Source organism: Astyanax mexicanus, chromosome 2 (genome assembly GCF_023375975.1).
Source record: "Astyanax mexicanus isolate ESR-SI-001 chromosome 2, AstMex3_surface, whole genome shotgun sequence".
NCBI lineage: Eukaryota > Metazoa > Chordata > Actinopteri > Characiformes > Acestrorhamphidae > Astyanax > Astyanax mexicanus.
In genome coordinates this window covers 65,540,233-65,609,767 of record NC_064409.1, presented here as the reverse complement: position 1 = coordinate 65,609,767, position 69,535 = coordinate 65,540,233, and the positions used below count along the sequence as shown (strand labels likewise).

Sequence of the window (69,535 nt, the reverse complement as noted above, 5' to 3'; positions counted from 1 at the left end):
TGGAATCTTTCACACTCCCAAAGGCATTTAGGAAAGAAATGATTTGATAGTGTATTTCCTACACTAAGATATTAACTAAAATAAAATAAGTTAAATGCATTTATTTATGTGTAAATACAATAAACATTCCCTAGTTCTCTCTATTTTGCTCCTTAGTTACATACTGAAGCTTAAATACAGTCATACTTATGGACTATGTACCAATAAATAAATTATATGGGTAATAAAGTTATGTCTATTTAACTACTGGTTTGGAATTTGATTGTGTGCAGTATTGATTTATTTTAGGTAGTATGGATCATGTCTTTTTCCAAGTCTCGACTAGAGAGACTTTATAAAGGAGAATTTCCACTTGAGCATTTCTTTCGTGTCGGTTTGACCACGAGAGGGCACTCCTGAGTGAGTCCAAAATGAATGAGTTCATATAAAGAAATTTACCAAAATTAGAGTTTATATTTGTTTGTGCGTGTGTGTGTGTGTGTTTGAGACCACTTTTGCAATTTACAATTTTATTATCATTATTATTATTATTTTTTTCACATAAATTAAGAATTACGTTATTTCACTTTAATAAGTGCTATTGTAATGTAGGGCTTCAACCAAGGATTATTTTTGTAGTCAACTAATCTGATGATAATATTTCGATTAGTCGATTAGTCAGCAATTATTTCTGCCATCTCATCCATCTTTAAAAACAACAGAAACAGCCAAACATGAGATTTAAAGGGCATTTAAATGTCCACATGTTGTGTAAGCATGGAGAGTACTGTTACAAATTAACGATTTCGACAATGAAATTTGTAGTCGACAAATTTAAATAATCAACATTATCGATTTTATCGACCTCATTGCAGCCCTATTGTAATGTACACTCACCCAAATCTTTGTGGACATCTATTCTAATGACTGAACATCAAAGCTTGGACATTCCAAGTTGCAAAAATTAATTTCAGGTAGGTTCCCCCGGACCAATTTGGGATTATCTATCTATATTATATATACTATAGGGGTTATCTATCTATAAAATATAAATCTTGGTTTTGCATGTGTTTCATGAATATGCACACAAGGGGAGTGCCTTTCTCTCCCTCTCCATCTCTTTTAGACATGTGATATGGGATTTTTTTTTTTTTAATGAAGTCATAAGCAGTTATTATACACATTCTGCTCCTGGAGTCTTCTAACATTATTTGCATGAGACAACAGGACTGAAGCAGTTTAGGGGAAAGAGTGTGTATGGTATTAGCCATGTCTTCAATGGCTTGTGTGATGTGCTCGTCACAATGTCCATATAAGGTTTAAGGTAGTTTAAGGTGAATGAATGTACAGCAATACAGAGATTTCTGTGATGACCACATGCTATTAAAGGAGAGCATAGTAGCTACACTTTTAGTCTTTCTTTTACAAAAATGACCCACATGTACCGTCTGTATGCAGCTATCTTTTCCCTGATTTCACTGTAGGCCATTCTGATTTTAAATCTGGTGGTAAGAAGTAGATGTACATCCTTCCTGTAATGTGTTGCCATGTCCTTAAGTAGTTACACTCACTAATATATAAAAGGCTGGTGTTGATCTCTTTGGACTGAACTAGCACATTAGATAACTGACTTTCTTATAAGAGGTTTAAAATCGTAAATTTATTAAAATCAAAATTTTTAGTGCATCCATACAGTTTCTGTAGAGCACTTAAATTGCTTATATATCTGGTATCAGTGCTAAAATAACATGACACACAATTAAGTAGATAATGTTTACAAACAGGTATAAGAAATAAAAGACATGAGACAGAATGTAGGTTGAAATAGAGTTTATTAATATTAATCTGGCAGAAAAAAACTATATACTAACAATAACAATTAAAAAGGATTCATAAAATCATTCTTAAATGCTTAAAACTGATCATTTGAACATTTAAATTTTAGAGAATTCAGAACTAATTCTGAAAATGTGTAAAGCTATTAAATTTTGAAATCTAATATTTTTAAAGCTTTAAATCTAATAAAGTAAATTAAAATTAAAATAAAAGTTAAAAAACTGTTGTAAATTTGTCGTTAACAATTTAAATAACTAAATCTTATTTGAATATGTGACTAGAGTAAAAACAATAATATTAATATTAACAATCTGGCAAAAAAAACTATATACTAACAATAACAGTTAAAAGATTCATAAAAACATTCTTGAATGCTTAATACTGATCATTTAAACATTTACATTTTTGAGAACTCAAAACTAATTCTGAAACTGTGTAATGCTATTATGTTTTAAAAGCTAATATTTTTTTAATGCTTTAAATCTAATAAGGTAAATTTAAAGTAAAATAAACATAAAAAAAACTGCTGTAGATGTTGTGAAATATCTAAAATTGTCGTTAACAATTTAATTAATGAATATTATTTGAATTTGTAACTATAGTAATAATATTTATTTATTTATTTATTTATTTATAAAGCAAATTTTATACATAGAATGCAAGTTTAAGTTTTTAAGTTTTTACAACATAAAGTAATCAGAAAGAGGATTAAGCAATGCAAAAAAACAGTGCTTTTAAACTGGTCTGTAATTGTTCTTAAGTAAGCTAATTAAGCATATAAAAATTAATTAAATTAATAAATTGTTAATTAAACAAATAAATAAATAGGTAATTTAACAAATATTTTAATTAGGAAAATAGGTAATTAAGCAAATAAATAGTTAATTAAAGTCTAATGGTAAGGAAATTTATTAATTTCATAAAAAGGAAAAAAGAAACTTATGAACACTAAAAATTATAAAGGAAACTTATGAACTCTATAAAAAATATATAATTAAATTATGAACTCTAAAATTATTAGGTAAACTTATGAAACTTTATAAAATGATAAAGTAAACTTATCTACTCTATAAAAATATAGCTAGTTAATTAATGGACTATACAATATAAATATATATAAAGTAAACTTATCAGTAATAGATAAACATATACAGATTAATAAATAAAGGATACAGGTTGGATCAGATGCGGCGTCTCTTGCGAGGTGGTGCGCAGTCGTCCTCAGGGAGAGCGATGCAGTGCCCCCCCGGCTTGTGGTCCCTGTCCGGTCGATGCTCCAGCTGTCTGCAGGCAGTTGGGAGGACCCTGGTCTTCAGGTAGGCTTGCCACAGCAGATCCATGTAGCACAGGTGGGCAATATGGCTGCTGAGACTCGGCTCTGTCCTCCCACACCAGGGGGAAGAAAGTGGGGTAGAACAGACCTGCAGATAAACAGAAAAACAGAAATAGGCCTCATCAGTTGTGCTCAAACCATCTAAACTAATTTACTGTTTAATCTGGTACAATTGCACATGTACAGCTTTTATATACCGATCTGATTTGTTTACGTGCTTCACATAGTTCTGTTCTATTAGTAATGTTTAGTGAGAGAGAGATCTAGACTGTTGAGAAACTCACCGACATCTGGGAGGTAAAGCAACTGAGCGAATCCATCCGGCCTAAGGAGAGGAAAGGATGGACAGAGGAACACCAAGGTCTCCACTGTAGCAACTCCGGGTACTGAAAACAACAACATCACCTATTTTTACACACAATTCCAGTACATTTATTCCACATACTGAATATCAGCACTTCTACATTACTGAACAGATCCAACATGTGATATTAGTGTAGAAATGCTGATTTATTGATCCTGTACTGAAAATGCTGATTTATCACAGAAGCTCTAATCATTACTGTGGAGGAGAAAAGCTTTCTATCGCATTTTTAATCACATAAAGAGCTGAGAGTAAAAAAGCTGCACTGTCTCCTCAGTGATTAAACTCTCCATCCGGACCACAGTAAGATCTGCAGCGGATTAGCGGGACTCCAGCGGGTGACTTTAGTAACAGTGCTGATTTTCTTCAGAAAACGTTTTTTGTCGCTTTTGAAAGCGCAGCGCTGTGTGAACAGGGCTGAACGGACTACTGTTTCTACTTCACTTCAGTATTTAAATACAGGAGCTTCATGTTTCTTACCCTGAAGAAGAGCACGAAGGTTTGGTCTGGGGAAACGGGGGTAGTAGTCATCCAGCCAGTCCAGGAAGTCCAGCAGCTCCGCAGCGCCATCTGAAAAATACACTGGAAAAGGCATAGTGAGAAGCACTGACAGAAACGAGAGAAATTAATAAGAAATTAATAAGAAATCAATAAGAAATTAATGAGAAATTAGTGAGAAATATTGAGAAAAGAGTGAGAATTGGTGAAGTGAGTTGAGGATAATCCGCAGATCAAAATCGCTCGTGTTCAGCCTTGAATTTCTCAGTCCAAAGTGAGCTTCAATATTTAAATCTAAACCTTCTCTTTGTCAAATTAATTTATGTATTTTATGAATAGTTATGCTTACAGCTTGCCCAATATGTCTTTAATATTTTGTAAATATTGGTTTAAAATATATATATATATATTTATTTATTTATTTATTTATAAATAACAGGATATTATACATACAGTTAAACACAATGGGTTATATGGGATTCATTTAACTGTGTTTTTAACTAAGTCCTCTTTGTTTACTTTTGGGACATAAGTGAAAATCTGATGATGTTTTAGGTCTTATGTATGCATAAACAAAAAAAAATCTAATCACTAAGGTTTAGTGATTTTCTGCTGTAACAGGTTCAGTTCTCCACAGAGAGGGCAGTTAGTTCATTAGTTGGATCAGCTGTGTGTAACATGCTGTTAGTGTTCCCAACTCCTCAGTAAGGAAAGTAGCTATTGGCTGTCCAAGTCGCAGGAAGTTGCTAAATGACGCCATCGCCTAATTTACATAATATATGTTTTGAAGCTGTAAAGGATTACCCTGTGGACCCTGTGGGACAAAAATTAGTAAAACACCATAAAATATGTTAGAAATGTTACACATGAACGCTAACAAATGAACAACTTCTGTTGCTTTTTTAAAGAGGCAGTCACTTCTCAAAATAACTTTATTTTTATGTAAATTACATAAATCAGTTTTTTCCGTGTTGTTAAATGTTATTATAAGAGCAGCAGTTAGCCGGAAGTTTTATTCTACTTCTTTTTTTAGTTTTTTTTTTCAGGGTTTTGTTTTATTTTATTTTTAATTTTTTAAGTTTCTTTATTTATAAAATTATTATAGACAAATTGTTAAATGCTGGCTAGATGTTTAGGCAGACACTGTGGACGAGGTGAGTGACAGGCTATGTGGTGACTGAGGTGAGTGACTGTGTGTGTGTGTGTGTGTGTGTGTGTGTGTGTGTATATAGTGATGCCTTCTCTACTATAGGAACAGGTATTCCAAACTTTTACACTGTGAAAGTAATTATATGCGTCCAAACTGCGGTACGCTTTCACTGCGTTTCTGGTGTAAACACATTCAGATTCAGCAAGGCAGTGATCGCATGTGGGTAGGTCACCTCTGGCAAGCGTTTTAAATCAGAGGAAAAAACTTCTCTCTTAAATCCTTATCAAAAAGGTCAGGAAAAGAGGTTTGATCACTTTTTACTAATTTCTGACCATATGTTTGCTCTGTTTTTGGGAGACTTGCGAAATATGCGCTCTCATTTTGACAGCTGTATACTTGAAAATAGCACCACCGGAAGCTTCGGAACGGACATGCGCAGTAGCTTTGTTATTGTTTTCCTCATTGAAACGGTCTATACAAAATAATCCATTTGATCAGGGCCCCCGGAAAAAACATTGCTTAGGGCCCCAGAACTTTCAAATCCGCCCCTGTGTGTTTGATATCATTTGTACTGGAAATTGTACAAATTTTCTCAACACCGAACAAAACCACACGTTTCAGTACCACACACATTATTTTAAAACCTGTGTTTTAAACTTGCTCTAGCTGTATATCCAACAACAGCTCATCACAGTCAGCTCACAGTAGTTGTAATGCTAGTGTCTTTATTGCCTGAACTTTGTTTACTGAAGAAAAATGAAAGAATTCTTTGTTTCTTCCTTGTTTCCGAAATTAAACTAATATATCAGACAATTAGTTAACTACTATTTTAAATAAGTTTTTAGCTGTTTAGTTTCATTCACTCCATTAATTGAGGACTCACTCGCAGGCTCCCTCTAGCGGTGTGCAGTCATTTACTCATATATATAAATAATATACAGAGACATACATTGTTTCTTTAGAAATGAAACATCCGGTACCTAAATTAATTAAATCATTTCCTAGATTTAAATTTCTGTTCTCTCGATTTGTAGCAGTGCTTCTTGTCAGTGTCCCTTTATTAAATCATATCTCTTAGTTCATAAGCAACACTTTCTTAAATTGAGGAAATGTAATAGGTTATATAATGATATGCTTATATGTATATTAGTGGTTTATATCTTATTTTATATTATCTTGTATACCTTATTAAAATGCTGAATCTTTTTTACTTTCACTAGCCCTCTATGTATTGGCTCGGCTACCTTGTAAATGAGAGCCACCCTTTAAATAAAGATTGATTGATTGACTGACTGACTGACTGACTGGTTAATTGATTTATTGATTGATTGACTGACTGACTGGTTGATTGATTGATTGATTGATTGATTGATTGATTGATTGATTGATTGATTGATTGATTGATTGATTGATTGATTGATTAAATTTACGTTCCATATGAACCCATTCATTTAGGACTACTTCAGGAGCGCCCTCTGGTGGCCCAACAAATCTTGAACACACTGTTAAGTGGGTGTTCTCCGTTGTGTCACAGTATTGTGAGGGGATGTAGATTCACAGAGGGAAAAGGCGCCTCTCAGTGGTGGATAGTGGTAAAACACTGCACTTTTTAAGTGTTCATTCCCCGTGTGAAAAGGAAGTATACTTAAGAGCATTGAAAGTATGTTCAGATTAGTTAAAAAAAATACTTAAAAGTTAAAAAAAATACATAGAAGTACATTTTCAATTTAATATACCTAAAAAAATACACATTAAGTTGCTGTAAGTTATTTGAAAATAGTTTAGTATGTATTTAAGTGCATATTTTAGTTTTGAAAAGGTAAAACGTTTTAAAAATATATAAAAATACACTTTAATAATACTCATATATTTGTTATTCAGCAGCTCATAAGCTTCAGTCACAGTTCTGCAGGGCCACAATGCTGAACAGTTTGTTGGTTCCATGATGATTCAGTTACTAAGAAGTTTAATGCATTGATATAAAAATAAATTAGTTTAGCTGTGAAAGCTTTCATAGTGACTGAGCCGCTGTGGTGAATATTAAATGTATTACTCCTGTGCCAAGATTCTACACAAATTTCAAAAAAGAGTTTACAAAAAAGCTTAGGGTTATATGTCTCTCTCTCAGTTACATCTTCAGAGATTTGAAGGAACAGGCTTTATAGTAACATACAGAAACAGCGCCCATACTTTCACTTAAGTACTCTTTCTCTATAGTTTTTACACAGTTGAGTATACAACTCTAGAATTTGCTTCCCTGAAAAAAAAAATTAGTTAAATATATCCCTGTGACCATTCTCGCTTTACCTGACTCAGACTGAAACACTCGCTTTAACTGTGTTGCTGCTTTGGCCAACATATACCTGTAAACCAGCTGCTGTAGGAAATGTTATGTAGAATCTATATGCATTTGTGTGTGTGTTTGATATTAGTTCTCTTTGTTTATTTGAGTTCGTCCAACTTGCCTTTTTGGGATAAATCAGTTATTCATTTTAGTTTGGACTTGTGTACATTAAACAATTACAATGTGTTTTTTTCCCAAAATAGAAAAATGTTTAAAATATGGTTATTTATTGGAGGCGCTCAGTTATTGAATACTAAATGAATACACTAAATAAATGAATGAATTAAATAATTTGTATTGAACTAGTTTTTAAGGTGATGTGTCAAGTGAGCGACAATGTGCAATGTGGCAAAAAAAAATTTGATTGGATACAAATAAAACTAGTAAATTGTACTGCATTTCATTAGCCATTCATGCTAAACACCATCAATAACATCATTGGAGAAATGTGTGACATCTCTGCTTTCACAATGATAATATATGTTGCATTCCTTACATATGAGATACATGGCCTTTGTCCTTACACCTATAAACTCAGGGAAAATCTATTTTACATAATTCACATATCTGGATACTTTTAAGAACATACTCTTCATTAATGAAAGCATACATGATTTACTGCAGATGGAGACTGCAGTTAGTGTAACAAGACTTTGGTATATGTGATTTTAGAGCATGTCTTGGTCCATTAATAACAACATTAAAACACATTGGAGAGAATATATCAAATTTACATCATATTAAAAGTAAATTACAGCAAACTGGAGCCTTTGGAAATTCTGTGTTGACTGCAGAGGTCATGAGAGTGTTTATGTGGTTTTGTTTTGAAACAGTGCTTGGCTGTTTATGTTTGGTTTCGGCCATAGAAGAGAGGAAGTTTTTGCATTACTGAAACAAAGTGAAAAGAACAGAATGAAAATGAGGTTTCTTCTATTCTGCCCTACAGTCATGAGTATAATTTCCAGATCAATCTTACAGAAATCTCCCAAATAATTGCTTTACACAAGAGTAAGGAAATGTAAATGAATGTAGAACTTTCTGGTGGTCAATGTAAAAAAAACAGTAGTTTTGAATTATGTCAAAAGGAAGAAGATTGATGTTTTTTTGTTCTTGTTGTAGTGGGACAGCATGCGTATATATATATATATATATATATATATATATATGTGTTGGAGGGAGTAAGCCATTAAAAAGATTTTAGCTTGTTGTGTTGCTGTTTGAATGTGTGACAAAACAAAATACCATTATCAGATGCAGTTTTTATGTTACTGAAAGTTGGTTCTCACTAGAAAGCCCTGCCAAGGGGTTAACACTTGACAATTAGATGTGTGTAATGTTAGTGGTGAAGTTTTTTTCTTGCCCAACGTACAGTATTCCAGATGCCAACAGTATACAAGATTGAAACTTTATTTAGTGTTTAAATACAAGTACAAGTAAATAAATAAACAAACAAAATATATATGTATATTTAAATAACAAAATGTGACACAGCACATAGGGTTAACATTTTACCAGTTCAGAGAGATTACAGAAACATGACATCTCTAAACTGACTATCACTCTCATTTATTCCTGTAATAATCTCAGTATCTGTCTGTAGAATCAAAAACACCAGATCTAGAGCTCCTCTCCAGGCCTCAAACTTCACGGTCATATTATCATACACTTCATCTCTCTCCACTGTCCCCTCGCCTCTATCCTGGTCTCCCTTTCCTTGTATTGCATTTGTTGAGTTACTATACGTTTTAAGAGGACTTTTCAGCCAACCTGGAAGGCTCTTGCTCTCAAACTCCTTCAGGTGTTGGGCTATGTGTGTCCATGCGTGTGCTTTGGCTGTAACCTGACCAGCATTGAACATGAGAGTGGATATATAGTCCATCCAGCCCTCTGCCATCAGCTGCAGAATCACTGGTTCATAGGGTGCTACATCTTTCTGTCTGTCTTTACTGTTCTGGGATACATCCTTATGTCTGTACAGCTGGCGAATGCACAGCAGTTCAGTCATTCCAGCGCCAGGCAGCAGCTTTCCGTCATTGAGTGCATGATGCAGACGATAGGTGCAGCTCCAGAACTGATCTTCCAGGCTCTGGAGCTTAGCATGAACTGAGCTAGTAATGATCACCGTGACCAGAGTAGTTGCACTAGCTACAATGTTCAAAAGGGTTGACGATTCTGTCTTCAGTGTATTTTGATAGTCTCTCAGCACGCTAACCTGGACCCCAGATCCCACACAGCGCTCGCTAAGCTGTGTGACATAAGAAACAGAAACAGCTCCAGTAGTTGTAGCGAAGTTGTTCAAAATTGTGACCTTCACATGCTCAATTACCAGGATGTTGTGACTGAGGCAGTGGCTTTTAAGCTGTGAAGTGACCATTCCATTCACAAGGAGAATGTCTATGCTGAGGTTGAGGAGTATTCTCAATGCACGGTCCATCCATTCCTGCTCTACACTGACTCCTGTGGAGATGCACGAATCATGAATGTATGTGACATTTTTAGGCCTGTTGAAACCGACATGGCGGTATGACTCAGTGAGGTCGCCATTTATAAGGCCGATTTTTAACGCCCGCTCTTCGAAATGCTTGACTAGAGACACCTGCTCTACACTACATGACTTCACAACATACCCATGGAGTACACAGGAATGTTCCTCAGACAGCCCTGGCAATGGGCATGTCACTAATCTATCAACATCTAGAAAGTTGTGACTGCTGTGACCTTGTGGGACATATGTAGACTGAATCCTGCTAGCCTCCATCACTAACCTCATGGAAGCCTCACATCCATGGCTCACAGCTTCAGCTAGCGGAGTTAAGTCTAATGTTTTTGAACATTTTTGGTGTAAATTTGGTGATGTAAAGTCCACAGAGTGTGTTTCCTCAGCCCCTGCACTACTTGAATTGAAGTGCCTGCTGTGCTTGAGCTTTATTCTGTGCTTTAGAGGACGCTTCTCTTGGTTAAGAACTCCATTTATGGATTTAACACCACCATCCTGAGTTGATTTCTTCACTCCTGTATCTATAAAAAGTCCTGTAAATAAGCCATTCGTTTGCTTCTGTACAGCACTCTTACAGATCCCCTCCTCCACAGTCACCGCATTACGCTTGCAGACCTCCACACACAAGTCCAAGCCCTTTGACATGCCAGCTATGATGTGCGGAATGGAGATGCCCTTGTGAAGACACTCCAGGGCCACTCTGCTCCAGACCCCTGCGAGGAAGACCACAGTCCCAGTGCCCGAGTGCAGTGTCCCTTGGTGGGCCCGAACAGTCTCGTGCAGCAGCTGCCCAACAGAGCTGCTAAGCTCCAGCTGCTCCAGTAGACGGTAACAGGAGCAGACTAGTGCAGACTCCCCAGTCGCCTCATCTTGGATGAATTTATAGCGTTTGTTAGGACCCAAAAAAGAATGGGTGGAAGCAGCCACAGCTTCCAGCTGCTGGAGACCAATATGTCGACCCTGGTTTACTGCTCCACTTCCTAGAGCTGACATCTGTGTATTAGAGAGACATAAAGGAGTACATTAGGTGTAATCAATTTTCAGTAATTTTTCCAAATTTTGTTTTTTCATCTCTGCCCCTCACAATCGGAATTTATGGAAAAAATCTAAATTATTATTATTTTTTAATTATTTTCTTATTTTTTCATTTTTGCATTTTGCAAGTTGGATAATAACATCAAGATAAAAAAATGGACAAATCTGTAAAATCAAGAGAAGATTCAACTTTAAATTTTTCTTGAAATTCTGTTTGCGAAAGGCTAAAATGAAAACCTAGATAAAACCTACATTTGGATAAAAAAAAAATTCTTTACTAACCTGAATTGAAAAAAAAAGATTAAGCTCAATACCCATTTTTTTATTTTTAAATGGAGCTTGATACGGTTAGAAAATTAAACTGCTAAACGTTACACTGATTCTGTGGGGTCCTGGTCATTAAAAAAAGTGTGAAAAACTGAGACAGTGGTTTATAAATTATATTATAAATAATATAAATTATTATAAATTTATATAAATTATTAAAAAATGCAATATTACAGTAGCATTGTCATTTAGTGCGTTTATTTCTTTTTTTATTAACTCATTTTCTACGTCGTATATTAATATAAAAATACATCAAAATAGTTATATAATTATTAGAATTATGTAGCAAACAAAAAATAAAAAACAAAACCCAACTGGAGCACACGAGGAAAAGTAGCAGCTATTGTTTAGAAAATACCAAGAGTGTGCAGATCTGTCCTCAAAGCTAAATGTTGTAACTATTTCTAGAGTAAATTATACTCTTATACTTTAAAACTTTTTTGTTTACAGAATAATTCAACACGTGTTTCTTTATGTCTTCAACATTTACTTACGATATAAAAGAACCATGAAATAAATAAAACACATTGAATCAAATGTATTAAATAGAAACCCGCTTTAGTTCGCTATATATATTCTTTTTCTACATTGATATTAGCTGAATTAGCTAGCTAGCGCTAGGTGACTTAACCAGTTAGCCAGCTAACGTTAGCTCTTTTAGCTATACTAGCTATCCCTAAATCCAGCTGAATCCTGTGAAAAATAAAAACAAAGAGCATAAAAACCGAACAAACCTTTTATCAACATCGCTGAGGCGAGAATTCGAGACATACAGTTTATATACGGATTAACAGAGCTCTAGAAATACCGCTCTGTTAACTCCGGACCCAGCTTTACTTATTACACACAGAGCCACCGCGCACATGCGCACTGGGGGTCAGCCCCCAAATCCACGCTTGTTGCTAAGAGACTTGCCAAACGAGCACGCAGTTGCCGATCAAGCGCTGAAGGCCCGCCCATACTACATTTTGATTGGTCTGCTGGCAGTGCGCTCTGTTATAGTGGGCTTGAGCTAGATTCTTATTGGGGTGCTTTGCTGTCAATCATTTGGTGGTCACGCCTATCAGAAAGTTGAGTTGCGGCGGAGTAGTATTTTCGCTGGTTTTACACTGAAAAGTAGCATTTATTGTTGGATACGCCACGTTCAGTATGGTAAGACGGTCGATAAGTTGCTCATTTACTCAAAAACACAAGGTATTATATGTAAGTTAGCTAGTTCTGACTAAATTAGCTAGTAACTTACAAACAGTGAACACCTGACAGATGTTGTTGTTAGCAAGCTAGCTAACTAGCCTAGTGAAGCTAACGCTGGTCTCCTATGGTAACAGTAACGTTAACTAACGCAAGCTCACAGCTACTTAGCTAGGTTAACTCAAGAACCTAGCTCCTTTGTTAATTAAGCTAGGTTATCTAACCTATATTCTAAAGGTGGCAGCTAAGTAGCTAGCTAATAAGTTAACCATTTTAAATTCAGCGTCTGCTACAATGGACATCACGTATTTCCTTTTTAATGTTGTGTTGTTACATAATACTAATTGAGACTCATTGTTGTCCATCAGAATAGAGCAAGAACCAGCCAATTAAAAAGTTTACAAGCCACAGAAACAGTAGTAGTTACTGTGTAGAAATGGTTTGTGACATAAAAAAGGAAATATCGAATATAAAATAAACATGTTAAACAAAGGCCTCCATTACAATGGACAAAACAATTAAATATTTAGTTAATTGGATTTAACTGGACTTTATATTAGAGATTTCAATTAGATTCTTCTTTTGTGTGCATTGCAAAACATTTTTTTTATATTTTTCTTTTACTGGAATATAACTGGGTTGGTGCTGTTTTTAGCCAGCATTTTTATTACTCTCTGAATGCATGACAAGCAATCACGTAGTAAAATGAAAAAGTGTTAAACATATCAATATTCTGTGAAGCATTTCGGTGGTTCTTATTTAGGGGGCTTTTGGCTGATAACTCTGATGACCTTAGCCTGTGCAACAGAGATAGTTTTTCATCTTCCTTTACTGGGGCAGTCCTAATGAGAGCCAGTTTCATCATAAAGTTTTTGATTGTCTGTGTGACTGCACTTGAGAATTAAAAGTGCACATACTATTTAAAGGGTTCACATACTTGTTCTTGCCACTGTATTTGTAAGTCTGCTTGCCATGTGACATCTTCATTTTTTGTATGTGCAATTTAATGTTTAGTGAACTATACAGTTGTAGGAGAAATTACAGCCAGTGGCTTCACCTCCCTATGTTTCATGCAGGCATCCAGCTTCAGAAAACCCAGTGCAACGGCAAACCAGCGGAAGAAAGGGGGTCCCAAAGTGGATCTAACAGAGGAACAAAAGCAGGAGATTCGAGAAGCATTCGATCTGTTTGACACTGATGGTTCAGGCACAATTGATGTTAAGGAGCTTAAGGTAAGGGCATGCAAATTGATGTCACCAACACTTTGCTCTCCTACCTATCCATTGATGCTGCAAAGGCGGCAGTTTTAAAAGAGGCCGTTGGTGCCTTAACATATATCAGAGGAGACATAGCCTGATCTTTACCCTCCTAGTGTTAGGGGCATAACTAGTGATGAAGGGAGTGATTGGCCCTCTAAATTGGGGAGAAAACGAGAAACAATATGTATTTAGTTAATTCACTTGTTTTTTTTTCTGTGTGAAAACAAACCAAGGGGTTTACAAACTTGATAATTGATTTACAGCAAATCAACTATAAGTGTAAAACACCCCAGATCAGGTAATTAGATCTGTGTCTTTTTGTTATCTCATTCAGGTTGCTATGCGTGCTCTTGGTTTTGAGCCAAAAAAGGAGGAGATAAAAAAGATGATTGCTGACATTGACAAAGAAGGCTCAGGCACCATCAACTTCAATGACTTTCTCTCCATGATGACCCAGAAAATGGTAAATTGTCTAAATAAGCAAACATGTGAAATGTCTAAAAAAATGTATGTAAAGTGAGTAGAACATAAACTGCCCTTCAAAAGGCATGAATCAATAATTCTTGTAAAAAAATGTAATCAGGATTACAGTATTATTTGTTATGTACTCTTTGATTTACAGTGAGAAAGGGAAAGGAGCTGTTGCAGTCATCATTAAAAAATTGATGTAATGCAAACTCTAAAGCTTTACATATTGTCTCAACAATCAGCAGCCATGTACTTCTCTCCAGAATTTGAAGAAATCAAATTCAAACTCAAACTGTAAAGCACAGAGTCGAACTGATCATGCTTTGGATTTGCAGTTTTTGTCACAGATAATATTTCACCTTTGCATTTTTTTGAAACGGTAAGAAAGGAAGTAAAAATTAGTCTTTTTAAATATTAATGAAAACTGTCTTCTTTAACTTTTTTCCTTTTAGAGGAAAGGTCATCCTTTACTCACTGAGCTTTTCACAACAGCTCTTTTAGTTAGCTGTGCCCAAACATTTGCATGAAACTTTATATATCAGAAAGGTATTCTGTGAAGTAAATTAGTATACTGTGCAAATACTGCATGTACAGCAAATCCAGATTATGTTCTTTAATCTTTCTGCATATTGTGCTTTATTGCTTACTGACCAATACAGAGTGAAAAAGATTCAAAAGAAGAAATCCTAAAAGCATTCCGATTGTTTGACGATGATGGGACAGGCAAAATTTCATTCAAAAATCTTAAACGAGTCGCCAAAGAGCTTGGAGAGAATCTAACGGATGAGGAATTACAGGTGAGTTTGGTAAATAAGCATTAATACACAAGAGGGCTTGCTATAACCTGTACACCTACACGTACCTCACGTTACAGCACCAATCTCAAGTGTTTTATTGAGATTATACCTCAGTTCTGTTATGTACGTTAACTCTTCAAAGCAGATAAAGATAATCAGACTCCCAGACTTCCCAATCATCAGAATGACAAGAAATAGCCAAAACATAAGGTGATGGAACAGATTATTTTAATCAGCGCACACACTCCTAAAGCTGTTAAAAAGGAAAACTTTCAGTATTCATCCACTCTATCTCTACCTATTCCACCTTATATAGTGCAGCAGGTGCTCCCTTTGATTGGCTGATCTATGGGTCTTAAAAAACACACAGTGTACAATACTTGTACCTATCTAACAACAGTATTGCTCTTTTTTTAAATGTTAACTGTATTAATGTTGGGTATGCCCACCATATGAATAACAGTGTAACAATTATAATGTGGCAGGGTAATACCCAAAGAGCTTTAATTAAAATACTACTATAATATTATATCTTGGCCAATTGTATTGCGGGTAGACTAAATGTGGTATAATAATAAATGTCCCTTTGTATTTCTGGAGTAATGTTGTTTATGCAAGCAGTGATGCCCTCAGTATTGTGTGAAAACAAAGGTCTGTGTCATCATGTTCCACTAGACAGGATGAACTGGGGCTTGGTGTGCCTACAGTGACTCAGTACAGACTAAATCCTGTCTGATTTGATCTTTTTGATCAAGAACCTTGGTGGCATCAGGGAAATTTTTTCTTTGTTGTTTGTATTCCGTCATATTGTTTCACATTATTCTAACACTCATTTCCTCTTTGTCAGGAAATGATAGATGAGGCGGACAGAGATGGAGACGGAGAAATCAATGAACAGGAGTTCTTACGGATAATGAAGAAGACGAACCTGTACTAAATTTGGTTGTTTTCTTTCTCATTTTCTGACTCTCTTTTCTTACTTGCTATCATTTGGTCAGACAGTTGTTTGACACCATAATTTTTGTCTTTTTGCAGCAAATGTAAAACACTTTTTCTTTCTTTTGTAAGATTTGTAAACCCAAAAAATATTTAATATACACACATTTTGTACTTTATTGAAAAAAATAATAAAATGTGTATTTGACTATATTGTATTGTGTATTAATTAAAGATGCATTTGACATTCAGGCAGATTAAACTGAGCTCTTTGCTTTTCTTGAAGAGAAGAGAGGAGTTTCTCAGCTTTAATATCTGTTTCGCTGTAGGGGGCAACCTTGTATTTGCTTGGCCATGTTTCAAATGATAACCCATGTAATTGTGAAGCTGCAGATGTAGATAAAAACCTGCAAGAAAGAGAAAAGCTAGAAATACACAATATACACCTGACTGGTATGTGACCCTGTGTTCAGCATCGGGTAAACATAAACAAGTGTTCTTTTAATCTTTTTTTTTCTATTTGGGCATAGATTCTCTGCTTTTTAAATTACAAGCGTGTAACTAGCAATTTATAAAAAGAATCAAGACCCTTCATGAAGACACAGACTCCTGGAATTTACATCATACAACATGTGCATTGGGATCATTTATGTGGCCTGTATGCATGAACATGATGGTTCTGAACACAGCCATACAGTGACTGGAGTTCACAGAAAACACAAAAACAGCCTGTGGTTCTCTAAGCAACCCATAAATGACTATTACAAACACTTGCTTTTATTATTGTGTTTATTAAATAGTTTATATACTGCGGATATTCATAATAGGAATAGTTTTTACACAGTCCTGTGTATTCAAGATTTGATGTTAAACTCTATTTTTTCCTCTATCCAAGATTTCAAAACAGAATTTTTAATTATAAATCTTAAATAATAAACTAACTTTAACATATAGGCATTTGATGTTAAGGTTTTGTGTTTCCTAAATATTTTAAAGGGACTGTTAAGAGAACATTTAGGTTCGCAACAATTTCTCTTAAGACCCTTAAGGCATTTTTTTCTGCAACACACTAACATATTTAATTGGCTATGACAACCATGCTAGCAACATGCATGTTTTAAGCAGATGGCACAGAGTAGTAGAAACTATGTGCTTTAAACAGATCTTTATTCGTACCCTAATGATTTGTTTTTCAGACAATGAATTGGTCTCTGTAGATCCTGAGATGACGTCTTATTATGTTGAAGACTTTTTTAGGCATATTGTGGTTTTCTTTAGGCTCCATTTCATATGAATTCTGCCATCACCTCTTCTGCCTCCAGCTCTGATGCATCTACCACCAGATGCCTGTTACTGGCCAGCATCACAATGGAAGTGATTATTTGAATCTAATTGCACCGTAAAGCAGCAAGTCAGGCTAAAAGATCCATATGAGTGTATAAGATATATACAGCTCTGAAAAAAATTAAGAGACCAGTTAAGAGAATCAGTTTCTCTGATTTTGCCATTTATAGGTATATGTTTGAGTAAAATGAACATTGTTGTTTTATTCTATAAACCCTGGACAACATTTCTTCCAAATTCCCAAAAAATATATATTGTCATTTAGAGCATTTTTTTTGTTGCAGAAAATGATAAATGGCTGAAATAACAAAAAACATGCAGAGCTTTCAGACCTCAAATAATGCAAAGAAAACATTGAGTTTAAGACAGAGTTTAAGAGTTCAGAAATCAATATTTGGTGGAATAACCCTGGTTTAAAATCACAGCATGCATCTTGGCATGTTCTCCTCCACCAGTCTTTCACACTGCTTTTTGATAACTTAAAAAAATTCAAGCAGTTCAGTTTGGTTTGATGGCTTGTGATCATCCATCTTCCTCTTGATTATATTCCAGAGGTTTTCAAATGTGTTAAATCGAGGAAAAACATCATCATTATTAAGTGGTCTCCTCATTTTTTTCCAGAGCTGTATATACTAGTACATCTTACTTACTTACTTACTTTATTTCAGTAATTCCATTTAAAATGTGAAATACATATATTATATAGATGTATTACAACCCAAACTGTCCACCTTGCCAAAAGTAGTAATTGGTCTTATATAATATTCAAATTTTATGAGACACATTGACACATTTTGGGTTTTTGTTGGCTGTAACCCAATCATCAGCAATAAAAAATAAATAATTAGATCTTTGTGTGTGTTGTACATCTGTTTACTGAAATAAAGTAACTTTACAACGATATTCAAATTTTTTGAGATGCACTAGTAATTTAGGGATAGTGCTGGCTCAGGGGATGGAGCTCTGGGTTCATAATGGCAGGGTTGAAGGGTTGATGCCCAGGTTTGTCTGGGTCCCTGAGCCAGCCCTTAACACTCTTAGCCTTTGTCTGTAAAAATGTGTTTACTTTCTCACTGTGTGGCTGTGTGTATGTGTATAGACTAAAGGCAGAAGTCAAATTAGGTTTGTGTCCAGCATAAATGGTGGTTGTGGTGGTTTTTGTCCTTTGTTAATGAATAATACGCCATATTTTTATGTGATTTTTTAGAGCATTCTTTGTCTTTTTTTAGTATTGTATTGCAACTGAACTGCTTGAGAAATTGGCCAAGATTTCAAGAATTGAAATGCCATTTCGTAGGATGAAAACATGATTATAAACACTGTTAGACCTTTACTTAAAATGAAGGACAGAGATGAGTTGGCTTACAGTGGGATTACAGACATACCTTTAAAGTGCAGTGCTGCAATCTACAGCATCAGCGTGCTGCATCACGCAGGACACCACCAGCAGTGAAAAGTGCATCGATCAAATGACTCAGCCTCTCTCAGTGAAATGGTCTGCATATTACTGAAATGACTGGGACCAAACAAAGATGACTAATGTGTCAGTAAAAGTGATTTTGAACATGCTGTTTGGAGAAGTGATCAGTAAAAGTGATTTTGGATTTAAAGATGAAGCCACTGACTCTCAATAATTGAGAGTCTACAGAATGTACAGTGCTGTTAGTCTATAAGGTGTTATCATGATTACATCTCATTTCTCTGTGATTGTTAGTCTACAAAAACACTCTTTATTTTTTTAACCTGCCTCTAGATACCTTATATGGCCTATAGCTAGGTTATAAACAGGAATTTTGTCATGGTGCTGATTTTCCGAGCGCTTTGCAAAACATTCAGGCGTTGGAGGGCAGGCTGAGCGTGGGGTGAAAGTGCTGTTTACAAGTTTCAGACACCAAAAAAACTCAAAATGGAAAGTAGGAAACAGAGAAATCAAGTGCGTCAATCTGTTTATAGTATTGCCAAGTCTGTGTCTGAAATAGCCTTCTGGTCACCTGTTTTTATCCATCGCTAATAAACGCACGTCATGGTGTTTCCAAAAAACGATCAACGCTTAGATCTTATACTATGTTTTTATATCACAGACATGCTGACAATCAGATTAAAGCGAAATGCAAGCTTATCTTAACCGCTGACACTTTTGATAAAGGTAAACCCGGCTCCATTCTCCTAAATTGGTGGCTTCAAAATTAAACTGAAAGCAAAAACAAAAGACTCTTTAGTTTGTGCTTTAAACAAGATACTGACTTTTTATACTACGTAAAGAAAATTATGGTTAATCTATGGAAACATCCAGTTTTGTGTCCCAAGCTTTTACAAACATATATCACTTGAGGAATCTGATAGGGTTGCAATTTATTTATATTTTTCAATAATACAAGATCTTTGTTCAACAATTAAAACGTATGACCCCCAAGGGAAAGAAATAGGCTTCCATGTGGCTGGATGGTCAGCTGCAGCCATTTTTTAAAATGTATTTTTCATAAAAATGTCAATGGTGTCACTGGTGTATCTTTGGAATTTACAACCTTTGAAAAAATGCACAAGAAATAATAAATAATTAATTTAATTTATGCATATTCACACAGCCAATAAGTAACATAATAACAAACTGTGGCCTAAATGTTAGATGTTGACTGTTAGATGTTTCTGTAGAAGGATGTTTAAACCCAAAATTTTCTCATATGTTTATTTAACTTTATCTTGTCTTTTCAGCTCTGATTTGAATGACATTTGTATCTTCTAGACCATTTGAGAAATGTCAGATGCTGACGAATTGTCCAGTCAGATAAAAACTGAGCGGAGCGTGGTCCCCCAGCTTGTCGTCTCCATGCACGTTAAAAGTCTAAATGCCAGAAAACAACTCTTCCCAGAAACCTTTTGAAGACGCCTCGCCACATTGCGAAAGCGTGCCCCACTTAATACCATATCTCCTGCTCTTATAGGAAAATTAGCTTTGAAGTAAAAAAAATAATTCTCCCACATACAAAACTCTGGACAAGAACTGGCCCCGGGTTTCCTTTAAATCTCATAATTTCCATAAAAACATTAAGTTACTTCAGTTCGTTTCTTTTCAGAAATAAACAGTTAACAGTTCAGTTAACCCCTAAAGGTCAGGGATGTGTCATTGCTCGCTTCAGATTTGAGGTACTGTAACATGAGTGTTTTCCTGGCTAAGACAGGACAGACCCTCAGTCTGAACCGGTCACGGTCCTGCCAGCAGTCCTGAGTAGAAAACTACTGCTGATAATGGTATGTACCCATTTCTCGGTTACTTTTTATGTGTATGTTTATGGACATCTTAATATAATGGCAAATTCATATGGTGCATCTGTACTTTTAGATTGACTTGCTATGCTATTCTGTCCTATCCTATAACCTGTTTAAAATGTATTTCAAATATATATATATTTTTTTTTAAAGGAGCACTATATTTTAAACTAAATACCCAGCCTTTCCCTTTTTTTACTTTAAAACACCTAATTAAGTTAATGAAGGGCAATTTTATGTACTTTCTTATGTCTGAAATACCTTAAAAAAAGCACAGTTATTCCTGTCCTTTTTTCTCACTGGTATTGCTTAGAAACAACTCATCCAGTACACACTGCTTTGCATGTAGTACCTGAATAGTAATACATAGGGTATAATAAAAGTAACAGAGCACAAGGGGTTAACAAGCTGATTAGTCAAACTGGGTGTGTTTAAGCAGGGAAGCTGTTTCTAACCAAAACATGCAAGACATTTGCACTCCAAAACCAAGATTAATTTGATTGTTCAACATAATTATAATTTACTTTATACAGATGTTTCTTCTTGTAGCTAAGGGTCAGTTTTGAAATATATTGAAATATTTGAAATTTATTTGTCATAGTCAAAGGAAGTATTCTAACATCCTGCTTATTACTTGCAAAACAGTTCAATAACTTAATTATTTAAAATAAATCCTAAACATTTTAGATTTGTTAGAAGGAGTTTAACAAAAAGGCAGCAAACTTGTTTAGAAATGCCACTTATTGTAAAACATGTCGGACACAAGCATGACAAATCTGAAGCTAAATAATAAACAACTTATTTAAAAAAATAAGTAATATTAAGTAATAATACTTAATATATTAATAAATTAACCAAATGTTGTCTTTCATGATTGTAAGAATCTGGTAAATGTCTCAAATTTAGTGCTTTTTTAAAATATTTTAAATAGATTATAATTTTCACTGCTAGAGGAATTTGGATAATACTGTACAATAAGGGCTGACTCAATTTAAAACACTATTAAACATTATAAAAGTTTAATGCTTAAAAATGTTTTAATTACAATTATTAAGAGAGATATTCGTTACAAAATGTTTTAATGATTAAAAATGTCTTAACTACTGTCAATTAATAATTTGTTAAGACATTCTCTCATAGGTATTTTTAATGATTGCAAGTGTTTCCAGAATTTGACACTAGATTAAGTTCAAGAGATGAATGCACAATACTATTTACAAAAAGTCTTAAAGCTTATTCCCCCTGTACATCACATGACTGGAATTATTTTCTAACTGATATAAGAGGGGTTTCAACTAAAAAAAAAAACTAAAACTAAAAACATGGCTATTGATCACAAATTTTAAACATATGTGTTATATTTTATATAATTTCTGTGGTTTATGGAATAATCAAATTGTAAATTGTAAATGTAATTTTGGCGGTCAAGAATGAAAAGGACTATTCCTTTTACATGACATTAACCAAAATTAGATATATGACTAAATCTGGCATGTTTACATCACAAAATAATGATACTGATTATTGTGTACTGCCCTGGTTAATTAAAGTAAAAAAAAAAAACATTTTTTAAAAATATGAAAAACATTTTTTTCTTTTAAAGCAAAAAGTATATGACTGACTAATAAACGTATAGGACTAATAAACTTAACAACCATATATATATATTTGTGTATTTGTACTTGCGTATAATTGTTTGTACAGATAAATGAGGCACCATCAGGCATCTGGAAATTACCCCCAAGTTCGCAGTTCTCTTCCTGATATCTTGGCTGATTTCTTTAGATTTTCCCAAGATTTTACTCAAAGAATCAGTATGTTTCAGGTGTGCCTTAAAATATGTCCATAGGTGTGTCTGTAATTAACCCAGATGTTGCCAATGAACCTATCAGAAGCTTTCAAAGACAATATCATATGGGCTGTCCCAAATTGTTTAAAGGCATAGTAATCTTAGTGTATGTAAACTTTTGACTTTGCAGAAAGTAATAAAAATGCCTTAAAAAAATTATATTTTCATCTCATTATTCTTGCATTTGGCAAATATATATATATAATTTTTAGTGTTTTTGTGAAAGGTTTATTCTTATTTCATGTAAGACAGTGAGAAAACATGCATATGTTTAGTTTTTTTTATACAGATGTGTAAACTTCTGATTTTAGTTAGTTATATTATGATCAGTGGGGCTGAAAATGGGTCATGGATGTAGAAACAAGGACGTGGTCATAATTGAAAAGTATATGTCCTCGGAGATCTAAGGTAAGATATTAGGTAACGTAAAGTAAAACAAACAAATATCATAAATGCAGAAAGCTAAGCCCAGACTCAGACTCATTTCAAAGCTGAGTGATAGCTGTCCTACAGTTATAAATGAGACGATCGCTGGTATAGACACAGTGTTTCAGTATGGCACATGCAACCATCTGTAAACCAATTATTCCTAGTATACAGAACCACCCATAGAGGCCATCCCCCACCTACACCCTGCCGTCTTCCTGTACGCTTACCGTAATATCCGCAAAACCACTCTCTCAGTCTGAATAACCTGAAAACTGAAACATGCATGTCCACGACACGTACACAACATCAATATCATATTAATGTCCAGGGCTGGAGACATGCAAGCATTATATAGAGTGATGTACAAAGTCTAACATTACTCAATCCTCTTTTCGATTTTCCGATTTTAAAGAGAACAATACCGATAACAGTAATAAACAATGAGTAAAACATGTAAACTGTAAAACCTTTGTCTTGTTCAACCTAAACGCAGTGTTGAGGCTGCTGTAAGGCTTTGTTGGTCATTTCCTCAGAGATGGGTAGATTGTTTTGTTAGGTGATTTCTAGCTTTGGTTTTAATCTGGATCACAGGAACAACCCAGGCAGTGGGTTGACTTTCCCATTCACTGTGGTTAAGGACTGACTGAAAGAGAAACTGCAGAACAAACAGGGGTATTCTTGAGCTTTAAGCTCCCAGAATAAAGATGAGAGGATAAGACTTTTATATTATCCTCACTTTATAGGTCTAAATTGTTTTACATTTTCACCAGGAGAGACATCACATAGTAATTGTAATGTCTGTTTCAGCACAAATATGCTTAAAGAGCTATTTGGCATGGTCAAGTATACCAACGTCCTATATGCAAACATACGTATATGTTTCAGCATTTAAAACATTTAGAGTGTTAAAATAATAGATTGATAAACTTATGTTGATAATAATAGAGATGCAGAAATGGGTAGGGGTTGTGGAAATAATTAGGGCTGCCCACTGAAAGTTGACAAGTATAATCATCAGTTGATGATCCCTATAAATAATGGCAAACATGCAATTCTTCAAACATGCCAACTTTTGAAGGAAAATCACATATATATATATATATATATATATATATATATATATATATATATATATATATATATATATATATATATATATATATATATATATATATAAGGTGATTATTTGAAAAATGTTTGTGGGGAAGAAAAATAATCATTACCTTATTTTAGAACCTAAATCACATTGTTTTTTAATCATTTGTTTACATTTAAACAGAAGTAAAATTGTCTAATTATCTTGCTGACAAAAAAAAAATATATTGTTTCAGTGTGGATAATAGGCCTGGAACCTTTTTTTTTTTTACTACACACTTAACCATTTTTCTTTTATCTAAATATAATTGAAATATTGCCAAATTCCAATTGTTACTTTTGTTTAATTTAGTTTTGAACAATTGTTTATTAATTTACAGTACGATTTGAATGTTTAAAGTGAAATAAAATATAAAATAGATTTAAAAGAGCTTAAGATTTTAAGCATAAATACATGCATGCTGCTGTCTAACTAATTATTAAGTCTCAGTCCAACATATGTCTGTAATTAAAGAAGGCTGAAATTCTGGTCGTTCTTGTCTCATTTACTGATTTTTAAATGTTTTACTGTGTTCATTAATGATTCGATGTTGCAATTTACTTTCTTAATCTGGTTCATATTATCACTGAACGCAGAGAGGGGGAAGGTGCAAACTTTCTACAATTATTAATTTGACTTAATGTTCAATAGTTTTAATTCATTTTCTGGGCACTTGTCAGTCACAAACCCCAAAAGTAGTATTTTTTAGAACATTCCCAAGCTATACCAAGGTGATATACCAGAGGGGTCTGAACACCAACCTAAAGGTCACAAGCTTTACTTGGAAAGAGATAAAGGGTAATCTGCTGTTTTTACAGTTTTAGGGGTCTTGAGGTTAAGTGGTAGTTCCACTGAAAGGGCATTAAAGGGAAACCCCCCCCCCCCAGTCAGCACTTCAGCTTTCTTTAGAACGGTAACTACATGGAAATACGTGGACAAAAGTTTTGGAACACCTACTTACCTATTGTTTTCTTCCAAAATCAAGGCTATGGCCTGCTTTTGTTGGAGTAACTATATTTTGGATCGCTGCAATGAGGATTTGATTGCGTTCAATTACAAGAGTGTTAGTGAGGTCAGGATGTCAGATGATCACCACTCACCTCATTAACAACTCCCCAAATCAACCCAAAAATATTAAATGTAGCACTGGCAAAAAAGTAATGTCAGTCTACTCCAGAGCCATTTTCTATTGGCTAAACAATTCTGCCCCCAGCACACACTCAATCAGCATCCTGACCTCCCCCCCCACCACCACCAACACAGTACTGAAACTCTGTACTAGAACACACAAAGTACTGGAACTTTTAAAAACGGACCTGCACTACACACCCCATACCTGCACTACTGCTACACTCGCACTGTCATACACACTTTAATTCCCCAAAAACTGTGAACTTTAAGACTTTATGCACTCATTCTCCTTACCAGACTTAAGCTATATACCATATTTGCACTACTGTTATACGGGTTCTATTTATACTGCCATTCCATCTCATTCACCATCAATATTGCACTATTGTCTTCCGTTTTACGTATGTCTGTGTCCCTGCTGTATTGTACACATAATGTCTCACATTCTCTTTTATTATGTCTATTATCTGTACTTGCTGTAAAATTTGGGAAGGAGGGTAACATAGTTTCAATTCTGTCCTGTACATATGCAGTATTGACAATAAAACTACTTGACTTGACTTGACTTGAAATATGTAGTGTACTTGTCAAAAAATTTGTGAAAGAATCATACAAGGATTGTCTCAGCAAAACATGTTTGTTATCTTTATACTTAACGTTCTCTGTAACTACACACACTCCGATACAGGTAACATATCTCTATATTTTATACCAATTTGTAATTTCTATATATTTCATATTTTGTCCTTATTTTATGTTATTATACATGCTTTATTTCATATTTTATGTGATCTATTTGATATCATTTGATTTTGTTTCATGTCAGCAGGCAATTAAAAAAAGCGGATAGCCATTTTCCCCTCCCTGGTTGTCATGTAACTCCGTAAAGTCACAAGGTCACAGATGTAAATTGGGAACAGGTGTGTTAAATTTGGTGTTATTGCTCTCATTCTGACTCAGGGGTTGGCTTTTGAATCTGTGGCATCCTCAAACAGAAGGTGGAGGAGTGCACCGTCTAAGGTCTAGTAAACTCCACGGCCAAGAGAGTTAAGGTAGCGCTGGAAAATAATGGTGGCCACTTTAATTTAGGAGTGTACTCACTTTTGTTTCCGGTGGTTCAGGCCAAATTATATTCGGGGGAGGTGCACAAAGGGCTACGGCTAGGCACAGGGTTCGTGTATAGCACTAGATGTGCCATAGTGTCAGCATCTTAGTCTGCTGAAGGATTACTGGCTGTAAACTTTAATAATTGTAAAATAAAAGCTTACTACTCTTACATGTCATGAGTATTTAAAGTATACATTTCTAAACAAAAAAAGTGAGAACATTTATTCCCAAGAAAAAAATCGTATTAGTACACTGATGATATTTTAAAAAAAGTCCTAAAGTATACTTGAAAAATGCACTCGAACCGTACCCCAATTTTCTTGTAATATGTGATCACTCTAAAAAATAAATGTAAAACAGACATTGAGAAACACTTCAGACTTAAGTGTGACTAATGCCAACTTGCTGGCAAAACTCCATATTTATACCACAGCAGTCGACCACTTCAATACCAGAGATGCTGAATACAACCCACACAATATTCATATACTGAACCGATTAACAATGAACAACTGCCAACAGCCCCTCTGAGACAGCAGCCAAGGGCAGGTAGAGATGTTGGAACAATCTCTTTAAACAGAAGCATTTTACAATATAGGTATTTTCTCATAAACTAGGGGAAAAAGCAATAAAACAGAAATAGCGGAAACTGTCAAACTGTGCTTTGACAAGATGGTTTCATTCAGCCCACAACTTAGACTTTTATGCTTCAAGCTCCAACTTTGATATTCAAATAATGTGGTTCATGTTGTGCAGACAATCCACACATAAAAGCTTCTCTTACAGCTGTTATATTAGAAACAGTTCAACTACACAGTCGCTTGACAGTCAGATAAAAGATTCTAATGGTAATTTTTCCCTTGCAATTACATTTATTGACCATTAATTATAAAATGTTATTTTAAGTACCCTTAAAAGTCCAGTAGTGTAAATTCAACTGTATTTTACTGTCTCTTTCATATTCATACATGTATACTGAAAGATGCCCTAGAATATCAAACTGTATTAATCTTGGTATAACTACTGAATAATGAGAGTTTAGTCGATGAAATACCATGAACCTCAAACACTCAAATCCAATATGACAGAGCTGTAAATAAGACAATTAAAATACTGGCATCAGTGGAGAGCAGCACATTACTAACACTCTCTGTAAGTTATTGAAATGCAAGTTGGAAAGCTGATTTTTTTTTTTCTGCTCAACTTTGAAGCTTATACAGACAGAAAACAAAACAGTAGCCAACAGTTTAAGGAAAACAAAACCTCTGCCATTTGTACTTTTTTTGTAGCAAGTTTATTATCACAGCCTTCTCCACTGTAGTGATGTTTATCATTGTTGTTGATCTTGACTCCAAACTGTCCTTTTGTGGATGGACTGTTTAACATCTATGCCAACATAAAGAACACATAGAAGTATGTGGGTAGAGATAGATGCATAAATAAAGAATATATGTTGGCTGGGGGGCACCTCAACTTTCTCCTACCATAAGGAAAGGGTATAGGTACATACAGTAAAACTCCTAAAAAGGGTTGGATTTTAACACTGTCCTGTATAACATCAGGTCCCTTTTGCTATAAAAAACACAACACAACAGTATGATTTGAGTTACTTACCCAAAATAATAATCTATAGGTAATTTATAAACAGGCAACTTTTAAATGAAGTAAATAAAACGAAATTGTCAGGTACAAGAAAACAGGTACATAAAAAGATTAGAAAACATTTATCAGAACAAACTTTATTTAGAAGATGCAAGAGAATAAAATAACACCAAACAGCATGTGGGTTGCAGGTGAAAACCATTATGGACCTTTAAAATCCTAGAGGATGAATAATTCTCCAGCAGTGGATCTGTCGCAACAAAATACAGTTTAGCTTAACAAATATACTTCAAAATAAAACATATACAGCTCTGGAAAAAAATAAGAGACCACTTCAGTTTCTAAATCAGTTTCTCTAATTTTGCTATTTATAGGTATATGTTTATATAAAAGGAACGTTGTTGTTTTATTCTATAAACTACAGACAACCTTTCTCCCAAATTCCAAATAAAAATATTGTCATTTATAGCATTTATTTGCAGAAAATGGGAAATGTCTGAAATAACTTTTTAATGGTTTTTAATTACAGTTTTCATGCATCTTGGCATGTTCTCCTCCAGCAGTCTTACACACTGCTTTTGGAAAACTTTATGCCTGCACTCCTGGTGCAAAAAACAAGCAGTTCAGCTTGGTTTGATGGCTTGTGATCATCCATCTTCTTCTTGATTATATTTCACATTTTTAAGTGGTCTCTTTTTTTTCCAGAACTGTATATTATTCTATAGCAAAGAACAAAGGGTGGTCAAAGAGAAAGATTCTAAGCCACCATTTGTTCTTTGCTATAGAATAATATACAGTTCTGGAAAAAAAGAGACCACTTAAAGTCTATGAAGTCTAGTCTATGAGCAAATAAAAAAATGAAATGAAAGAAGACTTTGGGCATAAACCTGTATCACACACTCAAACCTCAAACACATTACAGGCAATTCACAATAAAAGGATGCAGGAATAGTCAGTATTTTGTGTTATATTCTGAAGCATCAAGATAAACAAACTGAATCAAACCAAAAGCTTCAGCATTGCGTGATTCATCTACCGCTTTCCGGGGAGATCCAGCAACATGCTATTTTTATCTCACCTACTATAAATAAAAACAAAAACAACCTGTTGTCTTGAATCAAAACAGTTAGCTTGGGAAAGCCCACTCAGCTGCAGTCATATCCCACACACCCTCACTCTCACACACTCACAGAGACCTGCTGCTGATTCAGAATGAAAAGAGGAACTGAGAGAGATTCACAGTTTCTTTACAAGGATGCAGAAAGTCTTCTATCCATCCCTCACACACGTGCCATTCGATCCAACTCTCGACTGAATACAGTCAAAGGCATGTATGTCTTTAGTCACTGGCTGTTCCTGAGGTCATCTATTCTCAAATAAGGAGCATTGTTCTAGGGGATCTTATAGACAGTAAGTGTGGTAGGTAAGAGAGCTCCAATCAGGTGAGTAGTGATGTAGGGATTCCTTAAAGAAGGATCATTTGTTTTAGTTTATTTTGACAATGTTAACTGTTGTAATTGTATGATTGTAGTTAGATTGGTCCACCGGAGTAAGGCGGTGTCACTATGATCCAAGGGTTGCTGGTTTGAGCCGCTGGTTTGGATCATGCTGCTTGCCCTCAGCAACCAGAGTCCGAGAGAGCACAATTATCCATGCTTTTTCAGGGGTGGGTTGATGGCATCCCCCTCCATCAATTTTAGTGTGAAGTGGCGTGCTGATGTATTCAAGTTGGGTAACTGCTTTCCTGCCAGCCTGCTGGAACTTATCAATGATGGTGCATCAGTGGATGTTCAAAAGAAACCAATGGCTGAGTTCACATGTCAAAGGAAGTATGCGCTAGTCTTCACCCTCCTAGTGCAGTGTTGTGGGTATTGCCAGTGATGAGAGATCACTTAGTTAATTAGGGGATTAGTTAATTAGCTTTCCAAAATATTTAGAAAATGGGGTAAAATTAGGGGAAAAAATGTGAAGCACTTTTAAAAAGTGCATAGTGGTGCAGTCTCTTCTTAAAATGGATAACCGGGTCATTTTAACAAAGATATGTTCTGATATACTCTCTTCATTTCTAATTCTACAATTCGTAAAATTTACCATTGCATAAATGAGTAGATGAAGACTGAGTTTGTCATTCTGATATCTCCATGTTCGCAGTAGCTCTTGTACCAGCACTACTAGCTGCACCATAGTTGCTCAGGTAACCAGCAAATGCTGTTACAGCCAGGAACACCCAGTTTTTAGCACATTGATGCCATAAGAAAAAAAAGACTGCAGCTCTAAGCCACAAATAAAATTGTTATTAACGTTTGCAAAGAATTACATAGGATGTAATGACTAATATGGAGCGTTTATGGCCTGATTTATATCATAGCTCCAAGGTTCTGGGGTTGTGAGTTAAATCTTTGCTCAGTCTAGTTCTGGCTTGTGTCCAATAATTCTGGCTAGGTTTGGACACACCATGAGATGATGATGGATGGATTACTATTTAGTAATCACAAGCAAAAACAATGCAAAATGGCTAAAGAGTGGTAAGTTATGAGAGTAAAAAGGCAGGAGTCATATTGAGAGAGTAAGTCGTGCGAGAGTTTGGAGAAAGTATGCTCAGTTTAGAAGAAATCTGACGAGTACTGAAACAACAGCAGGTCTGTGGTCTGCTGAAATGGTTAAGCTGCTTCAGTCTTCTCTGCATTCAGTGCTGTGACACCTCTGTTACCATGATTAACGACTTCTTTATTTGTGCCCCAGCATCTTCTGGTGTCTTCTCGGATGGTTGGTGTTGGTAGGTAGTTTCTCACCACTGATCAAGACCAAGAACCACCAACAAGTTTTGTAATTTGAGAGATGCATTTCATTCTAGAAAGGCTCAATGTACAAAGCAAGTAATCACTTACCTGTTAATGTCACGGCGTATGTATGTAATAGTTCTGTGTAATAATGTGTGTAATTGTGTTTATGTTTATGTTTTATTTTTATGTTGATTTAGTCGGGAAGGTGAGTGTATGGAGTGAGTTTTGTGCCAAAAGTTTTACATAAAAGAATAAAAGAAATGTAAAGAATCAAAAGCAAAATTTGTATGTTACAAATTCAAAATGGAAAAAAATATATAGCAAATATATATTTTTAAATATACTTGGTTACTTTATTATGCAGTTATTTGAAAATGATTTCAGTTTGGATTTTGCATGTCTTTGCTTTTATTTTTGTGTTTTTGTGAATTTTCTGTGGATTTTGTTTTATTTTTCTGTTCAAGACTTTTGCTTCAGGAATTTCTCCTTTGCTTCTGCTTCAGTTTTTTGCTTCTGAGTTTTGGCACACTTTTCACGGGTGGGCGGGGCTTAAAAGAAGGCGTTCCCCTTGAATCTCCATTGGTCAGCTGGTTTTGGACTGAGGGGTTCCCTGAACCCTTGTCTGAGACTGACCACACCCACCCTGCCAGCTTCAAGCGTTCAGTGCACAGCAGCAGCAGATACTTTTACAATTAAATTTCATACAAACGTTATGTTTAATGTTATATTACGTTATATTATTCTCTGTTTCACTCTATTAAAAAGCTCACATTAGCAAGATGTGCTAAATATAATCCAAAAAAATCCACAGAAAATTCACAAAAACACACAAAAAAGCAAAGACTGGCAAAATCCAAACTGAAATAGTTTTCAAATAACTGCAAAGTATAATAAAGTAACCAAGTATATTTAAAAATATATATTTCCTCTTACTACTTGAATTTGCAACATACAATTTTTGCTTTTGATTCTTAACATTTTGATTGCAGATTTTTATTTATTTTTTTTGTAAAACTTTTGGCACAAAATTCACTCCTTAAGGTGCCGGTTGGGGTACTCACTTGGAAGAACTAGCCTTGATTAGTCTTGCAGCAAAAATCTAATTGTAAATAGGGACTTTACCTTCCGTTTTCTTTTTTGTTTAAATCATTTTGTCTGAATTGGAGTTTTTGGCCATTGATCACATGTAAACATCATTGGATATTCATTCTCAGCCCTTCAGTGACACCAATGTGGTGATGGCAACACAGCATTGCTGCTGGAGTTTTTAAACACATGTCCACTTACTGCCCACCTTGTAAATGTAAAGTTAGAGACAGAAGCTCATCTGTTACTGCACAGTTTGTGTTGGTCATTTGTCATAGTCCCAGAATGGGGCCCAAATTTCCAAATCCTTTTATTCTTTTATGTAAAACTTTTGGCACAAAATTCACTCCATACACTCGCCTTCCCGACTAAATCAAGTTAAAAATGTTGGCTGGATATTTCTGGTTGTTGGGTGATTCTCAATCCACTGAGAGTGACACTGATATGTTTAAAAACTCCAGCAGCACTGCTCTGTCTAATCCAGCATGACACAAATATAGATACATTACAGAAGTGCTCCTATATGGATACTGGAGCTAGTATGGTGTTCATTTTCTGTTAATATTCCTGTGTAAAGTCTCATGTTTGTAAATAAAATCTTTGTAGTCAAAATGCCTGGATTTGTTTCTTATGTTCTGCAAAAGAGCTGTTAGAAATCCTCAGCACAAGATTCATATATCACTGCGGTCATTAATTTGTTGAATGTCAGTGAGTGGTAAGTAGCTACCACTCTTGCATTGTTAAATAAAAAGTGTCATTTGTTGACCATCAGTAAATATGCACCTGCAAAAATAAGCTGCGGTTTATGAGTGTTCAAACATCAAGGTCATTAACAAAATCTTCAATTTTGTTTAGGTATTTTGTATATTTTAAATGTCTAGGCTTTTTGCAGGTAAAACAAGTTACTACGTTCTCCACAGCATAACTATTAGTCATTACCGTAATAAATTATTTCAAATACTGCTTTGATTTATACCTCATTATATTGTCTTTTTGACCAATTTGACAATAATTTACTGTCCTTGTGCATAAATGGCTTTGAGTGTCTAACACCAATTGACTGGTGAGGCCTTGATCATATCATGATCACATGTTTATTGTGTATCGTGAAAATTTCCTCTGGGATTTTTATATGTCCATAATCCACTACTGCTTATATGTCAACAGCCCTGAGTCTGTTCTCTACAGTCAATTGTGCATAGCTTTCTACACTGCTTTTATTTTTTTAAATAATTTCACTTTTATTTTTTAAAAATTGAATTGTAAATTAATTAAACAAATTTAAAATCAAAGCAGATCTACAAAACTCCACCCCCTGGTGGCAGATACAAACTACTGCAGTCCAACTCTATAGACAGATGGTTAAATAACTAGCTAACTAACTAGAAAGTAGTGAATAGCAGACGTAATAAATATGTGGGATTCATTTATTGTCATTGCACAGAATACAATGAAAATAGGTTGCAATATTAATGGCAAAATATAATCAAATTTAGCCTATAGAATAAGGAACATAAAACAAGTATATAAGCTAGTAACAATATCAGATATAGATCATACAATACACAGTCATACAAATAGATAATACTATATAAATGGGTAATATATAATAATATAGTACGAAAACTTAGAATCTCTGAATATTTACAGGTTTTAAGCAGGACCTTATGCCTTAATGTAACACTCGGACAAGGATTAATGATAAAAATGCAGAGTTTATTAACAAAAATGCACAACACAAAATCAGAGTCAGACAGGCAAGGGGTCAAAATCAGAAAACACATACGATATACCAGATAAACGCTAGATAGAGACACTGAGGCTGTGACCGAAATGGCTCCCTACTCCCTCATTAGTGTTGTGCTATGTAGGGCGATACTAATAAGTTCACTAATTAGTGGTAAAACGGGAGTGAATTCGGACACTAACTCATCATTATCATGCACCAGCACCGGTCGCATAAACAAACACAGGTGAGAGAGGGGCTGAACCGTGTTTAAAACTACATAAACACACGAGCTGAGCTCTGAATTAAAGTTAGTGAAGCTCTGAGCTGATCATTAAGTTATTTATCTGTTTGTTATTTTTACGCTGTTTAGAAGATGATCCTCACATTACTGAACTACATGAAGAAAACCTTAAAAATAGCAGCGTACACCGGCTCGCTCTGTTGCCAGATTGGTTTCATGCCAAATGTCGAATTGTGTCTGAAATTGTTTGGAGGAAACGCTGTGATTTGACAGGTGAACAAAACTACCAAGTGTAAAGAGTTGGGAAATTTAACTCATCGGTGTTGCAGTTAGATATCTAACCCTGCAGAGACAGAGCTTATTAAGTTATATAAGTTATTTCTTTCTTTCATTGCTTGCAAGGTTGTTTTTATGTACTGTTTTTACGTTTTTGTTTTGTGTGTCCAATGATACAAGGCACAAAACACATAATACAAATACGCAGATAAACTCATTTAAATATAATTTTTTGTAATCAGTGATATTTAAGATATTTATGGTATTTTAGTTAAGATCATGTTGGAATAAACCCTGTAATATTGTTAATATGACGAACATCAGCTGTTTGGGTGGTTTTCTCTGTAATTTTGTGGATTTGAAACACGTTTTACCCTGTAAATTGGTTTTATCTGAATCCCACTGTAACAATCTGGCAACCCTGGTGACTCGCTGTCCGCTCCGTTTCTTCGGCTGTCTGTTGCTTAGTTGCGAGACCCGCAAAGCATTTTGGGACACATTCAGCTCGCTTAGTAAGCAGCGAAGTTTACTATAAATCATGATGCATTATGGGAGTTTGTAGTGCCCTCAAAATCACGTTCGAATCCCCCCTTATGATTCGGACACTCAAAGAAAAATGGCTGACATACTCAATAGTGCCCTAACTAGTAAATAGGGAGCCATTTCGGTCACAGCCTGAGAGTGGAAATACCTCGCAAGGTGGCAGAGTGAGAGTTCAGGTATATATGGTGTGAATAATGAGCTTATTTTTCACAGGTGTGTGTGTGTGTGTGTGTGAGGAGTCAGTTCAATAGTCTGGAGATGCTGATCTCTGAATGGAGGAAGGACCAGTAGACGTGACACTTAATGCTCTCCAGGTGCTGAAGTATTGGCTGCCAACAGCTCCAGCACTTGTCCATAGAATGTCAGTGTGTGTTTTATTTACTGCATAGGTCCAGTAATCGTCCTGTTGGGTAGTTAGGCTCTAATTAAAGAAAATACTAAAACAAAACAATGCAATAGCGGTTTAGTTAAGATTAGTACGCGTATTTCAGCCAGTCTTTTAGTATGTTGTAGTTATTCAAAATAAAATGAGATGAATTTTTTTAAATTACATATCACACATTGGTAACATTTTACAATATGGGTCACAAATAACAGTACTTACAACAGTTACAAATATTGTTAAATAGTTCAGTAAAGTCTCAACTAATGATTGACACTAGTCAGTTCTGAGATACTTTGTTACAAGTTCTGTTAATGTACTCTTATTTTAAAGTGTTACACACACGTAATATTTATTACATATCCAATACTGTATATATTTAACACGTATTTAGATATAGTCTATATACACATTATACAATTATACTATATACACTATATACAAATTATAAATATTAATTACATTACAAATATTGGCAAACATCATTTTCCATCTCAAACTTAAACACAGAAAAAAAAATCCATTATTAGTAAAAAAAAAAAAAAAATGTGTGTTTTTGTGCTTTTTACCTGTTTTTCTAATGCATGCTATACTGATGTGTGCACCCCCATTTATTTCCAGTGAACCATCAGTGATTATGGTCCAGACCTCTACAATCGTAACATCCCCTGCTATTGCTTACTCATTTCACAAAACCTTTTTTTTGTACAACACACAGTGTGGGTACATAAAGGAAATGTGATAAATGTGTGGGAAAATGTGCAGATGACAGGACAGTCAATTTATTATACATCAATTTATGTCCATAAAACAGCATTAGAGATCTGCCCTGGACTACTGACCGTGGTCTTATCTTAGGGTATGGTTGTGCTCTATAGGGCAATTTTGTGGATAATTTCTAAATCAACTTTTACCAATGTTTTAGTTTTATGCCAAAATGTGAGTTTGACTGCTATACTGTCAACTAGTTTAAATGAGAAGTGCTCTTGAGTGGGTTATTACCTTGAAATTTAAGAAGCATGCTACTCACCAGAGTTTTGACACAAAATGCATCATGACGATGAGTCAACTTCTCTCACTGAAATGCACTGCATATTAGTGAAATGACTAAGACAACATATAGATGACTAAGGTGTCAGTAAAAATGGTTGTTAACTTTGTATTTAAGAAGTAAAGACATTATATTTACCCAAAAATGAACAGTGCACCTTTTTTAAAGAAATCACTAATTTATTTGGTTTACATTAGTTACCATCACAGACACATCTGCAAAAGCCTTATATCTCCAAAAGAGACCACTTTCTAGAATAAATAAAAGAATGGTCTTAATGGTCAGTAAAAGTCAATCTAAAATATTTACTCAAGGGAACTCATTATGAAAAACCTTAAACAATTTCTTCATGTATTTTTGGCACAATATAAAGAACATCTAACATATTCACACAATCAAAAAAGACAAACAGCAAAAATGAACATGCAAGGTTAAATACCGGTTAACATAGATAACTTTTACAAACAAGCTGCTTTTCAGCTGAAAGATACAGAGCTAGCTGGACTGGCAGCCTTTTTCTGTGTAAAATTCACTCACATGTGACTTAAGGAACACTTATGTAGAACATAAACTTGAGCATGTTACATTTATCTCATCAGTGCTATTCTAATTATAAATTTTCTTTAGGTGTGCTGTTTAAGATAGATACCTTTCCCTCTTTTTGGAATTCATTAATTCATCTATCCAGTCAACTAGTCAGCCAATCAGTCAGTATCTATCAATCCATCCATTCATTCCGAAAGACAATTTATCTTAAATATTACCCCAAAATAAAAATGATATAATTAAGTTTTATTATAAATGTCCTGTATATAAGGATTTACACATTTAAAATTATTCCTGTTGGCGGCGCCATCAGTCTCAGCAGCCATTCTGGGAATAAAGAACGGAACTGATCATCAGTGTCTCTCTACCTTACACTACCAACATCTACACCAAAAGCTGCATTCGCAAAACCACCAGCACTGTGAATGACCCCACCCATCCCTCACACGGACTCTTCGCTTTGATGCCGTCCAGCAGAAGATACCAGAGCATCTGAGCCTCCATAACCAGACTCTGCAACAGCTTCATCCTCCAGGCAGTCAGACACCTCAACACACAGAGACAGAGCTGACCCCCCCACCACCACCACCACACACCCAACACACTCACACAGAACTAAACTGAACCCCCACTACTAGTCACAAACACCCACAGTACTGTACTGAACCCACCTATCAATACACACACACACACACACACACACACACACACACACACACACACACACACACACACACACACACACACACACACACACACACACAGAGACTGATCTGTCTCAATCCCTATCAGAAACATTTGCTGCTCATTCTATAAGAATTATGAACTCTCTACCTCAGTTACTGTATGTATGTATATAGTAATGTATGGCCTATATGTTACAGTATGTTTCATATCTCTGCACCTTATTCTCATCACACATGTAGATTGTACCATGTTGCTACTGCACGGTCCTGTCTGTTAAATTGTCTCAGTCAGCTGTATTTATTGTAGTGTGATAGTGAAGTGTATTTTCAGCATATGTATTTTCTTTGTTTTCTCTTTATTTCTCTTCACTAATGTATGTAACTATTCTTCACGTAGACTCCTCCTATAGCAGTGTATGTCTAGAGTATGCTTAAGTATTTCCAGATGTATACCATTACACCCTATTTAAGCAGCTCCCCAAGTGTGGGGAGAGGAAAGAGAGCAGGAGGAACATCAAATTGCCAAATCTCTCTCCAAGGCTGGCCTAGGAAGCCTTGAAGATATTGTCCTAGTCTTTTGTAATAATTCATGTATTACACCTAAGGCAATGTCTGTGGTGTCTTCTTCCTCATCTTCAAGCATCTTTACAGCAAAGAGACAGCGATAAACAACAATAGTTCTATGTTAAATTCTTTGGATGTTGCCCTTTATGTTGTCTATATTGTATTGTATTATTCTGGAGAAATATAATTTAATTGCACTGTGTACCTGTACTCTGATGGAATGACAATTACAGCCTTTTGACTTGAAATGTAATGTGCTTGCTTGGTATGTCTTATGGATATGGAAAGGGTAATAAACATTGAAACATTGTAGTTTTGTAATTGGTTTTTCATTGAAAATTAAATCCATTCAGTGGTCTATAAAGTGACAATTGATAAAAACCCTAAAATGCGAACAAGGAAAAAACAAACAAACATGCAAGTGTTGCCAAACAGCTTGCAATCTTCATGTACAGTAACTTAATCTAAGTGTTAGAAACCTTCCTAAGACACAGCACTGTACTGCACTGCAAGTGTGTGCCCCACTTAGTACCATGCCTCTGTCTCTCAAAGGAAAATGATCATTCAAAGCGTAAATAATACTCCCACATACAACGCTCTGGACAAGAACTGGCCCCTGCTTTCGTCTAAACTGTCTTGTTTCCACAACAACACCAGCTTATTGTTCGCACATCATACAGCTGTCAGTTAACCCCTAAAGGTCAGGGATGTGTCACTGCTTCAGATATGAGATACAGTAACATCATTAATAGCCCCGATTAAGACAAGACCCCATAGTTTGAGTTTGAACAAGACAACCTTCCAGTGCTCTCTGAGGTGAGATCTACTGCTGATCACTGCAAATGGTATGTACTCCATACATTTCCATATTACACTTTAATGTAGTCATCACTTATCTAGTGTGCTGATCATGAATTAAACTGCTGTATCTTAGGCACAAAAGTGTTTTGTGTGTGCTATTGTAGACCAGTGTGGAGTAACAGTGAAGAGTGATAAAAAAAAAAAAAAACTGTTAAATTAATTTTAAATTAATTAATTAATATAATTAATATAAATGTTAATGAGCATTTAGTGGATCTGGCACTGGCACTTGTCACTAAGAAAAAATGGTATCCTATTTTAGATGTTACCTATTGTTTTAAAAGTTAATTTAGAGATGAAGGAGTAACGCTTTCATAGGTTTGAAAATAATGGTTTTATGTAACAATCTAATAATAACAACAACAATGACAATAAGAATAATAATCATATATATTTTTTGTTGGTTTCAGTTGTTTTGTTGTTAGAATAGGATCATTTATTGACATTTTACAACTTTACAGTTTTAAAGACAAAATTTCTTAAAAACTGATGATGGCATAGATGTATTAATAAACCAATGAGTTAAATATAAACCTAGTTAACGGATACACAACAATATACATGACGATCGCTGAAGGAGGAACAGATTCCATATATGGATGGCATACGCAAGCATCTAAACGATTATTCCTAGTGTACAGAGCCTCCCATACAGGCCATCCCCCACCTACACCCTGCCGCCTTCCTGTATGCTTACCGTAATATCCGCAAAACCGGCGTGCTCTGCTCTCTCGTTCTGAATAACCTCGAAAACTGAAACCGTGTGACCGTTTACACCAATATCATTCATGTCCAAGTGCACATATGTGTCACACAAATGGTATGTCTGTGTGTGTGTGTGTTTTTTCTGTATTGATTTCATTTTTCAGTTCAAATTAAGAAAGAAAGTGGTTATGGTATGGGTCAGCAAATTTACAGTCCTACATGTTTTACATACATTTTGGACTGTTGAAATCTTGCCAGGTGACACAGATGTTAAAAAGGTAAAGGTATTTGGAGCTGATCATACTGAACAACATAGCATCTTTAATAGTTATCAGTGAAAGCTTGAATTTAAAAGATTTTAAGAAAATTCTTGGGAATCTGACAAACACTTTTTAATATCAGTCACAGACCACATTTACAATTAAGACCACATTTACAATAACAAAATGCCAAAAGGTGAAGTGTTAAATTTAAAGACTTATGACAGTATGCTGATTACTGTCATTTTTGACAAAACAATATTTCAAACATAAATGAACAAAATGTTTACATGTTGCATGTTTGCATGTTGAAAATAGTGCAAAATTGGGGTTATCCAACTGTTTTTTTTTATTATATTTACACTTCCACATTAATATAGTACTGTTTCCACTGGCTAAAAGTAAATGAAAATATTCCCACATAACCATAAATAATACAGTTGGTGCCACATAGATCAATCTGCCATTAAACAGTAAATCTAACTTGCATATTAAATTCGGAAATTGTGTGAGAATTAAACCATATTTTTTAAGAACTTTGAAGGATGGATATAAAACATTTTACGAGAAATTAAGGCCTTTTTTGAATAAACATATCTATGACTTTTTAGGGATCTGTGGATACAGACACCAACAACTGAGGGGGCAATGACGACTAAGCATTTAACTGCACAGCAATGCCAGTAAATCAAAGTGAATATATCTTTGTGTGCTGTTTCTATTTTAGAATGTATATAAAGGTTGAAAAATCTGATTATAATATGAAACAATATGAAAAGGCTTGAGATCAAAGCATGACTCAGTGAACTGAAAATAACACAAGTCTGATTAATCAGTCACACTAGTGAGAGTATGGACTTCCTGCAGTTTTGCTGGCGAAATTCCAATCTTGCTCAGTACTAGTCGATCACTAACATAACTATGCATGTGTAAAGCAGCCCACACAATACTCACAAGCTAAACAAAACAACAACACAGAACTAGCCCCCACTGAGGCAGCAGCTGAAGAGAGTTATTTGTGCAGTGCCCTAATACAGAAAGACTCTGAACAAGTGGAAAATCTTTAAAAGATAAAATTATATTCTTTTTGACACATACTTTTAAAAATTTTCCAACACTGCTATTCAAATAATGTGGTTGGCTAAGGCCGTAATAGAAAGTGGTGAGTAAGAATTCTGTGTAGTTACCCGCTGCTAAAATAAGCCCTGATTTACACAGATTTCTACATGGAAATATGCTAACTGAAACCAGTTAGTTACCTGACAAACCTTTCAACCTTTCTTGATGCTTAAAATGGCTCTAAAAAATCATTAAAGGAAGATAATGGTATCTATATTTGTATTTGTTACATTGTAAAATGTTATATTTACAATCATTTACAGTAATATTGTAAATATGCACATATGGCTACAATAGCATGCAAAATTATTATACCCCTTAAATTGTTCACATTTTGTCACCTTACCACCACAAACCTAAATGTATTTTATTGCGATTTTAGGTGATAGACCGACACAAAATAGCACATAATTGTGAAGTGTAACAAAAATAATACATGGTTTTTAAAGATTTTGATAAAATAAAAATCTGGAAAGTGACATGCAAAAATATTCAGCCCCCTTTACTCAAAATCCTCTAAATAAAATTCAGTGCAGAAGTCTGTGTGCTGAATTAGTTAATAGAGTCCAGCTGTGTGTAATTTAGTATCAGTATAAATACACCTGTTGTGTACAGGCCTCAGTGGTTTGTTAGAGAACACTAGTGAACAAACAGCATCATGAAGACCAAGAAACTCACCAGACAGGTCAGAGATAAAGTTGTGGAGAAGAAGTTTAAAGCAGGGTTAGATTATAAACACATATCCCAAGCTTTAAGCATCCAAAGGAGCACTGTATAATTCATCATCCAAAAACTCAACAAGTCATGGCCATTCACCCAAACTGACAGATCGACCACAGTTAAACGGAAGGCACAATGTATGGTTGAAAAGTAACACATGGTGGTGGCAGCATCATGCTGTGAGGATGATTTTCTTCAATAACATGATGGAAACATGGATGGAGGTAAATACAGGATAATCCTGGAAGAACACCTGTTGGAGGATGTAATATACTTGTAACTGGGAAAGAGATCCAACTTCCAGTAAGACAATGACCCTAAACATACAACCGGAACTAGAGTGGAATGGTTTAGATTAAAAAAACATTCATGTGTAAGTCCTAACCTAATTCCTATTGAGCATCTGTGGCAAGACATGTAAATTCTGCTGTTCACAGTAAATTGCTGTTCACAGACATGTAAATTGCTGTTTTACCAAATTGAAAACCTGTGGAATATAATCAAGAGATGGAAGATGGATGATCACAAACCATCCGACCAAGCTGAAATGCTTGAATTTTTGCAGCAGGAGTGACAAAGTTATCTAAAAGCAGCGTGTAAGACTGGTGGAGGAATTTTTTTATACACCTGCTAATATCAAAAGCTATATGTAGCCAAATAAATTGTAATTATTTGATTACAATTTTGAAAACCATATAATTTTCATTAAGCTTATGTGCTATTTTGTGTTGGTCCATTACTTAAAATCTCAATAAAATACATTTAAATTTGTAATTGTAAGGTGACAAAAAGTGAAACATTTCAAGTGGTGTGCATACTTTTTGCAAGCCACTGTATATGCTATGATCAGTCATAACATTAAAACTACTTGTCTAATATAAATAGGTCCTTCTTGTGCCACCACAACAGATTTGAGGAGTTGAGGCACAGACTGCACCTCTGAAGTTGTCCTGTGGTTTCTGCCACCAAGATATTTGCAGTAGATCATTTAGGCTCTTTAAGGGACACTAGCAGTTTGTTTCTAAGGTCTAGATCAGTTGATGAGTTTACTTGGAGCGTTTTCACCCTCTGTTTGGTTTGGTTTCACAAAAGCATAAGTCTAAACACACCAAAATGCAACTGTGGTCAAGCCAGCCCCCACTTCAAAACGCTTGGTCAAACTAGCCCCCACGCTGTTTCTCAGACCGCGCATACACTGAACATTGCGGTAAGCGTGAGAAGGAACACATTTCAAACTAAAAGTCCCCCTCTTAATATCAAGACATTATGCTGTGGAGTGGTATTAAAATGAATCCACATGATATCACATGTTATGTCTGATATCACATGTCAATTTCATGTAGTCCTGGTAGTACACAAAATAAAAGCCCTGTAAATTATAACAATTATGTTATTTTAATACTACTACTACTACTAATAATAATAATAACAATACTCCTACTACTAATAATAATACTTGTATGTGTCACTCACTTAATAACAGGGCATTATAATGTGTCATTTCAAAATAAAGGCCCTTTCAATTATAACAATATTTTATTTTAACACAATGTTTAGACTGTTATTAAAAGGAATCTGTCTGATATCACAGGTCAATTTCATATAGTCCTGATAGTACACTACTTATACGTGTCACTCACTTAATATCAGAACATTTTGATGTGTTATTTCAAAATAAAGGCCATTTAAATGATAACAATATATTATTTTAACACAATGTTTAGACTGTTATTAAAAGAAATCTGTCTGATATCACAGGTCAATTTCATATAGTCCTGATAGTACACTACTTGTACGTGTCACTCACTTAAAATCAGAACATTTTGATTTGTCATTTCAAAATAAAGGCCCTTTAAATTGTAACATTTATGTAATTTTACACAATGTTTAGACTGTTATTAAACAAAATCTGTCTGATATCACAGGTCAATTCCATATAGTCCTGATAGAACACCACTTGTATGTTTCACTCACTTAAAATCAGAACATTTTGATGTGTCATTTCAAAATAAAAGCCATTTAAATTATAACAATCTTTTTTTTTTACCACTAAGTTTAGACTGTTATTAAAAGGAATCTGTCTGATATCACAGGTCAATTTCATATAGTCCTGATAGTACACCACTTGTATTTGTCACCCACTTAAAATCAGAACATTTTGATGTGTCATTTTAAAATAAAAGCCATTTAAATTATAACAATATATTATTTTAACACAATGTTTAGACTATTATTAAAAGGATTATGTCTGATATCACAGGTCAATTTCATATAGTCCTGATAGTACACTACTTGTATTTGTCACCCACTTATTAACAAAACATTTTGATGTGTCATTTTAAAATAAAGGCCCTTTAAATTGTAACAATATTTTATTTTAACACAATGTTTAGAATGCTATTAAGATAAATCTGTCTGATATCACATTTCAATTTCAAGTGGTGTACTATCAGGACTATATGAAATTGACCTGTGATATCAGACAGATTTTTTTTAATAACAGTCTAAACATTGTGTAAAATTACATAAATGTTACAATTTAAAGGGCCTTTATTTTGAAATGACACATCAAAATGTTCTGTTATTACGTGAGTGACACATACAACTAGTGTACTATCAGGACTATATGGAATTGACCTGTGATATCAGACAGATTTTTTTTAAATAACAGTCTAAACCTAGTGTTAAAATAATATATTGTTATAATTTAAATGGCCCTTATTTTGAAATGACACATCAAAATGTTCTGATATTAAGTGGGTGACAAATACAAGTAGTGTACTATCAGGACTATATGGAATTGACCTGTGATATCAGACATATTTGTTTTTAATAACAGTCTAAACATTGTGGTAAAATAAAAGATTGTTATAATTTAAATGGCCTTTATTTTGAAATAACACATCAAAATGTTCTGATTTTAAGTGAGTGAAACATACAAGTGGTGTTCTATCAGGACTATATGAAATTGAACTGTGATATCAGACATTTTTTTAAATAACAGTCTAAACATTATGTAAAATTACATAAATGTTACAATTTAAGGGCCTTTATTTTGAAATGACACATCAAAATGTTCTGATATTAAGTGAGTGACACATAAAAGTGATGTACTATCAGGACTATATGAAATTGACCTGTGATATCAGACAGATTTCTTTTAATAACAGTCTAAACATTGTGTTGAAATAAAATATTGTAGTAATTTAAAGGGCCTTTATTTTGAAATGACACATTAAAATGTTCTGATATTAAGTGAGTGACAAATACACGTGGTGTACTATCAGGACTATATGAAATTGACCTGTGATATCAGAAAGATTCCTTTTAATAACAGTCTAAACATTGTGTTAAAATAAAATATTGTTATAATTTAAAGGGCCTTTATTTTTGAAAGGACACATTATAATGCCCTGTTATTAAGTAAGAGTGACACATACAAGTATTTTTATTATTATTATTATTATTATTATTAAAATAACATAATTGTTATAATTTACAGGGCTTTTATTTTGTGTACTACCAGGACTACATGAAATTGACATGTGATATCAGACATAACATGTGATATCATGTGGATTCATTTTAATACCACGACTTTTATTTTGAAATGTGTTCCTTCTCACGCTTACCGCAATGTTCAGTGTATGCGCGCTCTGAGAAACAGCGTGGGGGCTAGTTTGACCAAGCGTTTTGAAGTGGGGGCTGGCTTGACCGCAGTAAAATGCACACCAATAAACCACATGAGCACATCATCTCCTCTGATTGGACAGAGCTGTCTGGAGTGGGAGCAAGAACGGAAATATAGCTAGTAGGTTCTGTGTTCCAGTGTGTATATCTGTGCAGTTTGAAGCTGCTTTAATACAGAATGTTGAAAACTTGTCGCTGCGCATTCAAACAGTGTTTTCAACAAGATGTGCAGCACAGATGTACACGTAGTAAATGGAGCTGCGCGGACGCAGGTAGTGAACGCATCACATGCGGCATTCAGTGTAAAACTGCTTTGCATAGACAGCGTTTGTTCATATCTGTGGTAATAAGCGTTATCTGGCTAATACATTATATTAAACTGTGTCTTATTAGCAGTTTAGCCTAAATAAAAGGAGTATATTTGATAGCTGGGTCAGATCGAGACCAAATCGCGTTCTCACCACATGCGCACCACTCCATATTGTTTCCACGCCTGTTTAATCGAACCGCACTAAAGGTACAAACAAAGCAGAGTGTGTTTTAACCAGACCAAATTGGGCTAGTGTGAAAAAGCCCTAAGTTGCGAGGTGGCCGGGCCTCCGTGGATCTATGAGATATGACCCTTGTGCCAGAGTTCACTGGTTGTCCTTGTTTTTGGAGCATTTTTTATTTTTAAAAAGGCATTTGCAGGTTTAAATAATAAATAAGAGGATAATATAGTAGCAACAAATTGTACAATAAAATGTCTGTTATTCTAATAAATAAAAGCATATCTATCTGGCCCTTTCTATTATTGTCTTGTGTGATTAAAGTAGGGAAGAACAGCATGTTAAAAATATATGATACAAATGAAATACATGATATTTCTCATAATACTTGACAGACAAAGAATATGCATCAGTAGCAGAGGAGTCCTAAAAACTATGATTAGGCTCATCACAACAATTAGATTTTTATGGGATGATACACTGTCTCAGAAATCAATGAGATAAACAACATAATTGTGATTTTATTAAAATAATGCCATAACCATAAATGTATAATTAATAATAGTTCTAAGATGCCTATAGATGCTCTTTTACTCAATGCAGTCCACTTTAGCATGTAGAGATGCCGTTTTTGATGAACTGATTATTATTAATCACTGCACAACTGGATTAAAAATTGGTAGAAAAGTGGAAGAAAACACAATTTTCGATATCAAAGTCAGCAAATATCATTGAGGTAAAGTTTATATATTGTGCGATAATTTTCTAACCTAATAATTGGGAAATGCCCAACTATTATCCAAATATTTTCCCATATTAATTGCAGTGACTGCTGCACTTCATCTAGCTAAACTGGACTTCCTTTGGACATTCTTTGTCATGCAAGTGATCAGTGTTCTTTAAACACTAAACATATGTACTATATGCTCAGAAAACTCTATAGTGTGTGTCAGGATAACAAAATAAATCACTATGATTAAAATACTGTCCAAATGTACCGCCAATAGATCAATAGCAACAGAAAAGCTGCACAAAATGCAACAATTCTATCGGTTATTATTATAGGTATTATAATTATTATAATTCTTGGTGAATTTGCTACATTTTTCCCCACTGTTCCCAACATTTTTGCTGTACCCAATTTTTTTTTCTGCAGCCCTTTGTTCATGTTTAGGTGATAAACGTATGCTGCTTTACTTGTTATTAAGTCCATTTTACCAAACAGTTTAGTTTTTTTTTTCTCAGGTTTGCATCTTTTACCACCGTTTTTTTTTTTTCAAGACTTTTGCGTTTAACACTACCAACCACAACCAACCATATCCTTCTCTCTCCATCTGCCGCTCAATCACACATTCACACGTCAAGTCTCTGACCTGAGGCAACTTCTCAACAAGAATACTTTAAACTAAACATCAGCGTCCACTTTAAGTCTTGATTACGGAGTCCTCAGCATGCATGTCCATTATTAGAAGGTTCACACCTCATTCACCACATGGCGGCTTGTGGTAGTGAAACTCTGCTCCTGACACAATTACAGGAGGAAAGTTGTGAGTCATTTCATAGTTAGTTGAATGCAGTCTCTTCCATGAGCTGAGACAGAGACTCCATCAGTCAGAGGAATCCCCAGCACAGCACAGCGTCCCTATCCACCAGGCTGGGGGTCATCTGGGCTTTTCCCTACCATAGAGACAGCATAGGCATACAACCAGCGACCAGCCCCCACCCACCACTTCCTGTTTAGTCAAGCCTATGTCAGGTCGTTGGTCGACGGAGAGATTCTTTCACAGGCTCAAGTGTGACTTCACTTCCTATGCCGTGATGTGTGCCTCTGATATCATCAGTTATGTCATTAAGACTAGGCATGATCACAGTTACCCACTAATGCCACAAGTGGAGATGACACTCCCAAATGCAAATGTACGTTTAACACACACACACACACACACACACACACACACAAACAATACGGATGTGCCACAATCATACACAAACCACTAAGATAATTATTCATATACAAATAAAAATATGAATACAAAATGTTTCATATTATCTGATGTCAATATACACAAAATAAAGAGGTTAAAAAAAGTTATCTATTACAACATACATTCAAAACAAAACTCAAAATTCCAGTATCAGTGTGGACGAGAGTTTCAGAATGACCATTAGTCAAATCATTGAGCTTCCCTTTTTTTTAAGAACCCTTTGTTACAAATCTGCTATTTTTGTCTTGCACATTAAAAAGAACATTAAAAAAGATTTCCTGTTGTTGTCTTGAATCAACATGATTTTGAGTGGGTAGGAACACAGAAAAAAGCACCTTTTTACACTGACATACTCTCAGCTGCAACTGCATCTCATACACACAAACTTAGACCTGCTGCTGATTCAGAATGAGAAGAGGAACTGAGAACCCTCCGTAGTTTCCTGCCAAGTGTGCAGAAAGTCTAGGTCAGGTTCGTTCACACACACACATACACACACTACGTAGACATACTCTCGCATCCGTACAGTCCCCCCCCCCCCCTCCCCTCCCAACCCCACGCACTCGGCTTCGGCGATACTCGTAACGGAGTCAACGGAAAAGAAAAAGTCATTAGTCACTGTTTGTCCCTGAATTTTTCCAGTCTCGACGAAGAAGCGGTTTTCCTGCGTCCCGAAGGATCTTATATAAAGGTAAGTTTGCACCTGTAGCCAGTATGAACTGCAACTAATCAAAGAACCAGTAGCCCATTAGAGCTCCGATCAGTGTGAGTGAATAGTACAGGTGAAGATGAGGACTGTTTTCTCTTGTGTTCTGTATGCTCTGCTGGCACTGACATGCTGGACTGAAACAACACCTGCTACAGACAAAAATGTGCTGGAATCTACAATTAAACATCTAGGGCAGTTTAACAGTACAGTACAGGTTAGTTGCCTATTGTGACCAGTTGCCTCGACATTGCATAATTTGTCTGAAGATTTTACTAAACCTATGTTGTTCTGTTTTGCAGCAAACAGACACCATTTTCTTCACCCCACCTGTTGACATTAAGGTAAGAGACATGATCTTTAAAACTTAATCAGACATAACACATAGCTGCAGCATGTTAGCAGTACACTCCACAATAATGTAATATCACAAATGATTTATTTCCATTTTGTAGTTTGCAATTAAAGGAACATTACCACTGAATAGATTTTTAAGTTTTAAGTGCCTCTTTCTTTGCGTTTTCTCTTGCGTTTTCTCTTTTGAGCTATTTTGAGTCATACGTAGAGAGTTTGAAGAAAGTGTGGCAAGTTTAGGAGAATTTTGATGAGTAACTGAACAGCAGCGTGTCTGTGGGCTGCTGGAATAGACGAGTTCAGATTCAGTCTCTCCCGCGCTCTCTGCTAGTGCTGAGAGTCTCTATTGTATAAATGAGTCAAAAACTGAGTTTTTCCATTTTTCATTTAGCAACAAACTTAGTTGCTTTCATTAATGCAATTGCATGCATGTTCTCACGGAACATTCTGAAAATACATGTAGTTTCATGTGGAAATTGTGATGCTTCCCTATCAGTTCTGTGAACTGAGCTTAGGAAGGGGATTTTAAAAATAAAGTAACAGCACTATTTCTGAGAAGTAAAGAGAAGTTGATCTTTGTAGCTCTATTTTATTTTTTGTCATAATTTAAAGCATGTTCTTCAATGCCTACACTAAAATGCAGTGTTGAACCAGGCTTCCCTGCTTATTCTGGTTTCAAATAACTTTAAATGTTAAAATTAAAATGTTTCTTGTTTGTTTGTTTGTTTGTTTAGGACTGCTGCTCCGAGTCTGCTCTTGATTGTTTTCGTTCCCAGATAAATAACATTACCAGCAACAACAAGAGGCTGCAAAACAAACTACACAAGAATCTGCGCAAATCTGTAAGTATGAGATACTTTGTGTCAGTGGGTGTCATTAAGGGATAGACCTTTAGTGAAATATTTATATACTTTTATTTAAATATTCTCTCATGTATATATAACATTACTCAATGCAATGCATATCACATTATATCACAATCTAAACTTTATTATATTATAATGCAATGCAATTAATAACGCAGGACTTAAAGAGACATTTGTAAAATAATAAGAAGAAAGAAGAAGAAAGTCTACGCTTTTCTCTTTTGTCCTTGATACAGTTCATTTTTAAATGCTTACACTGTTGTTTTTGTTGTTGTAGGAGAACATTGTGAAAAGTAAGTGCGAAGCAGCAAGGAAAGCGGTGAGTGTCAACAAAACACAACACTTTCACTTAGTTGTATAACAAAGATTACGGTCTTAAAGATTCCTTCATAACATGCTGAAAACTGATTTCCTCTGTTTGATATTCCATTTCAGGAATGCATGTCTTGCAACTTGTATGAAAAGACAGACAGCCACAAATTTCTGAACAATTTACTGCTCCTTTTGCAGAAGGTGAGTTATCTTTAACCGAATGATATCACAATAATCTGTACCGATTTTCAAAAAGACAGTACCAATCTTTGTTTTTAGATGCAAATGTTGGTGGCAGACATTGGTTCATTTTTTGTTGTTTAAAACCTGCCCAGTAGACAGAATGTGGGGCTCTGCCATTAGAGCTTGATTTTCTAAATGCATAAATGCAAAAGTATAAAAAAAAATAATAATATATATATATATATATATATATATATATATATATATATATATATATATATATATATATATATATATATAAATTATATTATTATAATTGTATACTATGACAGTTTACCTGAAATTACATTTATATCCCCTGAATTGTAATGTGCAAGTTAATGCTAATACACTGCCCTATTCACCACCATCATTCTAAGCCATGTCAATTCCTGGCAACCTCAACAAAAACAGACCTTTTTCTATAAGAGCGTAGATTTGATATGTGCACAGCACAAGAATCTGCCTGTCTACAGATATACAGATATCATTTCCCTCTGTGTGACAAATGAATAATCCCATCCCATCAGGTCACATGCTTTTTACCTCGGCCCCCAGAGCACAAAATTACATGTGGACTTTGTTTTTAATTGAATCAATATAAAATGTCATGCTTTTGTTGACTAATATTGCTAATTTCTATTACAGTCTTTTATAACCAAGTAAAGAAGCACGATGACGATGACGACAGGCGAATGTGTGGACGACACTACCTCATGAAGTCCTGTTGCAGGTTCAAGCCTTCTGGACTAACAAATCTATTTATTGACTATTTATTCATTATTTTATTTACCATTTATTTTGCTGAGAAATGTCCTTATTATTTGCAGATGTTTAATATGTTGTCAGTGTGGTTAAGAGGTGAAGCAAATATTTGCAAAATGTACTGAAATGTCCTAAAATGTGTTAAAAATGCATGTTCGTAATTTATAATGAGTATAAAACTCATCTGAAGTTGATAGAAACTGGTACTGAAGGGAAGAGTTAATCTAAGACTGACAGATTTGTAGATGCTGCTATAGCTCCTCCTGATGCAACAACAAAACAGTTACAGCCTTACAGCCTTTTCTGTTCATCTCTTTTCCAAAACGCGTAAAAACAAAGTGTCTCAAATGTTAATTGAAGTATCAATTGTAATGAAACTCATGTCTCATAATGAGACTTAAAGTATCACATTTCATATTCAATGTGTCTTTTTATGTTATTTATTTTTCATATTAAAGATTTGTTTAGCAAAAATTATGGTTGTAATCATTATTTTTGTGTGGACAGATTTTTTTATTAATTCTTTCCAGACATAGCAAATAATATAAAAAGTTAATAATACCTACTGTTTTGTAGTCACTGTTTGCAGGATAGACACCAGGGCCGACTAAGTGAAGGTTAATTAAGGTGACTTTTGGCCCCTTAATTGCTGTATATTGTGCTCACCATTTGTGGTATGGAAAGAATAACAGAACTGTGCAAGTGTCATGTTCAGCTAAGCTTTTTAAATTGTTTCCAATGCAGCTGCAGAGTAGTACAGTTTTAATATGGAAAATTCATGCAGGTCGGCCATACATCGTCAAAGTTTCTGTTGCTGTGAATAGTTAACTTAGAAAAAGTTGAACTTAAAGAAATACAGTTAAATATGAAAGATTACTGAGAACTTAAATAGCTAAAGTTCACTATGCACAGGAGTCCTTAAGAAGATAGCAAAATATTTTCAGGTTTGTAATGTACAGCTATTAAGAAATAACGTAGGCGTAGGACAAATTGAGATCTCAGAGACCAAGTGAACTGTTTGCTGGAAAAAGACAGCATGCATTGTGAACTTGGTCCCATCTTGCCTGTCAGGGCTGTTCTTTCATCTCTGTGTGAGGTCTAAGATATTCTAGCCCCCAATTTAGACTTCCCAAGTCTCCCGAAGGTTGCGGAAGTCTACCGCATATCAATAATAGCTTACTGATGTTTGAATATCAGATAAAAAACTCCCTGAATCTAGAAAGTGGCCAAAGAGTGAACACAAACGCACACGCAGGCAACACAGACTTTTTCCCCAAACACGTGTGTGAAAGAGAAGGAGAGGGAGAGAAAGGCACTCCTCTCGTGTGCATATTAATGAAGCACATGCAAAACAGAGAGGGTCAGAGAATCAGTTTTTAGTGTCAGTGGGCAATGTTACACTACATGTTTTTGCCACCTGGACGGGATGCGTTCAGGAGCATCGTGGCTCCAATCAAAACTTATTTTACCTGGGACTAGTCTGAAGTATATCCATGTCTGATAAAAGTAAAAAACAATGAAAGTCTTGCCTGCTGTACAGTTTAGAATAGTGATTTTAGCATTGCCCACGACAAAAGGCACATTGAGGTGAGTTAATATATATAGGGGTTAATATATATATATATATATATAGGGTCCAGGTCCGGGGGTACCTCCCTAAAATAAATTTTTGCAACAAGGGATGTCTGCCAATTAAACCTCCCTGCAGTGTCAATCACCCTCTAACAATCTGAGATCTAGACAACCAGGAGGGGTGTAGGATTGAGAAATTGTTAGAATGCCTTTACCAATACACACAAATACACAGAAACAGAGAACACTCCGCATCACTTTTACGTCGTCTAGAAAATCACCACTCCAGGAACATGATTAGTAATATTACAAGAAGCCACAAAAAACCCTAGCATAAAATCTAAGAAACCAAAGGTATATTTTGCATTGAGTAATGCCATTTTCTGGCAAACACTGGACCATCTGTATGACAGGAAAGCAAGGAGGAACCAATACTTGCCAGAAAAAGAACACTGCTGCCCATCTGAGGTCACTTCAAGGTCAAGAAGTTAAGCCAGAGGATAAGAAAAAATGTTCGGTGAACAGATTCATGTAAAACACAACTTTTAGGTATAAATTAAAATCTCTGAACCTTAAATATAAAGGTGTCAAGCAGAAATATAACAATTCTAAACATACAAGTAATTCAACTATTAAAACATGGGAAATTTTAGGAATTTAACGGTGTTTCCTTCAAAGCACCGAAGAAAAAACCTCTTCTAACAAAGCTACAAGAAAGCACACCCAGGAGGAATGACAAATCCATTATAAAAACAGACTCAGTAGACAGGAATGTGTCTGCAGGAAATGTGTCAACATAACCAATAAGGTAAGAAACACCTGTTACTTTAGTTAAGTTAGTTTCCTTTATGCAAAACAAAAGAAAAAACATACCTAAACCTTGAAAGATGTACAAGGAAGAAGAAAGAAAGAAAATTATAACCTTACCTTCCTCTTCATTACTCAATAGGTCAGCACTTCCCATCTTAAGATTCACTGGGGGGAACGCAAACACTTGTATTACATGGTTTTGCAGTCTAGATTAAAAAAAAACACCAGTTAGCAAATATACATTCAATAAATGGAACTGTAATCAAATCTTGTTATTCATCACTCAATAGGTCAGCACTTTCCCTCTTAATTATCACTGGCAGGGTTAACTTAGACACTGGGATTTTTTCTGTTAAAGCCTAGAACTTCAAAACGTTATCTAAACTGTTATCTAGGGATAAATATTAGAACTAGTTGGAACACATGTAAGGGATAAAGAAAGGTGCATGTCTCATTTTGATTAGTAACAATCAAGGCCAACACTGAATGGGGTCAGCTCTGGCATTAGGCTTAGGTACTCAGCCAGTCCACAATCCTATGAATTTTTATAAATGCAACAGCGAAAATGTAGGGAAAAAAGTAGAAAAATTGGACCAACCATGTAATATCCAGTATTTTTATTTGTTTAGATTCATCTGTATGTCCAAAAAAAGATACTAGACATTACACACGTGTTATCCAATTTTTACTCATTTTCATGAACATAACTTTTTGGAATCCATCTCAAGTTTGATAATGTCTCTGGCAACACAATTAAAATCGTGTTTTAATTTATACACAGGTATATAAAATAGGACATAGACATGCAAACTGCTTCTACAAACTTAAGTAAGAGAATTGGTCGCTCTCGGGAGCTCAGTGAATTCCAGCATGCTCTCAGCTCTCAGAAATCAGCTCTTGTCTGGCTGCATTATGCTAAGTGAAAAGTTTGGTGGAGGAGGGATTAGGTGTGGGTTTGTTTTTCGGGAGCTGGGCTCAGCTTCTTAGTTCTAATGAAAGGTACAATTAATACTTCATCATACTAAGAGATTTTGGACAATTTCATGCTCCCAACTTTGCAGGAACAGTTTGGGGACTGCACACCAAGTTCTAATGATACTGAGTACTCCAGGCAATACACTGTATATAACTGTAACTACAAATTAACAGATTACTAAGTTTATAAGTTAATACTAAGTATTTACCTACCCACTACAATTCTGTAACATGCTCTCAAGTTTTAAGTCTCAACCTTTTAGTACTTGCTCTTTTTGAAATACAGTAGGTCACTCTAAGTTGGATATGAAATTGTTCTTCTACCCCCATTAACTGCACTACAAAAAAACTAAAACAGCCTGAAACAGGAGCAGTTTTTCACAAAAAATGGCTAAATACCAGGAACTCATTTATACTAGAAACCAAAATTAAGCAGATCATAAAACAAACTCTGAACTAGACTGAAACCACCTCTGGAGGTGGTCTGAGTTGGTTCGTTTGTGGGTGATGATTTGATACAAACAAAACCATTATATGCACCACCTGAACTGCTGAAACTGCCCAAGAATAAGAAAAATAAACAGACATTAGTTTGGTTTGGTTTAAATTAAAATGTATGCAACTATACTACACCCTCCTACAACCCTCTACTACAACTGTGGTGTGCTGGTATTTGGCATCACACCGCTAATTCGAAACTAACAGGATATCTGACGAAGGATCTGAACTACTAGTGTTACAATAGCTCCCCTTTGTGGATAATCTTTAGAAGCATTTAAAAAAAATCTTAAATAAAAAAAGGTATTTTTATTAACTGAGTCAGGGGACAGTAACCAAAAGAGAAACCCAAGCAATTCTACAAACGAGAAAGTGCTTGGTTACACTGTATATGTAAAGTCTGGTCCTACTAAACTGCTAAGGTCTAAGTAGGTTAAGTATTGTGTTCTTCAGAGAGAGTTTCTAAAGTGATATTATACTCAAGACACTGCATAGATTTCTTATATTTTATAACTTTTCATTTATCATACAAAATCTGATGTTTTTTATGTGACCTACACAAAAAGGCAATGCTTCCCATGAATGTTAGTTGTTCCTCTTCATCACAGGAGGATTTGACACAGTTGTATTGTTGTGTATCAGATTTCAATTTTTTTTTACAGTGGCCAAAATCATACCTGAAAATATTTGTAAAAGTGCCATATAACATGTTACATTTGACAAAAAATGCCAAATTTAACCTACTCCAGGACAGACATAATATCAGTTTCATACAGTTTCATACAGTATCACTGCAACTACACAGTTACCTCTGTGTAGTTACACTGGCTAAACTGGGTCTTTGAAAAAAATACTTCTGCCTTCTAAAAAAAAAAAAAAGTTAGATGTGCTGAAACCAAAACGTGCATAATCTGTTAGTCAGTGGGTATTGCAGACATTGTAAGAAAAGAAACTGAATTGTAAAAACAATAGATTTTCCCTACCATCAATTTAGAAGAGCTTTAATTAACAATACTAAGAGTTGTGAATCAAAACAGCCTACGTATATGAGAAAGAAGTAGAGGCCAAATCAAGACCACAACCTGGAAACCTCAAACCTGAATCAAGAATCTTTGTATGTGTGAGAGTGAGACCAGGAGTGGGCATGACTGAGTCAAGGCAGATGTGTAAAAATGTACATTTGGCATCATTATACTCTTACTACTTATGATTATATGTATTTGAAATGTTGTAGTTCATTTTACATTCATTATACATAACAGGTAAAATAAATGTCTTGTTTGGTCTGAGTCTGGTTGGTCAGAACTAGACATGCATAAAGTACTAGAGACCCAGACTTGAGTAAAGTACAAGAAGTACAAGAACTTCTACTAAAAAAAAAATTTACAAAAAAATTACTTGAGTGAAAGTTGAAGTGTTTTTAAAGCATCATACTTAACTAGAAGTGCTAAAGTACTCAACATTTTTTGCACTTAAGTGTTGTAAGCTGTTTATTCTAAAAAAAACAAACAAAAAAAAAACTTAAGTACTGAAAGTAAGAGTAGCAGTGCTGTAGTCAAAAGTTTAAGTTTCATATTGTTTATATTGTTTAGGCTAAAAGACACTGACATTTCCTTTGGCTGTAGCACAAGTATCCCGTGCATTGTGATTTGCTTTTAAACATTCGTAGTGCAACACAGTGGAATACAGTGCAGTTAAGCTGATTGCATTTTAAGTGCAATTCTGACACAAATTCAGCATTTGTTTTTGAAAATGTAAATTCTTGTGGAATATGTAGAATTGTATTTATATTACATTATATTGTACTATGTAAAAGAAATAAATAATAAGTTAAAAAAAGTGAATTATTTTTCAATTAAGAGATCATGTGCAGTGAAATATAATGTAATAGTGGTCTTGCATTTCATTTTGGTATGACAGTGGGCCTTGTAATTCAGTGCGCCTTATGTATGAATTTTACTAATCAGGTTGTAAGGAGCAGTAAATCCGCTCGGCAGAGTTATAAAAGGGTTTAATGTTAGTTCTCCCTGGCTTACTGGAACACTTAGGTTTCCTCAGGGTAGCGCTGTCTAGCAAGCTAGCGGTTAGCCGCTAATGCCTATGCTAATGCTCCAGCCTTAGTGCTGGAAAAATTGGGAGTCTAAGCTTACTGTAAATAACGGAACCACTTTACTCACCCAAATAAACGATTTTCAGTAGAGAAATCTGTGTAGATTACCATCCTCCTTTTGACTTTAAAAGAAAGTCTTTTTTATTACAGTTTTGTTAACTTAGCTTAGCTTGCCTTAACTTAGTTAGCTACCCACCCCACCACCACCACCTAGCAGCGAGACCTGCTGACGTTCCTTATAGTGTCTTTAAAAATGCGCCTTATAATTTGGTTCACCTTAAGTGTAAAAATAGACCGGAAAATAGATGTTTTTTGATAGTGTGCCTTATAATATGATGTGCCTTATAATGCAGTAGCTAAAAGTGTAAAGCTACTCAAAACTCAGTGAATATTTTTCAGGGTATCGGCTCACCCTGAACAATAATTTTTTTTTTTTTTTTTTACATGAACCTGAATATGGCCCTTTATTTTGGAAAAAAAAAACAAAACAAACAAAAAAAACAATATCCATGACTGAGTGACTGGCCACACACAGACGCAAGCACATACGTCTAGTGTGTGTGTGTCTGTCCGTGTGTGTATCAGGAGTGGGACATCAGAGAGATTGTAGATTATCATTTGCGGTTTCTGAGCCCCTAAAAAGGACTGGCGAAGCCCTTGGTAACAAGTAACAATGCAGCACAAAAAAATTAATAAATATATCCGAATTAAAAGTATTAAACTCATAGAACATATGTAGTGAAATAAAAGTGGAAGTAGGATACGAAAAAAAGTAATGTACAGATACAGCATTTTAGTACTTAAGAACAGTAGTGAATTAATTAGTTTTACTTATTATAAATAACTTGTTAAGCTTAAAGCTCCTTTATGAATAAAGAAGAGAGTGAACATTTTTTTCCTATTTGCCAACCTGAGTGCAAACCTGTAGATGTTATCTGATGTGCCATGGCGTAAAAAGCTGTCTATTTATCTTATATATTGTATATGAGTGAAATGTATAAAAATCACATTGAGGTCAAGAAAGACACCATTAAATTCCCGGCTTAAGAATAAGCTTAGACTGAAGCATCTAACTCAATAAATATGCAAGCTTTAACAAAGCTTCAGACTGTGCTGGTCTAGAAAGGTGAACATATAGGTCACACCACTTGTGAGAAAAAAAACAGTCTTCAGTGTTACTTACACTCTTATGGTTATGCCTCACCGTCCTCTTCTACAGCTGAAACGCGCCATCATGCGGCTACACACCGGATAATGCAGCATACACAAAACAGAAAAAGCACCAAGAAGTCCCTTGAAGCACAAACTCCTAGAAAGCAAACCCTAATTTACAGAACAAAAAAAATTTAATGTGCAGATTAGATGTGAGAATATTTAAATGTTCATCAAACAGTAATCAAGCAACTAATCAACAATTTTAGAAGGTCACATGGTATTAAATATTTTCTGTAATCTTATGCAAATTACAGATTTTGAATTTATGCTTTTTTGGAACATGTAAACAAAGCTTCTGAAGCTAATCAAAGATAAAAAAAAAATCATAAATTCAACAATTTCTAATTTACAGTACCCATGCTATTTATAACTGTAATTGGGATCTTTCAGCTGAATAAAGTTTCCAAATGAATACGTTCTCCAAATCTTCAAATGTTCGCTAAAAATCATCAAAACTGCCTAAAATTCGAAAAGTAATTGATGCCTATGAAGGATGGGAAGAAGGTACAAAGACTTTAGCTTGCACTTTCTACATTGAAGGATGTTATTTTATTTATTGGCAGTTCAGGGGAACTGTGGAAGTCTCTTGTCGGCTGCTATGTCGGTCAGAATGGCTAATCAAAACTCCCATTTGACTTTCAATAACCTGCATTAAATTTAGCTGCACCAACATTTTAAGCATGCTCGAGAAAATCTAGAAAAGCCAGATATATGTTTGAAAATAAATTCTGTACACCAGGGGTATTTAATAAGAATTCAGTTTGGTCCAGTTATAGAAAATTTGATCAGATCTGATTGGCAGAGGAGAGCGCTTGGTGATCTTAAACCACATGTGATTGGTGTGTGAGTTTACTGCGCCACAAAGCACGTATACAATTAAATACTTCTCAGTAGTATCGGTTTGGGTCCGCATTGGACACTCTCTGGGTCTGGACCCGGACCGCGGCACGCCTTTTAGTGACCTCTGCTGTACACAATACTGTCATTACTGTGGTCAGCAAAAATGATCAAGTTCAAATCCATATACTGAATTAAAGTTAATAATGCTATTATTATAACAATCCTAAAATGCAAAGGCAAAAAAAGAAAGGTAAGCTCAGCAAAGTTCTTACCTTGACCAATCACCAGCTTTCTCCCGTCTTCATGCTTTCAGAAGTTGCTTCAGGACTTCCAGGTGGTCGGTGGTCTGGTTCCGCCCCAACAGTCTACACACGGCAGGATCTGCAAGGGTCCAGATGCGACGAGACCTGGGCTGATGTTAAGGCTTACGCCAAAGACTTTTACTGTACATATTGTTTAAGATCAAACTGTAAAGAACTGACATAGATTGAAAGCGCTTCTTTAGTATCATTGAGTCTGGAGTTTCCTTTTAGAACTGCAGTTCATAAACAACATCTCTCTAAAGTGTGGAACATGTTTGTGGGGAAATGTGGCTGCCAGTGGCACTATCTGCTATAACATTGGACATGTCACAGTGATGAGTTTTTGTTTGAGGTCATCAAAGGGTGACCAAACCTATGCATAAAAGACTGTATGTGCCCTGACATGTCTAACACAATAAAAGACATGCCTGAACCTCACTCACTGAACTGTACTGATCAGATTTACAATTCGCTCACTTGCACTTTGCTTATCTGCACAGCTGTACAGATGTTCTTCTGTAATGTCAACATCATCTGCAACTTTCTTTTAAAATTTAACATAAACCTTCTTCAAGAGTTTTTTGGATACAATATTATTCATATGTGTATTAAGGATGGGTGATACGGCCCTAAAATAATATCACAATATTTTATGGTATTTTCGCGATAACAATACTTTTGGCGATATGACAAAACACTTTAAAGAAAAATATTTCAAAAATATAATATACACTGCAAGAAAAAAAATATATATATTTTTTATTATTACATACAATATAATACTGCACACCTCTAAGTGAAATATTAAAAAATACAAGAATTTTATCTGAATTTGTAACAGAAGTCAATAATCCAGAATGTCATGATGATAATAAAAATGCACTCCGAATATCTTCATATATCCAGGATTAAAGTAAAATAAATGATACTGGACAGATTTAATCTGTCTCTAGCAGATATATAATGGGAAATGGGTTGGGTGATACGGCACAATATTTTAGGGTATATTATCTTTGACGATATTATCGTGTACGATACGATATGGCACACCCCTAATGTGTACAGTTCTGATTTTTATTTTATTTTATTTCATTCTAATTAATCTCTTATCTCTTTGCTCCTCAGTGTTCTTTAATTCTTCAGTACTTTTATCTATATTTTCATTCTATTTATTGTTTATTGTACCTTCTTTTGTAGTGTAATGTTTGTCAATAATCTGTGAAACTGTTACATGTCATACATGTGTTGTTCTCACCAAGGAATTTGGCTAATTGTAGGTGTAAAATCCACTTAGTGTAAGCAGTTAAATATATAAAACACATAAAATAAGTTTTTTTTATATGAAAGCCTTTAAACATGTTGGTTACCAAGCCAAATTCCTTGTATGTGTAACATACTTGGCGAAATAAAGTGATTCTGATTCTGAACTATGTCTACCACTAGAGGGTGCTGTAAATTGCACCAGAGTTGCATTTTTATTTTTTTTTTTACAAAAAATAAAGCAAAATAACAAAATAAAAAAACAGGTTATCATAAACAAAAATATTGACTGAAATGCTTATCCATAGTGCACATATCCATAGCATTTTACACAAACACTGTGCATATATGTCCTTTAACAGATGCTTAGAGAATAACAATTAATAATTAAAATGTAATGCTACAGTATGCTACAATTGTAATGTTAAAAGGTTATTAGACTGAACAAATTTAGAGTTATGATGATGAAAATCAGACAGGACAGCGAACTATTCCCTAGATTAAATGTATGATGTTTAAATATCAAGAAAAACTATTAAAAAAAAGAGGAATAGAAGTCTCTCCACCCACAGACCTACAATATGTTCAGTACTGTATTAAGAGTTTTAGCATCTAAGATCATCTTTGTAAAGCTGCATGTACAAATAGTGAATAGAGAGAATTAAAAGCTCTTATTATTTTATTATATTATTGGATTATCAATTTTCAAAAACCACCCTACACACTAAAACCAAACAAATATTTTTTTCTTTAATCAAGAGTCATCAAATGTGGTTAGCCAAAAAACTCCAACTGACAGGTGCACAAAAGATGTTTTGTAAAGGTGTCTATACAGATTTGTCTTAACATGCGAAAATTAAATACCACAAGGTTGTGACTTTCAGCTGGGGATTTCATATGGACTGCCACAACAGCTGCAAAGTGCATACACAACATATAGACGTGTGTGTGTGTGTGTGTGTGTGTGCAATGCTTTAAAGGGCTAGTCTTTAATGCTTTACTTCTATGTTTTTCTCTGCACATCTGTACCATGTGGAGAAATTGCTACGATGTTTGTGTCAACTAGCCATGGACACTGAGTCATTACCGTACTACAGAGATGAACAGATCTGGGTCATGTCAGACCACAGTGACCAAGGTTCTACCCTCATGTTGATGTAATGGTAGTATCTCACAAACATGCCTCAGCATAGATGGGGCATGTAACTGACATGTTTAAAGGCTTTCATATAAAAAAAAAAAAAACTTTTTAAATGTAATGCTTACATTAAGTGTATTTACACCTACAATTAGGTTAAAATTACAATTAAAATATTAACAGTGACAGCAGTCTCAATATATTTTCACTAATATTAACGTCTTGGTGTTTAATTTCAGTAATGTGGTGGTGAATGATTTTTCATTTTAAGTGGTCTTAGATTAACTAACACAGAGCACAAATGACCAAGATTCTACCTTCCTATTAATTTATTGGCAGTACCTCACAAATATAACTATGAACTGTTTAAACAGTGGCAAAAAATAACAACCAAATAAAAACTTAAGTTATTTTAACAGTTTTTTTTAGTTAATAAAATGTACCCAGTAACATTACCTAGTAATTTTACACCTAAAATTAGGTTGCAATTACAATTTAAAACAAACATTTTCAATATTCAATAAATAAAATTTTCAGTAATATTAATCGCTTGGTAGTGAATTTGCAATGTGACTGTTCACACAATTGATGTCAATGAACTCTATGACCTAAAAAGTGAATGGTTCTCTTCTAAGCGGTCTTACTTCACCTAAGTCAAAGGGCAGAAATATACGATAAAAAGATTAGAAACACCACAAAAATAATGACTGCATCTGTTTAGAACAAGCACCTTTTTATGTTGTTCTGATATATATATATTTTAATAAAGCAATAAAAATGATTTAACATTATCAATCAATGTTGTGCCTAATTAAATTTAACTTTTAGCTGACTAAGTGTGTGGGTGTGTGTGTGTGGGTGTGTGTGTGATGTGACAAAAAATAGTAGTTGTTTTCCCGTCAATATCAATGACCAATCAAAACCCCCACACACAAATTACAGTGGACTTTCACACTCACACACATGCAGTAGGTGTGAAAACTGCAGGGGAAAAAATAAAAAAATACAGTGACAAGTAGAGGTGCACTCAGTAAATTAGTAGAAGTCATTACAAATAAAAAAAAAACTGTGAAAAAAAATAAGTTTGGGAACCCTACATGGTCACTACTTAGTGAAACCTTAAGTCACAGCTTTTTTTAAGTAGCTATGAGTCTTTCACTTTTTGTTAAAGAGATGCTCTGCTCTTTTGAAGTTTAGCCACAGATTTCTAATGTGAATAGAGGGGACTATGAGGGAGTTCTGATGTGTGTATTTGTACAGATGTTATAATGCTATAAGCACTGGCTGCAACACAAGCCCAAAGCACAAAGAACATTCAGTGTATAACAGTAGGAAAAGTGTTCCTCACACCCTATGCATCCTTAATTCTCCAACAATGCCTTGGCTCTTTGAGTCCACAAGACGTTATTTTTAAAAACCTTTCATCCTGAAACACAATATTTCCTTCTGATGACCTTCAATTTTATGAAGGCATCATTTTCAGATGTTCCTTTTCCACAGGCCGCCACACTTGAGTCAAATGTTCCTAAAATATCTTTTAGGTTTGGATTTGCATTATTTAAAACTTTTGAGCATAATAAGCTTTCTTGGCCTTCTCAATGTCTCTGCTTTTAAAGGTCTCATTCCATCGTTTTTAAATTCATTTTAAAATGTCTAGTTGTGGTCTTTAGTATGAATGAATGCCATGTAAGTCGCAAAGTTTTTTTTGTTGCTTTAGATCACTCAATTACTGGTCTCTGAATAAAGACAGGTTTGGGGCTCTTACTCATGAATATTCAGCCATGCAGACATATCACCTCAGACTGGCTAACAGCAATGCAGCAGAGAATGCCTACCTGCCTGTTTGCCCATTCTCCTTGTGCGTGGGTTTCCTCCGGGGACTCAGGTTTCCTCCCACAATCCAAAAATATGGAGATCAGGTACATTGGATATTCTAAATTGCCCAGAAAAATCGGATCTTCTAGTGTGTGAATGTGTGTGACTGTATGCCCAGATACGGCACTCTGTGCTGGGTCAACTCCTCAGTGCCCGATACACTGTCCTACAGATGGATGGTCGTACCGGTTGAGAGTATGCTGTGTGCGACTGGTTCCTGCTTCTCACCGGTGTACATTGAGTGAGTGAAGAATGTAATTGTAAACGTCCTTGAGTGGCAGAAAGGTAGTTAATTGTAATTGTAAGTATGTAAGTATTAGCTGAAAAACTGGTTGTTCCACATAGGAATTGTATAGACTAAGGGACTAGTCGACCAGGACATCCACTATTCGCCAAACTGAGCAGGTTGGCTGAAAGTTGGAAACCATCTAGTCGGAAGGAGAAGCAACTCTACACAGAACTACTATTACTGCAATACAGTGTGTGAGCTTTTCTACAAAGATAAAGGGTTATGGCAGGGGTCAGCAATAGATATGAAACATCTGGGCCGTGAGGTTGTTTGACAATGAACGGTAATGAAGAAAAAAAAAAAAAACTTCTCTGGGGAGCTTTTGTTTAGACTCCTCCCGTTACTCTGTCACGCTCGGCGTTTTTTTCCCCAGCAGTGTTTCAATTCACTAGCCAGGGCAGCGATAGTATCATGGACCATGACCCTGACGACACAGGTTCGATCCTGCGTGAGGAGCGGTTTATCTGCTTTGAGATCAACTGTTCTGCAAATGGGTTCAACAACCCTCTGGGCTGGAGAGCTACTAGTTTATAGCACTCCATCCTATTACACTTCATTTTCCAAAACAAAAAAAAAAAATTTGTGGCCCACCATGTGGAAAATATCTGGCCCATGGCCAAACCACATTACCAGCAACTGGCTTATCTATGGACATAGCTGTGAGTTGTGTTGACTGCCTATATAAGATAAAATAAAAGACTATTATAATAATACAAAAACTTTTGTGATAAAATATGCTAGTTCTACAACCCCCAGGTTCCAACATTACAATGACTCCAAACCCACATTAAAGATGGTCATGGAATGTATAAAGCAGGCTTTTTAGAATGGTCTTCTTAAAGCCCTGGCCAAAAAGCAACGGAGGATACTCTTTTAATCATCAAAAAGTGTCGCCTTCATCATTTCTCTCAAATCTCCTTGAACCAACAATAAAAATTCTACCACATATTGACAATCACAGTCTCATATGATACTTCCTGTTAGGCCACTCTTCTACAATTGGCAAAACCGAAATATTATTTCTAGTTTAATTTAAATTTCCTCATATGAATAACTTTGGTGGTACAAAGTAAACATTTTAAACATAAACATAAGTGGCAGAATACCATTATAACAAGTCACATTTGTAATTCAGGGTATATACAATGCACAGCAATGGTTAAAAAAATCATAATGTCATTAAAGGTTTAATCTATGCTTTTATTCACAATGCTCTACCAAGATTACTGGTCAGTGTTAAGCTGTGTGACAAACTTTAGAAGATTTGTCATTTTTCCCCACACCCACTCTTTCTAAGCAAGCTCCTCTAAGTGAACAAAATCTTGAAAAATATTCCAGTTCTGAGTCTATGCGATGACAAATGCCACTACTTTGTCAAAAGTAACAATGGGTCCTGGGTGACATTCATGATTTAGCTATGCCTACATGGGCTATTTTCTCTCCAGACCCTTTCCCCTTTCTTTCTCTCTCTCTGTTTCACTTTACCTATTTTCCACACACCCATGTCAGAGCCTAAGCAGGCTATTATAGAACCAGCTGCAAAAGAACTTAAAGAAAACATTTGCAGGCTACTGTAAACATCTGCACTAAATATTTATATGACAATGGCATTATATTATTGTTGATTTAATTAAGATTTATTAAATTAACATTTAATAATGTACAGTCCCGTCCAAAATTACTGAGACAGTGAGGCAAATACTTTTACGTTTTATGTAGACTGAAAACATTTGGTTTTGACATTAAAAGAAGTATATGAGACAGATCAACCTTTCAGCTTTTATTTCCAGGTATTTACATCTAGACATTATATACAATTCAGAAGATAGGCTATTGCATCACTCTGGTTGTATAGCATAAACTTAAGCGTATTTCTTAAGCGCATTAAGAAACACACTTGTTTTTAAGATTACAATCACATATATTTAGGTCAGTCTTGTACTGAAAGCTGAGTATGTTTTGAATCATTTTACATAGAGATCAGCATTTTTGGGGCTAATACACATTGGACAGTTGGTTGACCACAAATACTGATCAAGGGCATGGCTGGATACCACATTTCTAGGTAAAACTTGGTAACATTATTGTGTACGCTCTCTCAAGATGACACTTTATTTTTTAATCAACCAAATTTAACATGCTGCTGAACACTGTTTCTAACATTTCTTTGTTTTCTACTTGATTGCAGGCATAAGGAACCCAATATATATATATATATATATATATATATATATATATATATATATATATATATATTTTTTTTTTCATTCCTGCATTTTAGGCCTCTGTCATAAAACATGGAGACACAGGACATTTAGGGCTTATAATGAGGTAAAAAACGAATGGATTACAGCAGTTGATTGGTGATGTCAACAAGTGATTATAATTTTGATTGGTACAAAAGCAGTATCGACTCAAAAGCTGAATCACTGGGGAGCAAAGACTGACAAAGGAATATCTCGTTTATAACACATGTATTAGAAATGTATTGAAATGTTTAATAAAAAAATGCCTATTTCTTCCTCTACACTGCATAATATCAAAGAATCAGGAGGAATTTCAATGAAGTACTTTGGCACACCTTTTTTTTAAGGCAAGATGAAATTCCAAAACGCACCTTAAAACTTCACTTTGCAAAAGTGGCATTGACTTTTCTGGGCTCTGAGGCATCTGGAACGGTCAATTATACAGTAGAAACGTCCAATGTGGTCAGACAAATCAGTAATCCAGATCTTTTTGGAAGAAATGGGTGCCTTGTGCTTCAGACCAAAAACACGACTGCTTTCTCCACCAGGCACATTATTTTTACACATTCTAAAAATGTGTAAAAATATGAGTTTGAGACAGATCACTAAACACCATTAGACTGGCAACGTCAATCTTCAGCTGAGAGTCTGTGATTCTCTGTACCTACAGCGTGGAGCCTAAAGTGGAAACACAACTGAAAAGCGCTGCTTATCCAGCATTACACAGTTGAGCTTTCTGACTTCTGCTGCTCTAATAAACAATAACCAATCTCAACTAATTCAGGATTAAAAGCTTTACTTTGCTTACTCCATGAGGCTTATTAGTCTTACACATATTACAAACTGACTCTCAAATTCTAAAAACAAACGAGTCAAACCAAACCAAACCAAACCGAGCAGTTGCTAATCATCTTCTGCACCTGTGTAGCAGCTGCAGAGTTCCATCTAGCTTTGAACGAGACTCACAGCGCTGTTGCAATTCTAAACTCTCAGAATCAGTGATCGTATATTTGAGCTAAAAATAGACCAGTACTAATACTAATTTTGACAGCCCTTTTATTAAAGTAAAGTAGTTACAACAACTTCAATCAGTCATTTACATTTAACCTAAAATATTACATATGGAAGTCGCTCATAAAAAAATGATTCTACCTAAATTATTTAGCAAAAAAAAAAAAGTTAGGCCATGCTTTTCCCTACAAGATAAAAATATCACAGCAAAAATAAAACAGCTGCTACTGCTAATACGACAAATGGCATAATTTTTTGGCATCAATGATCTTTCAACACAAGCAGAATTACTTTAATGTCCCATAAAACCGGCAAATTAAGATTAATAATAGGCTTAGTGGGTTCCCCAGTGGCACAACCATCTATGAATCATGGCCACAAGTCCACAACTGACCTCACATATCAACAGGATGGCGTTCCCTCCCTCCCCATCACAGAGTGTGAGGTGACACATCAAGGATGTTGGTAAGCTAATGGGGTTTGCAACTTTCTCCTCTGAGCCAAAAGCCTACGATGATGCAAAAGTTCACAAATATACTGTGGCTTTACAGGACTCAGAAAAGGCATGTTAGTCTTCACACTCATAGTTTGTGGTCATCAACGTTCATATACAATGCTTCCAATCAAGTAGAATGGGAAAAGAATGGACTAGTAAACTAAATAGGTGGCTTGAGGTGAGATATCTTTGCTAGAGATTATGTACAATGAAACCCTGGAGAAGGGCTTTTCCATGACAACAATAGTCACAGAATTAGCCACAAATGACTTTGATTCAGTAACCCACGTTTCCAAATGCAGCTAGAGGGGCTTTTCCCTGTTGACCTGCCCTCTTTCTCTCTGTTTTACTGTTCTTTCCATTCAACATTATGACCATTAAAGGGCAGCTTAGGTGAATATGTACCTAATGATCGGCAAAATTCCATCAGTAACATTAACCTGTCTTTTTTTTCAGCACCTTGTCCTCAAATAACATTTTGTATATTCAGCATGTGGATGGCTAACTAATGCCGTCATGTCACCTCAAATTAGTTTAAAGGAAGCTAATATGACATCTCTTGTATACCAGGTTTTAACAATTTAATTACCAGGCATCAATTTAAAGAACATGCAATCCCAATAACAAATTAGAGTATAGATTTATACAGCAGTATAGATTTGTTCCTTTGATCAGTAAATGTGAAGTACGTCATAAAGTACACAGCCTAGAAAGTGCAAATAAAATGCACCGTGTTTGGCAGTGTTTTCTACTTGATTGCAGACAGTAGGAACCCAGTATAATTTATGCTTTATACATTCCTGCACTTTAGGTCTCTGTCATAAACACAGGGATACAGGAAATGTAGAAGCACTGACGTCTGCGGCATTGATAACACTTATTGGCCGCGGAGCCGTACGCTGGCGTTGAGTGAAGTTTAAGAATTAACTTTAGCTTGCACTCAGTGCTATATCTTTATAATAAAGGCTGTATCTTTAAAAAAACATTTTGTCCTTTGAGTTTTAGAGCTGTAAAATTGACTGTGGGAGGGGAAGACAGGTAGGCGTCCTCTGCTGAGGTGCTTTTAGCCAATCAGGTGATATATTTGCAAGTATGAATATTCATGAGCCAAATCCTGTCTTTCTTTAGAGACCATCTAATTCAGTGAAATAAAGCAGAGTTAAATGGAAACACCTGAGCACTGAGAAATATATGCCATGTGCTTCAGACCAAAGATAAAAAGGATCATACAGACTGTTATCAGCAGCACAACCAATTCCTGTCATGGTATAGCATTGTGTCATATAAACTTGTGATACAGCGTTAATGCAGAAATGTACATGGAGATCGCATTCTTCCATCAACTAAAAACTTAAGACACAGAAATATGGTTCAAATTGTTCCTGAATCAGTAGAGTCTGTACTTTTAGCTGCGCTAAATGAGACCGTACATGACTAAAGTTAAAATTGGTTCTGTCTCTCACCCTGTCTAACTGGTTGATCTGTCTGTTCTGTCTATGTCTAGTAGGAAACCATCTAATGGGAGTTCCAAAAATCTCCAAGGAGACACCCATCTTCTCAAAAAGCAGTTTAAAGTACACAGTTTAAAGTGTTTACAGCAGCTTAAGTTTCTGTAGCACTTTGCAAAGCAGTAACGGGCACAAAGCTTTAAAGACAGAGGTATGATGCATACGATGGAAATACAAAAAAGGGATTTTTGGGGTCACGATTCGATTCAGAAATAATTCCAGAATTTTTTTTTTATTCAAATGTTCTATAAATTTTGTTGTAAATTATGTGACTGTGAAGATAAAATGACAATTTAAACAAATAGAACAAGACTTTTTACTCTATCAAAATTGTATTTCATATTTTGTAATTCTTTTAAATGTAACCTTAAAAATAAAACACAGATGTCAATCTTTGTCAAAAACCTACGTAAAGGTACCTTGGGTCCGGCTTATTAACGATAAACCTAAAGCCCCTGCCTTCGACTGAACTGTAAGTTGATCTCTTTGAGAAGGATCAATTTATTGGCATGCGTCGAGCAGAGAAAATATCTGAGGAGATTGCTGAAACTACTAAACTTGGGTTAAGAACT

General features: G+C 35.0%; 3 protein-coding genes across 4 annotated transcripts; 2 read left to right on the top strand and 1 right to left on the bottom strand.

Annotated features, from left to right (window-relative positions):
* Nucleotides 1-8,832: 8,832 nt before the first annotated feature.
* On the bottom strand, nt 8,833-12,240 carry bbs12 (Bardet-Biedl syndrome 12). Its single transcript, XM_007228289.4, has 2 exons — nt 12,098-12,240; nt 8,833-10,994 (listed from the first exon to the last, which is right to left on the bottom strand). Exon 2 carries the CDS (start codon nt 10,992-10,994, stop codon nt 9,030-9,032), a length of 1,965 nt encoding a protein of 654 aa, XP_007228351.3. The 5' UTR covers nt 12,098-12,240; the 3' UTR covers nt 8,833-9,029.
* A 138-nt stretch (nt 12,241-12,378) lies between these two features.
* cetn4 (centrin 4) lies at nt 12,379-16,222 on the top strand. Of its 2 annotated transcripts, XM_007228022.3 has the most exons (5): nt 12,379-12,515; nt 13,631-13,786; nt 14,148-14,276; nt 14,941-15,078; nt 15,926-16,222. In XM_007228022.3, the coding sequence occupies exons 1-5, from the start codon at nt 12,513-12,515 to the stop codon at nt 16,013-16,015; spliced, it is 516 nt and encodes a 171-aa protein (XP_007228084.1). In that variant the 5' UTR covers nt 12,379-12,512; the 3' UTR covers nt 16,016-16,222. The 2 variants fall into 2 exon arrangements, with proteins under 2 accessions (XP_007228084.1, XP_007228083.1); XM_007228021.3 differs by lacking the exon at nt 12,379-12,515 and having other exon boundaries at nt 13,625-13,786.
* Nucleotides 16,223-30,389: 14,167 nt separating this feature from the next.
* On the top strand, nt 30,390-51,514 carry il21 (interleukin 21). The gene is made up of 7 exons (XM_049475068.1): nt 30,390-30,403; nt 48,122-48,284; nt 48,602-48,643; nt 49,388-49,495; nt 49,797-49,838; nt 49,955-50,032; nt 50,702-51,514. Exons 1-7 carry the CDS (start codon nt 30,390-30,392, stop codon nt 50,717-50,719), a joined length of 465 nt encoding a protein of 154 aa, XP_049331025.1. The 3' UTR covers nt 50,720-51,514.
* Nucleotides 51,515-69,535: the final 18,021 nt, after the last annotated feature.

Coding starts and splice junctions, on each gene's coding strand:
- il21 (XM_049475068.1), top strand. Junction 48,285..48,601: donor CCGAAGGATCTTATATAAAG/GTAAGTTTGCAC, acceptor TCTGTTTTGCAG/CAAACAGACACCATTTTCTT. Junction 49,839..49,954: donor GCGAAGCAGCAAGGAAAGCG/GTGAGTGTCAAC, acceptor ATTCCATTTCAG/GAATGCATGTCTTGCAACTT.
- cetn4 (XM_007228021.3), top strand. CDS start 13,625: ATGCAGGCATCCAGCTTCAGAAAACCCAGTGCAACGGCAAACCAGCGG. Junction 14,277..14,940: donor CCATGATGACCCAGAAAATG/GTAAATTGTCTA, acceptor TGACCAATACAG/AGTGAAAAAGATTCAAAAGA. Junction 15,079..15,925: donor TAACGGATGAGGAATTACAG/GTGAGTTTGGTA, acceptor CCTCTTTGTCAG/GAAATGATAGATGAGGCGGA.
- bbs12 (XM_007228289.4), bottom strand. CDS start 10,994: ATGTCAGCTCTAGGAAGTGGAGCAGTAAACCAGGGTCGACATATTGGT.